This window comes from Mytilus trossulus, unplaced genomic scaffold (genome assembly GCF_036588685.1).
Source record: "Mytilus trossulus isolate FHL-02 unplaced genomic scaffold, PNRI_Mtr1.1.1.hap1 h1tg000247l__unscaffolded, whole genome shotgun sequence".
NCBI classification, from domain to species: domain Eukaryota; kingdom Metazoa; phylum Mollusca; class Bivalvia; order Mytilida; family Mytilidae; genus Mytilus; species Mytilus trossulus.
The window spans coordinates 1,347,973-1,420,061 of record NW_026963318.1 but is presented as its reverse complement, the minus strand read 5'-3'; the positions used below and the strand labels follow the sequence as shown (position 1 = coordinate 1,420,061).

Below are 72,089 nucleotides of genomic sequence, written 5' to 3'. Positions count from 1 at the left end.
GATCAAACAGTAGTTTGGACTCCAGTCTGAAAAACCCTAGATTCTGACAATGTTTCTTTCAATTTGTGACTGGGCCAAACAAATAACACGGTGGAGGTAACTCTTAAAACACACAGACAGTGACACAGAAAAAGCCACTACAAGCATCTGAAGATGAATCTGAGAATGGCACTACAGATCTAGATTGTGAACCAGCTCCAGAGTTTCAACATGCAGATCTTAGCCTATGGTACATGTACTTATTATATTATATGTTTAATGTATGATATAATACTTTAAATTTATGATCATGAAGATAAAAACAAAAAAGTATCTGAATAGACTTTTAGTTTATTGTCTATTTATTTCATTTATATCTTAAGTTTGTTCTCAAATACATTTTTGATATATATACCAAAAATTATGTATCACAATATCAACTGTCAATTTCATTAATGATTGAATGAATTAAATTTTCTGGTTTTTTTTTGTTTTACAGAATTCTGTCATAAACTATTATAAGTTTGATGTGCTGAAAACATGGAAAATAAACGTGACCATAAATCATTCTCAAGATGGTTATTCAGTTGTCAAACTGCTTCTAAATAAACAGTTTGCAATTGTAATTAATTATTTTGAATAAGTTAATTTACAACATGTATTGCTGCTGAAAGTTGCTGGATCGTCATAGTCCTGAGGTATGGAATGGAATAAAAATATAATATTGCTGCTGGTCTATTTTTGTCTTCAATAGGATCAAGGTATGTTATATAAAAAAGAAGATGTGGTATGATTGCCAATGAGACAACTCTCCACCAGAGACTAAAATGACACAGAAATTAACAACTTATGACTATAGGAATATAAAGATCACAGTACCGCCTTCAACCATGAGCAAAGCCCATGTATATGTTGTGAACAAGTTGCGATTTTGTACAGGTTATAACATGTACAAAAATATTGCATTGTTTTTAATTTTTTTGGATGAATTTAGTTGCTAGTATATAATATAATTGTCATTGAGGAAATGCAAGCTTTTAGAAAATAATGTCACACTTATTTAAGCCATGATGGAACGCATAAAAGATACAATTTTATAAACATGATAAAATCACATTTTGCCAACATAAGTCATGAAACATATATTTCTGAAATTTTGTGATCATTGTCCTCTTCAGAAAAAGACACGTTCTGGCCTATTTATGGTTGTTCTTTATGCATGGGTGAATTTAAATGTATTTTTGACTTCATTAAGATTAATCTTAAATTTTGTACAAGATAAAACCCTTTTTAAGCAATATTTTGTACAGGTTATAACATGTATGAGGTACTTTTGTACATGTTATAACTTGTATTTTTGCATTATACAAGTTATCGCATGTACAACATTTTTGTCCATTTTATAACCTGTACAAAATTGCAACTTGTACACAACATGTACATGGTATATATATGTATTATACTTTCCAATATTATGATATCTAAAGAATGTTCCCAAACATGCAATTATTTTTTTATTTTTTTAGTCATTTGTAGTTACACAATGTTACATGGCCATACATAACAAAATTTCCAATGGTACATGAGTATTTACTACATTGAAGAATAGGTCCATTCAATGAAATGATCTGAAAAATAATTATTGTTATACTTTCATACATCATTACAAGGAGAAAGAACCTATGTTTATATATTCCAGACCATATAAGTATTTGGATTGTATGTGTACGGTCCAGTACGAGTATACTCATATGGTCTAGTACGAGCTTGACCATACATGTATTTGGAACATATGGATTTATTCTAGACACATATTTATCAAAATACTTTTATTGAGTAATACTTATTAATATTAGACAGTTAAGGGAATAAAGTGGAAAACATTACATCAATTGAAATTGAATAATTCTGTATTTAATTGTCTGTTTCAATCTTGTTGGAGGCATTCTCGACCCTGGTGAAAATTGCTGACGGAAGGAACATCAGATTTCTTACATTTACATGTTTTGTTCATGCATGTTCCTTTGCATTTGCATCCCATGCTTGTTTTGCAGCAGCATGCAATGAATTCCTTTTGTTTTACAAATTGCATTTTCAATTTAATATGTCAAAAGTTCTATTGTACTCATAACCTAAAGATATGCCAAATAATAGTTTGTATAAAATTGCATCCAAACCCATAATATAAATAATATCAGCAACCCAACATCCAGAGTTATTCTTCTCACAGTAACAAAGCTTCCTTTTACATTCTTTGCTTACTTTTCAGCACTTTTTTATTATAATATTATTTAGTTTTTTTGGAACAGATTTTTTAATTCAATTACATATGAACTTTTTATATTAATTTAAGATTTCGGTAATGTTGATATACATGTATAGGTATCAAATAAACTTGATCAACGTCTTATAATCTGGCAGACCGTAAGTGTACATTCAGACCATATGCATATTTTGAAAAAGTATGCATATATGGATCTGACCTAATTCTTTATTAATATTTAAATGATATAGAAAATTTAGATATTTGTTGAACAGATTAGTGGATAAGGTAAATCCTACATTTGATTTGCAAGAATTTGGATTGATCATTTGTCAACAACAGTTCATAGTATAAATGAGGGAATTTTTTGTTAATCTTAATATTTGACTTTTTAATATTTTTTGTTGTTGTAATTTGTTTGAATCCTATTGGAAGTGTCCTGAATTTTGGTCATTGCTATATGGTATAGAGGCGTTTACCCCATGTACATCTAGGTTGCCCAAATTTCAAAAGTGTCATAGGTTTGATATATTGGTTTTCAGACGAAACTTTTTGCAGGTAGCTATATATAGGGGTGTGTGTCACCGAATATATGTATCTATTTTGTTTTATTATTGAACATATTGTGTTATTTGTGTTATCAGTGTTATATGTTTCACGTTCATATCATATTCATATTCATGTTTCTTGACGATTGATGACAAATAGTTTTGCGCTACATATTTTGAAGCAATTTATTGCTTTGTACACTATGCTTGGTTTTACGTACTAAATATTTAAATTAATACAATAGAAAATTAAAGCAATTCTTTATTATTATTTAAATTTTATTAATATATATTCAAATGGCATGAGTTGTGCATGAACTCAAAGCGCGTCAAAGTTAACCATATATATACATGCACACTAATATAAGCACTTTTCGAGATAGTGACTGGTCAAAATTAAACTCAGGAAGGTGGAAGACGAAAGTCACCGCTTCAGGTACTTATAACTTTATATATTCTTTTAGCCTTGTTTAAAATGTTTCAATTAAAGAAAAGTTATTTTAGGTTTTTCAAATATATAGAATTCAGTATAGCTTGAAAGCCGCATTTTGGTATGCAAGTTAATGACAGAATAGAGCTCTGTTGCATGCAAATATTTCAGTCAAATATATTGTTCCTATTTATTGGAACACAATTACAATTTTTATAATTTCAGATTAATATAATAGGGTATCTTAAAATTAGACAACTCGGTTAATGCAGAAAATGGACCACACTTATTACCACGCCTAAAGTCTTTTTGGTTTATGGTGTCTTAATCTTCACCCTAGTCTGCGAAATTGGTGTCCCATTTTTCCTGCGACAATAAATTGCCCTTAAGAAACTCCAGCGAAATTGGTGTCCCATTTTTCCTGCGACAATAATTTGCCCTTAAGAAACTCCAGCGATGTTGGTGTCCCATTTTTCTTGCGACAATAATTTGCCCTTAAGAAACTACAATCTCCACCACAAAACATATGCATCAATTGAACTGCCCATCTTAATTCTATACTATAATAAAATGCTGCACTGAGCAAACCCAGAACAGTTGATACTGTCTGACTTTGGATTCAAACAAATGTTGTCATTGTTCTTGAGAAAAAATAAATATAAAGCCCTTAAAGAAATTGGAGAGAAAAAACGCCACCCCCTTGGAATAATTTCCTCCAAACTCAATGCCTGCCTTTCATTTGTATTATGAAACCTGTTTTTTCGGGGTTCGTAAACTTTCATGTGGCAGAATAGTCAACCAGTTGACGGTGGCCGCTTACTGGAAGAAGAACTTTGTAAATTGTAACAAAACCCTGCGATTGAAAGTTGGCCACGGTTCGTTTTATCGAAAAAGGGGGGGGGGACTGAGCGGAACAAATTAAGATTATTCATGTCTGTTTAAGCTTCCTATTTAGAGAAACATCTCAATTGAATGTTATTTTGTAATGTTAATTCGATGTCAATGTCTACACAAATGCTCTATGTTTCGGCATTGTTTTTGAAGCGAGTAACAAACTGTCGGGTTTTATCTTTCGATGTTCTCAGGACATATCCTCGTGATATAGACAAACCATATTATACGAATGGACTGCAAAGATCTGTTAAGGTTGATTCTAATTGGTTTAAAAAGTCACGTGTGAAAAAGTCAGAAGTGAAACTACATATTGATAGTTGTTAGATCTCATATGCAGTATAACGTAATCAGAGATCAATATTTTAATTAGATTGCTCTTATTCGTGCTTCAAATTAAGGCCCTTGCAAATCATATCAAAACTTCCTTAGACAAAAGAAAGCTGAAAGCAAGAATTATTATCATGTATAATTTATTTGACTTTTCTTGAACATGCAGTAAAGTTAAATACTTTAATTTTTATAAACTTTGACAATAGTGTCTGTGGCGCAGCGGTAAGATGAGCGACTGACAGCAGCAACATCCCAAATTCTCACCCCACAGCCGGAGGTTAAAAAAAGTGTGCTATATTAAATGTAACTTAACTTAACTTTACTTCAATTCGATTTGTGACAGTTAATTAAATACATGTAGATATGTTTTTGCCTAACTGCTCGCCTACGGTTTTGTTACGTTGCTGTCAAACTTGAAAACAGATGTCATGTGGATATTATTCATCTAATCCTATAGTAAAACTTGTACATAGATGTCTGTTAGTTATTTTTGATGCTAGATTGTCGTCTCAGTGATGTTTACCCAATATAATGTTTACTGTTAAACATGCTAATAGATACATTGTGGTAAATTTTTGTAGTTAGGCTACTGTCTTATTTCAGTACATTCAACATCTTCTTTGAGATGCAAGAAGGCACACTTGCAATTATTATTAGTATTTCATTTTGTTTGAATAAATAATGCTTTAATGTTATGTAAGACTTTTTCATTCTTCATACTGGAGTTCATCGCCATGTCTATGCATGACTTAGGTCATGGTGGCAATGTTGGACTATCAAAATGTATGTGTCAGCATTATACGAAGATCAAATGTGGTTATTTTCCCATTGGTCCTATCTTCTCGAAAAATAACAAATACATATGATATAAAATATCGTATATTAAAAAGAACGGCATTTGTTCAAGAAACCAATAACTTCATTTGATGTCTATGCAGTTCGGAATTTGTCAGAAGACGAGTTAGTGTCAAGATGTGCTTCAGATTTCCATATTTTTTTTCATGTTGTCCACTTTGTACTTCATTTATTTCTAAGTAAGATTTAAAAAAAATATGTCTTCACTAGGACATCCAGAGCTGAAACATGAAGACTTGCGTTTAGCGGGGACGTAACTCTAAAGATGTTCGTACCCTTTCTTGTAAATAGCGTTCCAATACTCAGCCGGCATATCAAATAGTTCTTTTTAACGAAACAACATGCTTAACTAATGACTAAATGAGGCGTTTAAATAGTGACTACTTTATACATAACAGAAATTTTGCAATTATTGGACAAAGAAAACACCCTTTTCTTGTAGAAACAAATATACTAAATAGTAATGTGTCGTGGTAAAGTTTGAAAACGTACTTAATGAAAACTAAACCTTTCTAAGTCTTACAATAGTAATGACTTAAAGAAAGGGTAAACCCACACATGGTCATACGTACCATCCAGCACAAGTCCAACCTTCAATTCTTTTCCCGCTATAAATTCAAAACCTCTACATTAATTGCTTAGAAAAATATCTCTTCTTCCTCTTAATTTGTACATGTCAATAGACAAAATTGTTCGTTCTCTAGCAAGGTCGCAGTTGTTACTCATAAGGCGTTTTGTTCAGCGGCATATATTACAACTGTATCACAGATTTGAGGTTATTATAGCAAAAACAAAATTCATTTAAAAACAATAAACAATAATTCCTATATTTATCTGCCAACTTCATTCATTTATTTATTTATTTTATTTATAGCCTAAAACACACGATACAAATGCTCGATTTATGATAAAAAAAATAGCAGGCACTAAAATATTATCTCTTATTCGTGCTTCAAATTAAGGCCCTTGCAAATCATATCAAAACTTCCTTAGACAAAAGAAAGCTGAAAGCAAGAATTATTATCATGTATAATTTATTTGACTTCTCTTGAACATGCAGTAAAGTTAAATACTTTAATTTTTATAAACTTTGACAATAGTGTCTGTGGCGCAGCGGTAAGATGAGCGACTGACAGCAGCAACATCCCAAGTTCTCACCCCACAGCCGGAGGTTAAAAAAAGTGTGCTATATTAAATGTAACTTAACTTAACTTTACTTCAATTCGATTTGTGACAGTTAATTAAATACATGTAGATATGTTTTTGCCTAACTGCTCGCCTACGGTTTTGTTACGTTGCTGTCAAACTTGAAAACAGATGTCATGTGGATATTATTCATCTAATCTTATAGTAAAACTTGTACATAGATGTTTGTTAGTTATTTTTGATGCTAGATTGTCGTCTCAGTGATGTTTTTCAATATAATGTTTACTGTTAAACATGCTAATAGATACATTGTGGTAAATTTTTGTAGTTAGGCTACTGTCTTATTTCAGTACATTCAACATCTTCTTTAAGATGCAAGAAGGCACACTTGCAATTATTATTAGTATTTCATTTTGTTTGAATAAATAATGCTTTAATGTTATGTAAGACTTTTTCATTCTTCATACTGGAGTTCATCGCCATGTCTATGCATGACTTAGGTCATGGTGGCAATGTTGGACTATCAAAATGTATGTGTCAGCATTATACGAAGATCAAATGTGGTTATTTTCCCATTGGTCCTATCTTCTCGAAAAATAACAAATACATATGATATAGAATATCGTATATTAAAAAGAGCGGCTTTTGTTCAAGAAACCAATAACTTCATTTGATGTCTATGCAGTTCGGAATTTGTCAGAAGACGAGTTAGTGTCAAGATGTGCTTCAGATTTCCATATTTTTTTTGATGTTGTCCACTTTGTACTTCAATCATTTCTAAGTAAGATTTTTAAAAAAATACATGTATGTCTTCACTGGGACAGCCAGAGCTGAAACATGAAGACTTGCGTTTAGCGGGGACGTAACTCTAAAGATGTTCGTACCCTTTCTTGTAAATAGCGTTCCAATACTCAGCCGGCATATCAAATAGTTCTTTTTAACGAAACAACATGCTTAACTAATGACTAAATGAGGCGTTTAAATAGTGACTACTTTATACATAACAGAAATTTTGCAATTATTGGACAAAGAAAACACCCTTTTCTTGTAGAAACAAATATACTAAATAGTAATGTGTCGTGGTAAAGTTTGAAAACGTACTTAATGAAAACTAAACCTTTCTAAGTCTTACAATAGTAATGACTTAAAGAAAGGGTAAACCCACACATGGTCATACGTCCCATCCAGCACAAGTCCAACCTTCAATTCTTTTCCCGCTATTAATTCAAAACCTCTACATTAATTCCTTAGAAAAATATCTCTTCCTACTCTTAATTTGTACATGTCAATAGACAAAATTGTTCGTTCTCTAGCAAGGTCGCAGTTGTTACTCATAAGGCGTTTTGTTCAGCGGCATATATTACAACTGTATCACAGATTTGAGGTTATTATAGCAAAAACAAAATTCATTTAAAAACAATAAACAATAATTCCTATATTTATCTGCCAACTTCATTCATTTATTTATTTATTTTATTTATAGCCTAAAACACACGATACAAATGCTCGATTTATGATAAAAAAAATAGCAGGCACTAAAATATTATCTCTTATTCGTGCTTCAAATTAAGGCCCTTGCAAATCATATCAAAACTTCCTTAGACAAAAGAAAGCTGAAAGCAAGAATTATTATCATGTATAATTTATTTGACTTTTCTTGAACATGCAGTAAAGTTAAATACTTTAATTTTTATAAACTTTGACAATCGTGTCTGTGGCGCAGCGGTAAGATGAGCGACTGACAGCAGCAACATCCCAAGTTCTCACCCCACAGCCGGAGGTTAAAAAAAGTGTGCTATATTAAATGTAACTTAACTTAACTTTACTTCAATTCGATTTGTGACAGTTAATTAAATACATGTAGATATGTTTTTGCCTAACTGCTCGCCTACGGTTTTGTTACGTTGCTGTCAAACTTGAAAACAGATGTCATGTGGATATTATTCATCTAATCTTATAGTAAAACTTGTACATAGATGTTTGTTAGTTATTTTTGATGCTAGATTGTCGTCTCAGTGATGTTTTTCAATATAATGTTTACTGTTAAACATGCTAATAGATACATTGTGGTAAATTTTTGTAGTTAGGCTACTGTCTTATTTCAGTACATTCAACATCTTCTTTAAGATGCAAGAAGGCACACTTGCAATTATTATTAGTATTTCATTTTGTTTGAATAAATAATGCTTTAATGTTATGTAAGACTTTTTCATTCTTCATACTGGAGTTCATCGCCATGTCTATGCATGACTTAGGTCATGGTGGCAATGTTGGACTATCAAAATGTATGTGTCAGCATTATACGAAGATCAAATGTGGTTATTTTCCCATTGGTCCTATCTTCTCGAAAAATAACAAATACATATGATATAGAATATCGTATATTAAAAAGAGCGGCTTTTGTTCAAGAAACCAATAACTTCATTTGATGTCTATGCAGTTCGGAATTTGTCAGAAGACGAGTTAGTGTCAAGATGTGCTTCAGATTTCCATATTTTTTTTGATGTTGTCCACTTTGTACTTCAATCATTTCTAAGTAAGATTTTTAAAAAAATACATGTATGTCTTCACTGGGACAGCCAGAGCTGAAACATGAAGACTTGCGTTTAGCGGGGACGTAACTCTAAAGATGTTCGTACCCTTTCTTGTAAATAGCGTTCCAATACTCAGCCGGCATATCAAATAGTTCTTTTTAACGAAACAACATGCTTAACTAATGACTAAATGAGGCGTTTAAATAGTGACTACTTTATACATAACAGAAATTTTGCAATTATTGGACAAAGAAAACACCCTTTTCTTGTAGAAACACATATACTAAATAGTAATGTGTCGTGGTAAAGTTTGAAAACGTACTTAATGAAAACTAAACCTTTCTAAGTCTTACAATAGTAATGACTTAAAGAAAGGGTAAACCCACACATGGTCATACGTCCCATCCAGCACAAGTCCAACCTTCAATTCTTTTCCCGCTATTAATTCAAAACCTCTACATTAATTCCTTAGAAAAATATCTCTTCCTCCTCTTAATTTGTACATGTCAATAGACAAAATTGTTCGTTCTCTAGCAAGGTCGCAGTTGTTACTCATAATGCGTTTTGTTCAGCGGCATATATTACAACTGTATCACAGATTTGAGGTTATTATAGCAAAAACAAAATTCATTTAAAAACAATAAACAATAATTCCTATATTTATCTGCCAACTCCATTCATTTATTTATTTATTAATAGCCTAAACACACGATACAAATGCTCGATTTATGATAAAAAAAAATAGCAGGCACTAAAATATTATCTCTTATTCGTGCTTCAAATTAAGGCCCTTGCAAATCATATCAAAACTTCCTTAGACAAAAGAAAGCTGAAAGCAAGAATTATTATCATGTATAATTTATTTGACTTTTCTTGAACATGCAGTAAAGTTAAACACTTTAATTTTTATAAACTTTGACAATAGTGTCTGTGGCGCAGCGGTAAGATGAGCGACTGACAGCAGCAACATCCCAAGTTCTCACCCCACAGCCGGAGGTTAAAAAAAGTGTGCTATATTAAATGTAACTTAACTTAACTTTACTTCAATTCGATTTGTGACAGTTAATTAAATACATGTAGATATGTTTTTGCCTAACTGCTCGCCTACGGTTTTGTTACGTTGCTGTCAAACTTGAAAACAGATGTCATGTGGATATTATTCATCTAATCTTATAGTAAAACTTGTACATAGATGTTTGTTAGTTATTTTTGATGCTAGATTGTCGTCTCAGTGATGTTTTTCAATATAATGTTTACTGTTAAACATGCTAATAGATACATTGTGGTAAATTTTTGTAGTTAGGCTACTGTCTTATTTCAGTACATTCAACATCTTCTTTAAGATGCAAGAAGGCACACTTGCAATTATTATTAGTATTTCATTTTGTTTGAATAAATAATGCTTTAATGTTATGTAAGACTTTTTCATTCTTCATACTGGAGTTCATCGCCATGTCTATGCATGACTTAGGTCATGGTGGCAATGTTGGACTATCAAAATGTATGTGTCAGCATTATACGAAGATCAAATGTGGTTATTTTCCCATTGGTCCTATCTTCTCGAAAAATAACAAATACATATGATATAGAATATCGTATATTAAAAAGAGCGGCTTTTGTTCAAGAAACCAATAACTTCATTTGATGTCTATGCAGTTCGGAATTTGTCAGAAGACGAGTTAGTGTCAAGATGTGCTTCAGATTTCCATATTTTTTTTCATGTTGTCCACTTTGTACTTCAATTATTTCTAAGTAAGATTTTTAAAAAAATATGTCTTCACTGGGACAGCCAGAGCTGAAACATGAAGACTTGCGTTTAGCGGGGACGTAACTCTAAAGATGTTCGTACCCTTTCTTGTAAATAGCGTTCCAATACTCAGCCGGCATATCAAATAGTTCTTTTTAACGAAACAACATGCTTAACTAACGTTTAAATAGTGACTACTTTATACATAACAGAAATTTTGCAATTATTGGACAAAGAAAACACCCTTTTCTTGTAGAAACAAATATACTAAATAGTAATGTGTCGTTGTAAAGTTTGAAAACGTACTTAATGAAAACTAAACCTTTCTAAGTCTTACAATAGTAATGACTTAAAGAAAGGGTAAACCCACACATGGTCATACGTCCCATCCAGCACAAGTCCAACCTTCAATTCTTTTCCCGCTATTAATTCAAAACCTCTACATTAATTCCTTAGAAAAATATCTCTTCCTCTTCTTAATTTGTACATGTCAATAGACAAAATTGTTCGTTCTCTAGCAAGGTCGCAGTTGTTACTCATAAGGCGTTTTGTTCAGCGGCATATATTACAACTGTATCACAGATTTGAGGTTATTATAGCAAACACAAAATTCATTTAAAAACAATAAACAATAATTCCTATATTTATCTGCCAACTCCATTCATTTATTTATTTATTAATAGCCTAAAACACACGATACAAATGCTCGATTTATGATAAAAAAAAATAGCAGGCACTAAAATATTATCTCTTATTCGTGCTTCAAATTAAGGCCCTTGCAAATCATATCAAAACTTCCTTAGACAAAAGAAAGCTGAAAGCAAGAATTATTATCATGTATAATTTATTTGACTTTTCTTGAACATGCAGTAAAGTTAAACACTTTAATTTTTATAAACTTTGACAATAGTGTCTGTGGCGCAGCGGTAAGATGAGCGACTGACAGCAGCAACATCCCAAGTTCTCACCCCACAGCCGGAGGTTAAAAAAAGTGTGCTATATTAAATGTAACTTAACTTAACTTTACTTCAATTCGATTTGTGACAGTTAATTAAATACATGTAGATATGTTTTTGCCTAACTGCTCGCCTACGGTTTTGTTACGTTGCTGTCAAACTTGAAAACAGATGTCATGTGGATATTATTCATCTAATCTTATAGTAAAACTTGTACATAGATGTTTGTTAGTTATTTTTGATGCTAGATTGTCGTCTCAGTGATGTTTACCCAATATAATGTTTACTGTTTAACATGCTAATAGATACATTGTGGTAAATTTTTGTAGTTAGGCTACTGTCTTATTTCAGTACATTCAACATCTTCTTTAAGATGCAAGAAGGCACACTTGCAATTATTATTAGTATTTCATTTTGTTTGAATAAATAATGCTTTAATGTTATGTAAGACTTTTTCATTCTTCATACTGGAGTTCATCGCCATGTCTATGCATGACTTAGGTCATGGTGGCAATGTTGGACTATCAAAATGTATGTGTCAGCATTATACGAAGATCAAATGTGGTTATTTTCCCATTGGTCCTATCTTCTCGAAAAATAACAAATACATATGATATAGAATATCGTATATTAAAAAGAGCGGCTTTTGTTCAAGAAACCAATAACTTCATTTGATGTCTATGCAGTTCGGAATTTGTCAGAAGACGAGTTAGTGTCAAGATGTGCTTCAGATTTCCATATTTTTTTTGATGTTGTCCACTTTGTACTTCAATCATTTCTAAGTAAGATTTTAAAAAAAATACATGTATGTCTTCACTGGGACAGCCAGAGCTGAAACATGAAGACTTGCGTTTAGCGGGGACGTAACTCTAAAGATGTTCGTACCCTTTCTTGTAAATAGCGTTCCAATACTCAGCCGGCATATCAAATAGTTCTTTTTAACGAAACAACATGCTTAACTAATGACTAAATGAGGCGTTTAAATAGTGACTACTTTATACATAACAGAAATTTTGCAATTATTGGACAAAGAAAACACCCTTTTCTTGTAGAAACAAATATACTAAATAGTAATGTGTCGTGGTAAAGTTTGAAAACGTACTTAATGAAAACTAAACCTTTCTAAGTCTTACAATAGTAATGACTTAAAGGTAAACCCACACATGGTCATACGTCCCATCCAGCACAAGTCCAACCTTCAATTCTTTTCCCGCTATTAATTCAAAACCTCTACATTAATTCCTTAGAAAAATATCTCTTCCTCCTCTTAATTTGTACATGTCAATAGACAAAATTGTTCGTTCTCTAGCAAGGTCGCAGTTGTTACTCATAAGGCGTTTTGTTCAGCGGCATATATTACAACTGTATCACAGATTTGAGGTTATTATAGCAAAAACAAAATTCATTTAAAAACAATAAACAATAATTCCTATATTTATCTGCCAACTCCATTCATTTATTTATTTATTAATAGCCTAAACACACGATACAAATGCTCGATTTATGATAAAAAAAATAGCAGGCACTAAAATATTATCTCTTATTCGTGCTTCAAATTAAGGCCCTTGCAAATCATATCAAAACTTCCTTAGACAAAAGAAAGCTGAAAGCAAGAATTATTATCATGTATAATTTATTTGACTTTTCTTGAACATGCAGTAAAGTTAAACACTTTAATTTTTATAAACTTTGACAATAGTGTCTGTGGCGCAGCGGTAAGATGAGCGACTGACAGCAGAAACATCCCAAGTTCTCACCCCACAGCCGGAGGTTAAAAAAAGTGTGCTATATTAAATGTAACTTAACTTAACTTTACTTCAATTCGATTTGTGACAGTTAATTAAATACATGTAGATATGTTTTTGCCTAACTGCTCGCCTACGGTTTTGTTACGTTGCTGTCAAACTTGAAAACAGATGTCATGTGGATATTATTCATCTAATCTTATAGTAAAACTTGTACATAGATGTTTGTTAGTTATTTTTGATGCTAGATTGTCGTCTCAGTGATGTTTTTCAATATAATGTTTACTGTTAAACATGCTAATAGATACATTGTGGTAAATTTTTGTAGTTAGGCTACTGTCTTATTTCAGTACATTCAACATCTTCTTTAAGATGCAAGAAGGCACACTTGCAATTATTATTAGTATTTCATTTTGTTTGAATAAATAATGCTTTAATGTTATGTAAGACTTTTTCATTCTTCATACTGGAGTTCATCGCCATGTCTATGCATGACTTAGGTCATGGTGGCAATGTTGGACTATCAAAATGTATGTGTCAGCATTATACGAAGATCAAATGTGGTTATTTTCCCATTGGTCCTATCTTCTCGAAAAATAACAAATACATATGATATAGAATATCGTATATTAAAAAGAGCGGCTTTTGTTCAAGAAACCAATAACTTCATTTGATGTCTATGCAGTTCGGAATTTGTCAGAAGACGAGTTAGTGTCAAGATGTGCTTCAGATTTCCATATTTTTTTTCATGTTGTCCACTTTGTACTTCAATTATTTCTAAGTAAGATTTTTAAAAAAATATGTCTTCACTGGGACAGCCAGAGCTGAAACATGAAGACTTGCGTTTAGCGGGGACGTAACTCTAAAGATGTTCGTACCCTTTCTTGTAAATAGCGTTCCAATACTCAGCCGGCATATCAAATAGTTCTTTTTAACGAAACAACATGCTTAACTAATGACTAAATGAGGCGTTTAAATAGTGACTACTTTATACATAACAGAAATTTTGCAATTATTGGACAAAGAAAACACCCTTTTCTTGTAGAAACAAATATACTAAATAGTAATGTGTCGTTGTAAAGTTTGAAAACGTACTTAATGAAAACTAAACCTTTCTAAGTCTTACAATAGTAATGACTTAAAGAAAGGGTAAACCCACACATGGTCATACGTCCCATCCAGCACAAGTCCAACCTTCAATTCTTTTCCCGCTATTAATTCAAAACCTCTACATTAATTCCTTAGAAAAATATCTCTTCCTCTTCTTAATTTGTACATGTCAATAGACAAAATTGTTCGTTCTCTAGCAAGGTCGCAGTTGTTACTCATAAGGCGTTTTGTTCAGCGGCATATATTACAACTGTATCACAGATTTGAGGTTATTATAGCAAAAACAAAATTCATTTAAAAACAATAAACAATAATTCCTATATTTATCTGCCAACTCCATTCATTTATTTATTTATTAATAGCCTAAAACACACGATACAAATGCTCGATTTATGATAAAAAAAAATAGCAGGCACTAAAATATTATCTCTTATTCGTGCTTCAAATTAAGGCCCTTGCAAATCATATCAAAACTTCCTTAGACAAAAGAAAGCTGAAAGCAAGAATTATTATCATGTATAATTTATTTGACTTTTCTTGAACATGCAGTAAAGTTAAACACTTTAATTTTTATAAACTTTGACAATAGTGTCTGTGGCGCAGCGGTAAGATGAGCGACTGACAGCAGCAACATCCCAAGTTCTCACCCCACAGCCGGAGGTTAAAAAAAGTGTGCTATATTAAATGTAACTTAACTTAACTTTACTTCAATTCGATTTGTGACAGTTAATTAAATACATGTAGATATGTTTTTGCCTAACTGCTCGCCTACGGTTTTGTTACGTTGCTGTCAAACTTGAAAACAGATGTCATGTGGATATTATTCATCTAATCTTATAGTAAAACTTGTACATAGATGTTTGTTAGTTATTTTTGATGCTAGATTGTCGTCTCAGTGATGTTTACCCAATATAATGTTTACTGTTTAACATGCTAATAGATACATTGTGGTAAATTTTTGTAGTTAGGCTACTGTCTTATTTCAGTACATTCAACATCTTCTTTAAGATGCAAGAAGGCACACTTGCAATTATTATTAGTATTTCATTTTGTTTGAATAAATAATGCTTTAATGTTATGTAAGACTTTTTCATTCTTCATACTGGAGTTCATCGCCATGTCTATGCATGACTTAGGTCATGGTGGCAATGTTGGACTATCAAAATGTATGTGTCAGCATTATACGAAGATCAAATGTGGTTATTTTCCCATTGGTACTATCTTCTCGTAAAATAACAAATACATATGATATAGAATATCGTATATTAAAAAGAGCGGCTTTTGTTCAAGAAACTAATAACTTCATTTGATGTCTATGCAGTTCGGAATTTGTCAGAAGACGAGTTAGTGTCAAGATGTGCTTCAGATTTCCATATTTTTTTTCATGTTGTCCACTTTGTACTTCAATTATTTCTAAGTAAGATTTTAAAAAAAAATATGTCTTCACTGGGACAGCCAGAGCTGAAACATGAAGACTTGCGTTTAGCGGGGACGTAACTCTAAAGATGTTCGTACCCTTTCTTGTAAATAGCGTTCCAATACTCAGCCGGCATATCAAATAGTTCTTTTTAACGAAACAACATGCTTAACTAATGACTAAATGAGGCGTTTAAATAGTGACTACCTTATACATAACAGAAATTTTGCAATTATTGGACAAAGAAAACACCCTTTTCTTGTAGAAACAAATATACTAAATAGTAATGGGTCGTGGTAAAGTTTGAAAACGTACTTAATGAAAACTAAACCTTTCTAAGTCTTACAATAGTAATGACTTAAAGAAAGGGTAAACCCACACATGGTCATACGTCCCATCCAGCACAAGTCCAACCTTCAATTCTTTTCCCGCTATTAATTCAAAACCTCTACATTAATTCCTTAGAAAAATATCTCTTCCTCTTCTTAATTTGTACATGTCAATAGACAAAATTGTTCGTTCTCTAGCAAGGTCGCAGTTGTTACTCATAAGGCGTGTTGTTCAGCAGCATATATTACAACTGTATCACAGATTTGAGGTTATTATAGCAAAAACAAAATTCATTTAAAAACAATAAACAATAATTCCTATATTTATCTGCCAACTCCATTCATTTATTTATTTATTAATAGCCTAAAATACACGATACAAATGCTCGATTTATGATAAAAAAAAAATCGCAGGCACTAAAATATTATCTCTTATTCGTGCTTCAAATTAAGGCCCTTGCAAATCATATCAAAACTTCCTTAGACAAAAGAAAGCTGAAAGCAAGAATTATTATCATGTATAATTTATTTGACTTTTCTTGAACATGCAGTAAAGTTAAATACTTTAATTTTTATAAACTTTGACAATAGTGTCTGTGGCGCAGCGGTAAGATGAGCGACTGACAGCAGCAACATTTCAAGTTCTCACCCCACAGCCGGAGGTTAAAAAAAGTGTGCTATATTAAATGTAACTTAACTTAACTTTACTTCAATTCGATTTGTGACAGTTAATTAAATACATGTAGATATGTTTTTGCCTAACTGCTCGCCTACGGTTTTGTTACGTTGCTGTCAAACTTGAAAACAGATGTCATGTGGATATTATTCATCTAATCTTATAGTAAAACTTGTACATAGATGTTTGTTAGTTATTTTTGATGCTAGATTGTCGTCTCAGTGATGTTTTTCAATATAATGTTTACTGTTAAACATGCTAATAGATACATTGTGGTAAATTTTTGTAGTTAGGCTACTGTCTTATTTCAGTACATTCAACATCTTCTTTAAGATGCAAGAAGGCACACTTGCAATTATTATTAGTATTTCATTTTGTTTGAATAAATAATGCTTTAATGTTATGTAAGACTTTTTCATTCTTCATACAGGAGTTCATCGCCATGTCTATGCATGACTTAGGTCATGGTGGCAATGTTGGACTATCAAAATGTATGTGTCAGCATTATACGAAGATCAAATGTGGTTATTTTCCCATTGGTCCTATCTTATTGAAAAATAACAAATACATATGATATAGAATATCATATATTAAAAAGAGCGGCTTTTGTTCAAGAAACCAATAACTTCATTTGATGTCTATGCAGTTCGGAATTTGTCAGAAGACGAGTTAGTGTCAAGATGTGCTTCAGATTTCCATATTTTTTTTCATGTTGTCCACTTTGTACTTCAATTATTTCTAAGTAAGATTTTTAAAAAAATATGTCTTCACTGGGACAGCCAGAGCTGAAACATGAAGACTTGCGTTTAGCGGGGACGTAACTCTAAAGATGTTCGTACCCTTTCTTGTAAATAGCGTTCCAATACTCAGCCGGCATATCAAATAGTTCTTTTTTAACGAAACAACATGCTCAACTTATGACTAAATGAGGCGTTTAAAAAGTGACTACTTTATACATAACAGAAATTTTGCAATTATTGGACAAAGAAAACACCCTTTTCTTGTAGAAACAAATATACTAAATAGTAATGTGTCGTGGTAAAGTTTGAAAACGTACTTAATGAAAACTAAACCTTTCTAAGTCTTACAATAGTAATGACTTAAAGAAAGGGTAAACCCACACATGGTCATACGTCCCATCCAGCACAAGTCCAACCTTCAATTCTTTTCCCGCTATTAATTCAAAACCTCTACATTAATTCCTTAGAAAAATATCTCTTCCTCCTCTTAATTTGTACATGTCAATAGACAAAATTGTTCGTTCTCTAGCAAGGTCGCAGTTGTTACTCATAAGGCGTTTTGTTCAGCGGCATATATTACAACTGTATCACAGATTTGAGGTTATTATAGCAAAAACAAAATTCATTTAAAAACAATAAACAATAATTCCTATATTTATCTGCCAACTCCATTCATTTATTTATTTATTAATAGCCTAAAACACACGATACAAATGCTCGATTTATGATAAAAAAAAAATAGCAGGCACTAAAATATTATCTCTTATTCGTGCTTCAAATTAAGGCCCTTGCAAATCATATCAAAACTTCCTTAGACAAAAGAAAGCTGAAAGCAAGAATTATTATCATGTATAATTTATTTGACTTTTCTTGAACATGCAGTAAAGTTAAATACTTTAATTTTTATAAACTTTGACAATAGTGTCTGTGGCGCAGCGGTAAGACGAGCGACTGACAGCAGCAACATCCCAAGTTCTCACCCCACAGCCGGAGGTTAAACAAAGTGTGCTATATTAAATGTAACTTAACTTAACTTTACTTCAATTCGATTTGTGACAGTTAATTAAATACATGTAGATATGTTTTTGCCTAACTGCTCGCCTACGGTTTTGTTACGTTGCTGTCAAACTTGAAAACAGATGTCATGTGGATATTATTCATCTAATCTTATAGTAAAACTTGTACATAGATGTTTGTTAGTTATTTTTGATGCTAGATTGTCGTCTCAGTGATGTTTTTCAATATAATGTTTACTGTTAAACATGCTAATAGATACATTGTGGTAAATTTTTGTAGTTAGGCTACTGTCTTATTTCAGTACATTCAACATCTTCTTTAAGATGCAAGAAGGCACACTTGCAATTATTATTAGTATTTCATTTTGTTTGAATAAATAATGCTTTAATGTTATGTAAGACTTTTTCATTCTTCATACAGGAGTTCATCGCCATGTCTATGCATGACTTAGGTCATGGTGGCAATGTTGGACTATCAAAATGTATGTGTCAGCATTATACGAAGATCAAATGTGGTTATTTTCCCATTGGTCCTATCTTCTCGAAAAATAACAAATACATATGATATAGAATATCGTATATTAAAAAGAGCGGCTTTTGTTCAAGAAACCAATAACTTCATTTGATGTCTATGCAGTTCGGAATTTGGCAGAAGACGAGTTACCCAGCAGGCACTCAACGTTGATTCAACGTTTAAACAAGGTTGTTTCTCAACGTTGAAACAATGTCAAATTTATGTTTGATTTTGAAAATTGGAATTAACGTTGTCATTTCAACGTTGAAGTTTCAACATCCATTCAACGTTGATTCAAGGTTGAATAGAAGTTGAAAGTATATTCATGAAATTTATTATAAAGCTACATACACCACTTTTTTACCTGCTTTCCATGTTTTTGCTGTTGTTAGATGGTAGACAGGCAGCGTTGGTGTTAAAGTGTTTGTCTCACCAATACACACATGACCAACAAAAGATAAGCTAAATGGAAGACATCTAAATAAATACATCAACTGTTACTTAAACAACATTTGGTGCTTGTACAGTCAAAATCCTAGACCATAAATGTCACATTTTAAAATCCTTTTGGCAGAAGGAATAGCTGAAATGATTGTGTCTGTCCACTTGTATTTAACAATAACTATACATAATTATCTATTTCAATATATAAGTGGACACCTATCATTTCTGATATGTTCTTACTTGTAGTTTTTCTTGTTGTGAATAGCTATTAGAAAAACAAATCATTCAATGACTTGGATTACACTGCATAAAAATTATGACATACACTTTATTCCCTGACACCACAGAAAGGATCTCAAAACAGAAAGGAAAGAAGATGTAGAATAGTTCTAAACAATTCTCACAAGTTCAAAGTAGTTTATATTAAACGACCAACCAATGTTAAGCCCTTCTTAAAAGTATCATATCACAGGAAGAATGAAGACATTATTAGATCCAACATGTGTTCAGGATAATCGCAATATTTATGAAAATAAGAATATGCTGCACGACTGCTAACCAGACAACTCTCCACAAAAAACTAAGGTCCTTGATTATATATACATATATGTTATATAAATGTATATATTACCCTCATAAACCATTAAATTAATACTTATTTACTCACAAACAATATCAAAAATAGTAATACAAACATATTTCTTTTGATACAAGATTTATTTTATAAATTCATTTGTTATATTTGTCTCTTTTTGTCCTTATTGCATGTCATCATTCTTCCACCACCTCTGGATCTTTCTGCAGTAAACTTTCAGCTGGAGTGGTCTTTATCAGATATGTATTTCCAAGTGACATCATTTTACTCTTGCAGTATATTTAAACTCTGGAAAAAATCAGATTATAATAAATATAAATTGTATGTGATAATGTCCTGAAAAGATATTTTAAATTTGAGCCACTTTCAATTTGTTTCTAGAAGCATTGAAAACAAATAAAACCATAACGACGAAGCACATATTGTAATAAGATAATCCTTAATAAAGATATATACATGAATGTTTACTATTGGTAGTTTTTTGTTTATGAAGAAGCTTCAATCAGAGTTTTGAAAGACTGCAGGTTTCATTATATTATTGATAACAATGAAAACACTTTACCTAAGATGTTTTTTAATAAGAGCTCTTATACATTTGTACAAGAATAGCTTAGATATAATAACAAACATAAAATGGTATGTCAGGTAAACAAAATTAGAATACACAATAGATTAATCTTTGAACACAAATGGTATATAGTTATACAGACAAAAAACCTACCTTTGATGATTTTAAAGACTGGAATTCCCAAAACTGACTTTTAATGTTGCTCCACTTGATGCATTTCAACGTTGATCTGTATGACAAGCTTCTGTAAAATAAATTATAATAATACATGTTCATGATATCAGATAATGGACTGCTATAACATTCAAAACCAGATTACGTACACATTAATGTAAACAGGCTTTTCTCGTATTAAACAGAGTCAGAGGTCACCTGAAGATCAGATAAGGGTCAGACTGACTTGTTTTTGTAAAAATAAGACAATTAATGTATCAATTTTCCATCACATGAATGATAGTTCAAATTTAATACTTTGTTGTCCAGTGGAAATTCATTCTTTATTATCGTCAAAAAGTATGTGGTTTACCAAGCCTTAAAATTTAACTAAACGAATCGCATATATATATATACAAGATATAGCAGATCCAGAACATTTCATAAGGGGGGCCCGCTGACTGACCTAAGGCCGTAAGGGGGGGGGGGGGGGCGCTCCAGTCATGCCTCAGTGATTCGGTATTTAATCAACCAAATTTTTCCTACGAAAGGGCCCCCCCCCCCCCTGGATCCGCCTATGTATGGTATAAAGTAAACATGTTGGGAAATTTATAAAAGCAAAATAATCACAGGCACTTGTTTCTATCCATTGGAAGAACCACTATCAACGTATATTTACGAGCACTTGTTTCTATCCATTGGAAGAACCACTATCAACGTAAATATACGTTGATAGTGGTTCTTCCAATGGATAGAAACAAGTGCCTGTGAAAATAATGTAAACACTTGCTTATCCCCCTTTTTTCTTATTTTCTTCTTTACCTTAAAACTTTAAAACGAAACTTAATATGCTTTCCCACATTAAATGCTCTTAGAAATAGTATAATTGGAGGAAATTATACATGATGGCCTTTCCATGTGTCCTGATCTGTTTTCTGGAGTACATTACAATGTTGACGTTATAATTTTGATACCAATTCAGAGTTTCTAAACACAATTCATAAATATGACAAACCGTGATAGCCACATGCAAACATCTACATACCATAAATATACGTGATAAACGGAAAGTTTCTCTTCGATCGACTTCTTCCTTTGTTGTTCTTTTTGAAATGCGGGTTTACATAATGCGCATGTGCAATGTAACTTCCTGTTCAAATCCCGCGAAAATATGAATGAAAGAAATCGCGATCATTATTGATAATTATCAGCTTACTATTTCAAATTTCTTACATGTTATCTTTGTGTTCAAATTAAAATTATGTGAAATAAAATTAATAAATTATATTTCTTATTCCCGAGAAATTCAGTATCAAACGACTTACCCCTCCCCCTTTTTCTCATACTGTGACACAAAACTCAGGTTGAAATGGTGATCAATAGAATAGTACTATACTGTTTTGTTTCATTCTTTTCTTTATAAATATATACTTCTACGGTTATGCATGTATATTGCCTTCTGATAATTAAATGATGTTTTTTTTTATATAGGCCTACAATGAAATAAATTATACACGTTGATTCAATGTGGAATCAACGTTCCAATTTCAACGTTGAAATGATCAACGTTAATTCAACGTTGAATGTTTGTTTATTCCTCAACGTTGAAAATGTTACGTTGTTTCAACGTTGAATATACGTTGATCACATTTCAACCTCATTTCAACGTTTATTCAACGTTGAGTGCCTGCTGGGTAGTGTCAAGATGTGCTTCAGATTTCCATATTTTTTTTCATGTTGTCCACTTTGTACTTCAATTATTTCTAAGTAAGATTTTTAAAAAAATATGTCTTCACTGGGACAGCCAGAGCTGAAACATGAAGACTTGCGTTTAGCGGGGACGTAACTCTAAAGATGTTCGTACCCTTTCTTGTAAATAGCGTTCCAATACTCAGCCGGCATATCAAATAGTTCTTTTTTAACGAAACAACATGCTCAACTTATGACTAAATGAGGCGTTTAAAAAGTGACTACTTTATACATAACAGAAATTTTGCAATTATTGGACAAAGAAAACACCCTTTTCTTGTAGAAACAAATATACTAAATAGTAATGTGTCGTGGTAAAGTTTGAAAACGTACTTAATGAAAACTAAACCTTTCTAAGTCTTACAATAGTAATGACTTAAAGAAAGGGTAAACCCACACATGGTCATACGTCCCATCCAGCACAAGTCCAACCTTCAATTCTTTTCCCGCTATTAATTCAAAACCTCTACATTAATTCCTTAGAAAAATATCTCTTCCTCCTCTTAATTTGTACATGTCAATAGACAAAATTGTTCGTTCTCTAGCAAGGTCGCAGTTGTTACTCATAAGGCGTTTTGTTCAGCGGCATATATTACAACTGTATCACAGATTTGAGGTTATTATAGCAAAAACAAAATTCATTTAAAAACAATAAACAATAATTCCTATATTTATCTGCCAACTCCATTCATTTATTTATTTATTAATAGCCTAAAACACACGATACAAATGCTCGATTTATGATAAAAAAAAAATAGCAGGCACTAAAATATTATCTCTTATTCGTGCTTCAAATTAAGGCCCTTGCAAATCATATCAAAACTTCCTTAGACAAAAGAAAGCTTAAAGCAAGAATTATTATCATGTATAATTTATTTGACTTTTCTTGAACATGCAGTAAAGTTAAATACTTTAATTTTTATAAACTTTGACAATAGTGTCTGTGGCGCAGCGGTAAGACGAGCGACTGACAGCAGCAACATCCCAAGTTCTCACCCCACAGCCGGAGGTTAAACAAAGTGTGCTATATTAAATGTAACTTAACTTAACTTTACTTCAATTCGATTTGTGACAGTTAATTAAATACATGTAGATATGTTTTTGCCTAACTGCTCGCCTACGGTTTTGTTACGTTGCTGTCAAACTTGAAAACAGATGTCATGTGGATATTATTCATCTAATCTTATAGTAAAACTTGTACATAGATGTCTGTTAGTTATTTTTGATGCTAGATTGTCGTCTCAGTGATGTTTTTCAATATAATGTTTACTGTTAAACATGCTAATAGATACATTGTGGTAAATTTTTGTAGTTAGGCTACTGTCTTATTTCAGTACATTCAACATCTTCTTTAAGATGCAAGAAGGCACACTTGCAATTATTATTAGTATTTCATTTTGTTTGAATAAATAATGCTTTAATGTTATGTAAGACTTTTTCATTCTTTATACTGGAGTTCATCGCCATGTCTATGCATGACTTAGGTCATGGTGGCAATGTTGGACTATCAAAATGTATGTGTCAGCATTATACGAAGATCAAATGTGGTTATTTTCCCATTGGTCCTATCTTCTCGAAAAATAACAAATACATATGATATAGAATATCGTATATTAAAAAGAGCGGCTTTTGTTCAAGAAACCAATAACTTCATTTGATGTCTATGCAGTTCGGAATTTGTCAGAAGACGAGTTAGTGTCAAGATGTGCTTCAGATTTCCATATTTTTTTTCATGTTGTCCACTTTGTACTTCAATTATTTCTAAGTAAGATTTTAAAAAAAATATGTCTTCACTGGGACAGCCAGAGCTGAAACATGAAGACTTGCGTTTAGCGGGGACGTAACTCTAAAGATGTTCGTACCCTTTCTTGTAAATAGCGTTCCAATACTCAGCCGGCATATCAAATAGTTCTTTTTAACGAAACAACATGCTTAACTAATGACTAAATGAGGCGTTTAAATAGTGACTACTTTATACATAACAGAAATTTTGCAATTATTGGACAAAGAAAACACCCTTTTCTTGTAGAAACAAATATACTAAATAGTACTGTGTCGTGGTAAAGTATTTAATGAAAACTAAACCTTTCTAAGTCTTGCAATAGTAATGACTTAAAGAAAGGGTAAACCCACACATGGTCATACGTTCCATCCAGCACAAGTCCAACCTTCAATTCTTTTCCCGCTATTAATTCAAAACCTCTACATTAATTCCTTATAATTAAGTGAAAAATTTCTCTTCCTCCTTTTAATATGAACATGATAATAGACAAAATTGTTCGTTCTCTAGCAAGGTCGCAGTTGTTACTCATAAGGCGTTTTGTTCAGCGGCATATATTACAACTGTATCACAGATTTGAGGTTATTATAGCAAAAACAAAATTCATTTAAAAACAATAAACAATAATTCCTATATTTATCTGCCAACTCCATTCATTTATTTATTTATTAATAGCCTAAAACACACGATACAAATGCTCGATTTATGATAAAAAAAAATAGCAGGCACTTAAATATTATCTCTTATTCGTGCTTCAAATTAAGGCCCTTGCAAATCATATCAAAACTTCCTTAGACAAAAGGAAGCTGAAAGTAAGAATACTTATCATGTATAATTTATTTGACTTTTCTTGAACACGCAGTAATGTTAAATACTTTAATTTTTATAAACTTTGACAATAGTGTCTGTGGAGCAGCGGTAAGATGAGCGACTGACAGCAGCAACATCCCAAGTTCTCACCCCACAGCCGGAGGTTAAAAAAGGTGTACTATATTAAATGTAACTTAACTTAATTTTACTTCAATTCAATTTGTGAAAGTTATTTAAATACATGTAGATATGTTTTTGCCTAACTGCTCGCCTACGATTTTGTTACGTTGCTGTCAAACTTGAAAACAGATGCCATGTGGATATTATTCATCTAATCTTATAGTAAAACTTGTACATAGATGTCTGTTAGTTATTTTTGATGCTAGATTGTCGTCTCATTGATGTTTACCCAATATAATGTTTACTGTTAAACATGCTAATAGATACATTGTGGTAAATTTTTGTAGTTAGGCTACTGTCTTATTTCAGTACATTCAACATCTTCTTTAAGATGCAAGAAGGCACGCTAGCAATTATTATTAGTATTTCTCTTTGTTTGAATAAATAATGCTTTAATGTTATGTAAGACTTTTTCATTCTTCATACTGGAGTTCATCGCCATGTCTATGCACGACTTAGGTCATGGTGGCAATGTTGGACTATCAAAATGTATGTGTCAGCATTATACGAAGATCAAATGTGGTTATTTTCCCATTGGTCCTATCTTCTCGAAAAATAACAAATACATATGATATAGAATATCGTATATTAAAAAGAACGGCTTTTGTTCAAGAAACCAATAACTTCATTTGATGTCTATGCAATTCGGAATTTGTCAGAAGACGAGTAAGTGTCAAGATGTGCTTCAGATTTCCATATTTTTTTTCATGTTGTCCACTTTGTACCTCAATTATTTCTAAGTAAGATTTTAAAAAAAATATGTCTTCACTGGGACAGCCAGAGCTGAAACATGAAGACTTGCGTTTAGCGGGGACGTAACTCTAAAGATGTTCGTACACTTTCTTGTAAATAGCGTTCCAATACTCAGCCGGCATATCAAATAGTTCTTTTTAACGAATTGAAACAACATGCTTAACTAATGACTAAATGAGGCGTTTAAATAGTGACTACTTTATACATAACAGAAATTTTGCAATTATTGGACAAAGAAAACACCCTTTTCTTGTAGAAACAAATATACTAATTAGTACTGTGTCGTGGTAACGTATTTAATGAAAACTAGACCTTTCGAAGTCTTGCAATAGTAATGACTTAAAGAAAGGGTAAACCCACACATGGTCATACGTCCCATCCAGCACAAGTCCAACCTTCAAGTCTTTTCCCGCTATTAATTCAAAACCTCTACATTAATTCCTTATAATTAAGTGAAAAATATATCTTCCTCCTCTTAATTTGTACATGTCAATAGACAAAATTGTTCGTTCTCTAGCAAGGTCGCAGTTGTTACTCATAAGACGTTTTGTTCAGCGGCATATATTACAACTGTATCACAGATTTGAGGTTATTATAGCGAAAACAAAATTCATTTTAAAACAATAAACAATAATTCCTATATTTATCTGCCAACTCCATTCATTTATTTATTTATTAATAGACTAAAACACACGATACAAATGCTCGATTTATGATAAAAAAAAATAGCAGGCACTAAAATATTATCTCTTATTCGTGCTTCAAATTAAGGCCCTTGCAAATCATATCAGAACTTCCTTAGACAAAAGGAAGCTGAAAGTAAGAATACTTATCATGTATAATTTATTTGACTTTTCTTGAACATGCAGTAATGTTAAATACTTAAATTTTTATAAACTTTGACAATAGTGTCTGTGGCGCAGCGGTAAGATGAGCGACTGACAGCAGCAACATCCCAAGTTCTCACCCCACAGCCGGAGGTTAAAAAAAGTGTGCTATATTAAATGTAACTTAACTTAATTTTACTTCAATTCAATTTGTGAAAGTTATTTAAATACATGTAGATATGTTTTTGCCTAACTGCTCGCCTACGGTTTTGTTACGTTGCTGTCAAACTTGAAAACAGATGTCATGTGGATATTATTCATCTAATCTTATAGTAAAACTTGTACATAGATGTCTGTTAGTTATTTTTGATGCTAGATTGTCGTCTCAGTGATGTTTACCCAATATAATGTTTACTGTTAAACATGCTAATAGATACATTGTGGTAAATTTTTGTAGTTAGGCTACTGTCTTATGTCAGTACATTCAACATCTTCTTTAAGATGCAAGAAGGCACACTAGCAATTATTATTAGTATTTCATTTTGTTTGAATAAATAATGCTTTAATGTTATGTAAGACTTTTTCATTCTTCATACTGGAGTTCATCGCCATGTCTATGCATGACTTAGGTCATGGTGGCAATGTTGGACTATCAAAATGTATGTGTCAGCATTATACGAAGATCAAATGTGGTTATTTTCCCATTGGTCCTATCTTCTCGAAAAATAACAAATACATATGATATAGAAGATCGTATATTAAAAAGAACGGCTTTTGTTCAAGAAACCAATAACTTCATTTGATGTCTATGCAGTTCGGAATTTGTCAGAAGACGAGTTAGTGTCAAGATGTGCTTCAGATTTCCATATTTTTTTCCATGTTGTCCACTTTGTACTTCAATTATTTCTAAGTAAGATTTAAAAAAAAATATGTCTTCACTGGGACAGCCAGAGCTGAAACATGAAGACTTGCGTTTAGCGGGGACGTAACTCTAAAGATGTTCGTACCCTTTCTTGTAAATAGCGTTCCAATACTCAGCCGGCATATCAAATAGTTCTTTTTAACGAAACAACATGCTTAACTAATGATTAAATGAGGCGTTTAAATAGTGACTACTTTATACATAACAGAAATTTTGCAATTATTGGACAAAGAAAACACCCTTTTCTTGTAGAAACAAATATACTAAATAGTACTGTGTCGTGGTAAAGTATTTGATGAAAACTAAACCTTTCTAAGTCTTGCAATAGTAATGACTTAAAGAAAGGGTAAACCCACACATGGTCATACGTCCCATCCAGCACAAGTCCAACCTTCATTTCTTTTCCCGCTATTAATTCAAAACCTCTACATTAATTCCTTAGAAAAATATCTCTACTCTTAATTTGTATAGTCAATAGACAAAATTGTTCGTTCTCTAGCAAGGTCGCAGTTGTTACTCATAAGGCGTTTTGTTCAGCGGCATATATTACAACTGTATCACAGATTTGAGGTTATTATAGCAAAAACAAAATTCATTTAAAACAATAAACAATAATTCCTATATTTATCTTATAACTCCATTCATTTATTTATTTATTAATAGCCTAAAACACACGATACAAATGCTCGATTTATGATAAAAAAAAATAACAGGCACTAAAATATTATCTCTTATTCGTGCTTCAAATTAAGGCCCTTGCAAATCATATCAAAACTTCCTTAGACAAAAGGAAGCTGAAAGTAAGAATACTTATCATGTATAATTTATTTGACTTTTCTTGAACATGCAGTAATGTTAAATGCTTTAATTTTTATAATCTTTGACAATAGTGTCTGTGGCGCAGCGGTAAGATGAGCGACTGACAGCAGCAACATCCCAAGTTCTCACCCCACAGCCGGAGGTTAAAAAAAGTGTACTATATTAAATGTAACTTAACTTAATTTTACTTCAATTCAATTTGTGAAAGTTATTTAAATACATGTAGATATGTTTTTGCCTAACTGCTCGCCTACGGTTTTGTTACGTTGCTGTCAAACTTGAAAACAGATGCCATGTGGATATTATTCATCTAATCTTATAGTAAAACTTGTACATAGATGTCTGTTAGTTATTTTTTATGCTAGATTGTCGTCTCAGTGATGTTTACCCAATATAATGTTTACTGTTAAACATGCTAATAGATACATTGTGGTAAATTTTTGTAGTTAGGCTACTGTCTTATTTCAGTACATTCAACATCTTCTTTAAGATGCAAGAAGGCACACTTGCAATTATTATTAGTATTTCATTTTGTTTGAATAAATAATGCTTTAATGTTATGTAAGACTTTTTCATTCTTCATACTGGAGTTCATCGCCATGTCTATGCATGACTTAGGTCATAGTGGCAATGTTGGACTATCAAAATGTATGTGTCAGCATTATACGAAGATCAAATGTGGTTATTTTCCCATTGGTCCTATCTTCTCGAAAAATAACAAATACATATGATATAGAATATCGTATATTAAAAAGAACGGCTTTTGTTCAAGAAACCAATAACTTCATTTGATGTCTATGCAGTTCGGAATTTGTCAGAAGACGAGTTAGTGTCAAGATGTGCTTCAGATTTCCATATTTTTTTTCATGTTGTCCACTTTGTACTTCAATTATTTCTAAGTAAGATTTAAAAGAAAATATGTCTTATATTTCAGTACATTCAACATCTTCTTTAAGATGCAAGTAAGCACTAATTATAATTAGTATTTCATTTTGTTTGAATAAATCATCGCCATGTCTATGCATGACTTAGTTCATGGTGGCAATGTTGGAATATAAAAAAATGTATGTGTCGGCATATTGCATTATATGAAGGTCAACTGTGGTTATTTTCCCATTGGTTCTATCTTCTCGAAAAATAACAAATATATATTTATATAAAAAAATCGTTTATTAAAAAGAACGGCTTTTGTTCAAGAAACCAATAACTTCATTTGATGTCTATGCAGTTCGGAATTTGTCAGAAGACGAGTTAGTGTCAAGATGTGCTTCATATTTCCATATTTGTTCATGTTGCCCACTTTGTACTTCAATTATTTCTACGTAAGATTTAAAAGAAAATATGTCTTCACTGGGACATCCAGAGCTGAAACATGAAGACTTGCGTAACTCTAAAGATGTTCGTACCATTTCTTGTAAATATTTTCCAATACTCAGCCGGCATAGAAAAAATAGTTCTTTTTAACAAAACAACATGCTTAACTAATGACTAAATGAGGCGTTTAAATAGTGACTATTTTATACATTGCAGAAATTTTGCAATTATTGGACAAAGAAAACACCCTGTTATTGTAGGAACAAATATACTAAATAGTACTGTGTCGTGGTACAGTTTGAAAACGTACTAAATGAAAATTAAACATTTCTAAGTCTTGCAACAGTAATGACTTAAAGAAAGGGTAAACCTACACATGGGCAAACGTACAATCTAGCACAAGTCCCATCTTCAATTATTTTCCCGCTACTTATCCAACACCTCTACATTTATTCCTTATAAAGTGAATACATATCTCTTCTCCCTCTCTAGATGTACATACAAATAGGCGAAATCGTTCGTTCTTTAGCAAGGTCGCAGTTATTATTCATAATAAAAACAATAAACAATAAATGCTACAGTTATCTGCCAACTCCTTTCATTTTTTCTTTTATTGAAAAGCCTCAAACTAACGATAAAAATTAATGCTCGATACTATCAGGCAAAAACAAAGTCTTCCATTTATGATTGAAAATAACAGACACTAAAATATATCCTTATTTTTGCTCAAATTAAGGCATTTGCAAATCATATTCAAACTTCCTTAGACAACTGAAAGCGGAATGTTGGAATTATTATCATGGTTTTTTTTGTTACTTTTTCACACATGAAAAAACACTTGTACTACAGGTTGAGGTATAAATTCACATACATATGTGCTTGCGAGCATCTTGAAGAAGATGTGGAGTTTACATAAATAAGAAAGCAGCCTAGGTACAAAAAATAACAATAGGATATATATAAGCTTGTTTGACGGTAAAAAGGATTTTTGTACACGATCTACATGTAGCACCAAAAATGACTGTAATATCCCTTTGTATGCATTTCCCATTACAGATTCTTTTAAACGATTTTGTAACTTTGTCATATTTTGAAGTATTGTTTAAATCCATTTGTCTTTAACAAATCGAGTCTTTTTATTTAACCAAATATCATCAACGTAGCCCTGCTGTTTGATCAAGTTGTTCTTAAAAATATTCCTTGAGTAATGACTAGATTTGACTCGTTTTTAGAAATAATATAATCGTTACAATGGTATTAAAGATGCAATAGATATTATTCAACTTTAATTATTTTAAATTAGGCATGGCTTGTTAATAAAGGTTTTGTACTTCTTTTCTAATTACATTTCTCTTTGATTACTTTGGCATAACAAGAGTTTTTGAAATTATTGTATTTGTTCAAATAATGGTTCAAATAATTGAAAGTTTTCTTAGTTTACTTGTTTTAAATTATTTATATTTCCAATGTTACGCTTTAATTGCATGATTTGCTTAATCGAAAGTCTATTATTTAGCATGCTTATTGTTTAACATGTAGTTTAAAGGATACTTATCCAATAAAGACAGATGTCTTTTTATTATAGATTGCTGATAAATATATGTTTTTAATGTTTTAATCATTGTTTATTAGCAATGTTTATTTCTTAACAAATAATTATTCTTCAGATCATTCAGTTCGAGGAGAATCGTTTCTGGCTATCAGATCAGTAATTTGTGATGTTTAGAGTATTTCAGACAGTTCACCGATTTATTTTGTTTCAAGGAGCTCATATAATCGTATATTACAGTAGACTCTGTCGTTACAATTCGTGAGATAATCATGTTCATGAAGCTGTTTATTGTATTAATGTGTGTTTATACTGTGGAATCATTAAAGGTAGTATTGTTTTAATCTAATTTATATATACTGATAACTATATCTATTAACAAAGGCATCCCACTACCTGATGTGCATAGCATTTGCATATTGTGATAATTACCCTTTTTCTTATTGAAAATTTTCAAAACTGGTTTCGTTTTAAAAGACCTTAAGCGACCATCTTTATGTAAAAAAAGAAGTCTTTTTTTGCAGTATTTGATACGCTTAATATCACCCAGCATGAAGATTGAGTATCCTAGCTTATATATAGTTCATAGAATATATTCAGAAATGAATGGGTTATTAGTAAAAATGAATTTCGCCTCAAACCGAGAATACGAGAAACTCAGGTGAAATCATTTCTTGTGTAACTCATTTTAACATTTTATCAAAATCATGAAAACTATCAATTTTATTTTTATAAAGTTGAATTTATATGTTGTAGAGTTAAGTACGACGTTCTTTTTTGCCGAAATATTGCACATTCTTTTTTTTTGGGGGGGGGGCTACTCAGTCACGCCTCTAGATGTGTTTTTTGGTAGACTTCGGCTGTGTTTTTTGTTATTTCCATTCTAAATTTTATTCAATGTATTAATCTTGTCTTAAAAGCATTTAGCTTTAGCATTACACATCAGGCATATCCAGTGGAAAGACATAATACAAATAGAAAATATCAAAACACTTTTTCAATATCTCATGCGTATCCAGCCGAGACATCAATATAATCTCAATTCCTGTCTTTCATTTTAACTGATGCATTTTGTGTTTTATTCATACATATTCATTGTATGCGTTTTCAATATAATTTGATGAGACTGTCGTACAAGTAGAGGTAATGCGAACTATATAAAAAGTCATGTAAAAACCATCTATTTATATTTTCAGTGTCAAGTACAGGTGATTGGTAAGTTCTTTTCATTTTTTCGATATTTCATACATAATGATAACATGCGACATGTATGTACATATGACTAGCAGTCTGTTGGTATTTATGTATTATTGTCATTTTGTTAATTTTCTTTGGTTACATCTTCTGACATCAGACTCGAACTTCTCTTGAACTGAATTTTAATGTGCGTATTTGTTATGCGTTTACTTTTCTACATTGGCTAGGGTATAAGGGGAGGGTTGAGATCTCACAAACATGTTTAACCCCGGTGGCCTTTTGCGCCTGTCCCAAATCAGGAGCCTCTGGACTTTGTTAGTCGTGTATTATTTTGATTTTAGTTTTTTGTGTACAATTAGGAAATTAGTATGGTGTTCATTATCACTGAACTAGTATATATTTGTTTAGGGGGCAGCTGAAGGACGCCATCGGGTGCGAGAATTTCTCGCTACATTGAAGACCTGTTGGTGACCTTCTGCTGTTGTTTTTTCTATGGTCGGGTTGTTGTTTCTTTGACACATTCCCCATTTCCATTCTCAATTTTATGATACTCTTATACTGTGAATTCATTTATATTCATTGAACACCAATTTTCGTGGATTTCGTGGATACAGAAGATTCATGAATTCGCATGTTCAACGAAATATACAATTTTTTTTAAAGATTGTATGCAGACTTTACCAAAAACCACGAAATTAAATATCCACGAATATGCAGGTTTTTCTCAATCCACTAAAATTGGTACCCACGAAAATAAATGAATTCACAGTATTCGTTTTTCCCCTCATGAAATCATCAGCAAGACATTTTCACGACAATACAGGAACGAGGAGGGTTACATTAACTGTATTTAATACACAAACACTTTTTCTTTTATTTTGCTAATTTCAAATATACATTACTTAAAATACAATGTTTCCTCCTATCCTATACTCATAAAAAAAGGACATGTTTGATTACCCATAAACACCCACGGAAGGCAATAATTTCAAAGTTATGTATCTTGCTATACATGGTTTACCTATGGTTCTTGTTAACTTGTCTAGTGAATTTTAATTGTCTTTTGAATAGGTAGCAATGACTATGTTGGATGTTTCATTGATACAAATATTAGACTGTTACCACATGAATATGTGTTGGATGACTTAAGCAACCCCTCAGATATGGAAAACAACTTGTGTTTGCTTTACTGTAAAGAACAGGGTTACATGTACTCTGGAACAGAGGTAATGTTTTAATTTGAAAACAAAAACATTCAAGACATTACACATGTTACAAGTGGTATTATTCAACGATAACTGATTCCGAAAATGATCATTGACCGTGAGGAATATAATGAATTAATATGAATCCATTTGAATAAAATAACATTTAATAAAAGTACGTCAATTCGGAGAAAATACTGACTTGTCCTGTCTTTCACTTAATTTAATTTATTTCTGATTTTGTCCTTCTTTTTGCGTTTGTGACATCTAACATGTCTAACATGAACGTATTATAAATCAATTGCCAAAATATTGGATTGCATAATTTATTCAAAACAAGGAGAAAAGTACGTTATATGGATTATGCATGTTATTGCGCCCCCAAACAATAGGTGGTGTGTTCAGTAAGCGCACTCATTAAAGTATTATTGCACAGTTGCCAACCGTGCAAGGGTTGTACAGTCACTCAATGTCGTTAAAAACTTCTTTTTGTTGTGTTGTACACATTTGCCTTCGCAATTAACTGTTAGTCAAACAGCTTTCATAGGAAATCTTTTTTCAGTTTTATAAATTAAAGCACAAAAATGGGAAAAAAACGGTTGTTTCATTCATCCACAGATGCAACATTTTTAAAATATGTAATACAAGTTGTTTTATAATTTTTACTTTATATCAGAGCTGCATGTAAAAATACATCAATTCAGCGGATGGAATGTTAGACTGACATAAAGTCTGCGATAAATGTATGATTTAAAGTATAAATAATCGAAAACATTTTGACAAAGGCATAGGTAGAACACGGTGGCCCAATATTTAAACATAAAAAAATAATGAAAACAGTACATTAAATACTGTGGATTTATTTATTATCAAGGGTACCAAATTTCTTGGTTCAACAATGTTTAAGAAAAACTTACAAATTCGTGGATATTTAATTTCGTTGTTTTGGCAAAGTCGTCACTCATTCCTTTAGAAAATGTGTAATTTGTTTTACAATTGATTCCGTGCTTCTACTGAACACGCAAAATCCATGAAAAATCAGTATCCAACGAATATTAATGAATCCACAGTAACTTACCATGTTTAAGGCGTCCAAAGCAAATATATATTTCCATTGAACATTTAAATTTGTAATTAACAATTGAGAATTAGGATGATCATGGCGCAGTTGTTGAATTTATTTTTGGGCAGTAGTCTTGTTCAAAATCCAAATTAAGAAAATAGGCCAAATCGTCGCCATCGTCATCTCTCTTATATTTTAACCTTAATATTATTGTTTTGACCAAAAATACAGATTTAATTATTGTTAGGTCTCCAAAGAATGTCATTGTGGGAATGATCCTTATCAGTACGGCCCTGAAGATGTAAATGATTATTACCTCAAGGGTGATTTTGATTGTGATTTTGAATGTCGTGGTGATTCTGAACAGATATGTGGAGGTGGATGGAGGTTATCAGTATATGAAACAGGTATGTTAACTGAATCGTGATTATGAATGAACATATGAGGAAAGTACTTCAAGTTATATTTGTAAATTGACAGTGTAAACATCGTTAAATATTCTTTATTTTCTAATAACGAGATCAAACTGATATAATTGAATTTGATCAGTAATAATTTAGGGGATGTTTAAAATAGATTCCCTACAGAAATGAAAAAAAATATGTCAAAGTAAGCAAACACAACTTTAAAAATGAAGGAAAGTAACGATCATATTGTTCATGAAGATCGGTCCCATTAGAGATGAACAGGATATTGACGAACGAGCCTATCTCGACGAACGAACGTATAAGGAGCGGTAATTGTATGTTTACAAACGTACCTAAAAAAAAAGGTGTTGTTATGTAATGATTTATATGTTTGAATTGTATTCGGATGCAATCAAGATAATAGAGAGAAATGCATTATATATACCAATTTTAAATGGTTTCATGATTTATCGATAAAAGAAGTATACAAGTATTACGTAAGTTACGATATCATATTCATGTAGTTTTCATAATTGTTGGACGCATGATGAAATAAACATCACGCGCAGGAGTATTCGAGTGCGTCGACAACTTTTACTATACTCGTACAGATATGAGTGCAAGATAATTTAAATGTGATACTGTGGGATCGTTTTTTTATCTGTCTTTTTAATTGGGTATTCAAGTTTTATATGTAATCTCATCGATCAGTTTATATATAAAAAATATGGTTTTTTTTAACCCGTTCAAAAAAAAAATTAAATGAGGAGGGGCTGGGTGCAGTATGTTAAATGTTCTCCTGCACTTTTTGTGATCTCTGTCCTTTTTATTTTTCACCCAATTCGGTCCTGCCTTTTTATATTAGTTTATCCTGACTTTTTTATTACATAAATTGTAATCCGGACCCTTTTAAACACCATATACATGTCCTGCCTTTTCAAATTTCATCCTAGCCCCCCCCCCCCCCCCCCCCCTCTTCTCCTTAAAACTCATATGGTAGTCTTTTATCATACCTATCAACCTCTGACGGAGCAATCTTTTTAGTGTTAAACTGGTCATGAAATTTCATACAAGGCTTACTTGGTCCATCAAAAATGCAAATGGCGACATTGGAACCTCACAACAAATTTATAAAATAAATGCAGATACTAATGATTATAAAAAAAAATAGCAATAGCGTTTGTGAGGTAGAACACCCCCACCACCCTACCCAAGCTTATGAAAAAAAAATATACATAATAGCCAATGCTTTGTGTTGAAGGCCGTTCTTTGACCCATAATAAAAGGAGGGTAGTATACCTTATATAATATTGACTTCATTGTTTAGCTAACAAGCAAGCTAACCAAACATTCTACCTTTACCTACACACTCAATGCAATTGGCTGTAATTCTGTTAAATTATCACAAAATAACAATACAAAAAATAATCAAAATGGTCCCTTGAAATTGCAAGCCTTATTGTGATTTCCTGACATATTCTCCTTTAACCATCAGGCAAAAACCTGGACCGCTGTTACAAAACAAAATCAGCAAAATATATTTCTAAATATATTCAGAATGGAAATGGGGAATTCTTCAATAAGACAATAACCCGACCAAAGAGCAGATAACAGGCGAAAGCTACAAAAGGCCCTCAACCCCGCTAGAAATCCCGCATTGGAGGTGGGCCTCAGCTGGCCCCTCAATTATATTATGTACTAGTTCAATGAAAATGGACGTCATACTAGACTCCAACACAAATAAACGAACAAAAATTAAAGAATACATACACGACTAACAAAGGCCAGAGACTTGAAATAGGCGCAAACATGCGGCTAGGTTAAACCTGTTTTGTGAGATCTCAATCCTTACTTATACCTCTAGCCAATGCAGTTTTGGTCCTCGTGGAAGGAAATTTAAGAATTTTAGTTATGATCCTGGACACCAATGGTAGAACTAACGGAAATACAATAAACGATTCAAATCCAGAGAGTGCTGTTCAGGCATGGAGTACAAATGTATTTCATTCGTAAATTGTAAACTTGGTTATCGCTTTGGAGTTTCGGCGACAAAATAATGTATTTCGCTTCTTCCCAATAATAAGCCTTTCAAGTATATAGGTCATTTTTTTTACGTTTGAAATGTGGAAGGATATACTCATTGATTTAGGTAAAAATAGGTACAAAACAACTTAATTTCCGGTAATTACATGTTAACTATAATTAAAATAAGAGCTTTGTCCGAAATTGTCGATTTTCACATGAAGCCATATTATATAGCAATCGGACAAATGTCACACAAAAAATGTATTTGTCTAAAGAAAGTCGAAACCAACATTTCAAAATGAATTTTTAATTATATTGTCTGATTTTTTATTTGTTTTATGCAATAATTGGATACTCAGCCAGTTGAAATGTACTTTAGGCCTATCTGTGTGCGTGGGTCGGATGATCCAGATCCAATTTTTCTAGGGCTATATCCCTTAGCTCTCAACGATTGGACCCTTATCCGTGTGCGTTGTAAATTAGATAATAGTATACGTATAAATTTGCAATAATAATGATTAAGCTAATTAAATGAGCGGAAAATATAATAACCATATGTAATGAAACTGCACTTTGATTAGCAAAAGTATCAATACACTAGTAATAAACTTCAATATCTATTTTTATAGCATCCCCTTTTACGACGTGCAAAATATTTAAAAAAAAAAATTTTAGGAACTTATTTCTTTGATTTGATCAGGTTTCCTTGTAATCAGCCTATCTGGCTTGTCTGGGGGCATAATCCAACGAAGATAGATGAATTTCGGAAAAGAAAACAAGATTTAAAATAAAAAATAAATTATATCAATATAGTAAAATTTGATATCTATGCTTTCACCATTTTATACCCCCCAAAAACACTTTTGGGATCTCAAATTTTAAAAAGTCTTGGATATCGAGTGCATCTTTTTCTATTGTAGCAAAAATTAATCTATTTATGATTGGAGTAAGCTTATAAACATGCAGATACTATTTCTTTATACTACATGCAGAACCATGCAATTTCTTTCACTTGTACAAGTTTATGTTGGATTAATTCATTAATATGTTTAAATTACCGCTCCCGCTTCGTACGATTCGTCAAGTTACGCTTTCGTACGTTCGTTCGTCATTATCCTGGTCATCTCTATTAAGTTTTAATTCGTAAACTCAAACGAACATACAATATTTAACAAATAACCTGAGACAAGCGTACAGTTTATTATAAATATGAGTGTAATATTGTTGGAATTTCAAATAATTATATACTGTAAACGAACTTATTTTCGCGAGCGATTTATTTTGGCGACTTTCGAGAGTAGAAAAATGACGCGAATATAAATCGTCGCGAATATGTCAATCTTTGATCTTTTCTTAATAAACTTCATCAAGGAAATCAGATTATCGCGAAATTAAGGAGCCGCGAAGTGGTCAAGAAAGGGTAAAACGCGAAATAAAGTATCCGCGAAAATAAGTTGGTTTACAGTATATATATAGCTATTGAGCAGCTTGTACTGTTTCCCCCATACTTGTGGTCCACAAATTTGAAAATAAATAATATGATTAATAATATTATTTATTTTGCGAAATGCTACTATACACTTTGACTGCAATGGCTCGAATGACTTAAAACCACATGATTTCACTCGTGCATGAACTCAATATCCCAATCGAACCGACCTTATATATAATTACTATAATAAAGAAAAGACGTGTTAACTATAAACAAATAATATTTTAAATGTTCAATTTTGTACAATATCGATAAATACGTTTCAATTCAGTCATCAATATATCTATATTGTAGGCTCTGGTGACTCTCTGTGATGAGGCGTCTAGAATTTAAACAAAATCAATATGTCATGTAAAGTTCTATTTCTGTTTTCATTCCTTTTTCTCTTCCGTTCTGATTTATTGCGGTCAGATTTGTATATTAGTGTAAATTTATCATACTTGATTAACGTATAATTTGATATTGCCGATAAATGACTTTTTGCTACTTTTTCGTTGTTTTTCACCTATTTTGTTACATAGAAATCACAAAGTTAACATGATTTATAACCTGTACACGTTCGATCAAATAGATAAACATGTACCAATAATTATCACAAGCTGAAATCGCATATATTCAGAACGAGGCTTTTTTCATTCTTTCTTTATTGAGTACAAACTGTCTAAGTTGTTTTTTTACCCATTGAATTTGAAATGCATACATGTAAAACTGTTGTCTTATTCTCATTAAATAATATAAGTTATAAAAAGTCAGAAAAAAATACGTAAATATTGCAACTTAAGCAGATTATAAAGGATTAAAAAATCACCAAATATAACATGTTTAAACGGTAAATGACCATTCAAAAGTTAAACCATGTTTACTCTATAATATTTAAGCTGTATATTGTTTAATACAATAGTCATGCTTTCGTCATTTGTTTTAGGCTATTTACCCTATACACAGAATCAAATTCAGTATACGTTAGTCTCAAATAGCATGATACTTACAGCCCCAGCCAACCAAGTCATTACATCAAGCAGTTCAATCGAATGTGCATTGCATTGCAAAATATCTGATGAATGTAAGGTCTTCGTAATTTCGATAGAAACAGGAGAGTGCAGTTTATACAACAGCTATACCGTTATGTGTGATGGAGTTCAGCAAGTACAGAGATTCCAAGTCTATATGATGAAATAAACTTAAAAGTTACTTTGAAAAAACCGTGACTGCCTTATATTTACTATGTTAAAATCTAGTTGTAATCTGGCACAAGCTATATTAGAATGCCTTTGATACTAAGTGCAGCAAATTGGATTTTGCATAAGCACATGTATATTCTAGATTTGAATAAATATGTGAATGTTTTTGACTAAGGTATAGAACGATAGTTTAAAACTGCTATTAATTCGATTTTTTTGTATTGAAAAGAAAAAGCCTTTTAGTGGAGACTGAAATGAGGGGAACATGGCCTGCTTGTGCTTAAATATTTCGGTCTAGTTTTGGACATTTGTTTATTGATTTTTTCGTAGTTTTAGAAGGAAAATTGCCTATTTCAGAAATCATGAACACAACATTTTTTTCAAATTATGTTTATATCGAAAACATGTTTTATCTCACGAAACCTGTTTAACCCGCCGCATTTTTACCCCTGTCCCAAGTCAATAGCCTCTGGTCTTTTAAGTATTGTATGCGTTCTTATTTTAGTTCATTTATATGTTTTGGAGTTAAGTTCGAAGTCCATTTGAACTGAACTATTTTTTCACAGCTAACTGGGGACTACGCTACTTAGAAGACCAATTAGTGGCCTTTCGGATATTGTAACCCCCTTTGTCGGGTTGTTGTTTCGTTGACATTCTCCCCATTTCCATACTCAATTTTATTTATGTTTTATGTTAATAAAGCATTTTTTTGACAGTATGCATATTTTTTTATTATCAGATTTATCATACATTTTTCGAATTGTCCGAATAGTAAATAATAAATGATAACATTCGTTACATTTTCATTTCTGCAAAAAAAAGGACGTTATTTATTTACATATACAACAGTTGTTACAAAAAAAACCAGCATAGTAACTACTCGACTATTCAAAAAGAACAAATGCCAAAAAAAGATCCGTCTAAATATAATATTATTATTACTTTAACAAACATCTATCGCTACATACTTTGATGATATGTTTGCTTTAAGAATTCAAGAATTATCAATCTATTTTGCAGAGATAGTTTGTTAAAGGAAATAATTTTCGATAAACCCAACACAGTCTACAATTGTTGTCCTTTCCTAGTTTTGGATAATATAGTTTCACACTTGAAACTACATACAAAAATGAACAACAAAAGAATTGTTTTTGCATTCCCGATTATATTTTACCCTCTTGGACCCTCATTACTATTTCTTTAATTCAAAATGTATTCGTTATTTCATAGATTTGGTTTAAAATGTGGATGTATAAATCATATAAAAACGTGTTATCACATCCTGGTGTTTACGGTTACTGTAATGTAATTTACAAAGCCCTTTGATATAGATACAATCCATGTAAAATGATTGAATCTTTGAATAAACTTATTATTAAATGTCACCAACTTAACAAAGAAGGTCAATCTTTAAATATTGTTTTATTGGTACTTATATCGATTATGTTTTTAGAAAAAATAAATTAAAACTAAATATATATTGCTATATATCTACAATTATTGGGCGATTATCCTAAATCTTTATCTTGCATTACACAATGTTATACGATTTTCGGGCTGTTTATGACGTCATTACACTAAATCCGATGGAAGCGTAATGATTGATATATGTCTGGGAGATTATGATATATTCCTTAGACTGAATTAGCTTTACATTACAGTACTTTTATTTTCAAATGTTTTGATCTGATGTATTTATTAAATTTATTTAGTTGAGCTGCAATTATGTCTCGAACCGATCTTTTATCATTTCAGAAAATAATTAAATTTTATATTTTGTTATTTGTTTTACCCTAGGTTCGGGGAGGTTTATCCCTCACAAGCACGTTAAACCCCATTTCATCTGCCACGTTTTTGATGCACCTGTTCAAAGTATGGTGGTTATAAACGTTTGATACATATTATGCAATATTTATTAACCACAATATCATATAGTTGAAAGATAACACAATTTTTTAAATTGACGATCTATTGTTACTTTTTATATTGCATATCGAGTTAGATTCACAAGAATTATATAATGTTTTTTCTTTTCAAATGATTCTATTACATCTAAATGCATATTTACATTTGACAAGTATCTGTATGTAAAAATAAATTGTAATGAAGAATATATGAATACACTTAAAACATTGCAAGAAAAATACCTTATCATTATATTGCAGCAACTTTGATTCAATCAAAAAAATGTTTCCTATCGGTGTTAGAACATTTTTATATTTAATAGTAATTTTCCAGTTTTATTGAAACAGTGTTACTATGGTCGTATTTATAAACAATCAAACGCATAACTTTTTTTATCCATCAACAACTGTGTCATTCCTGAAATATATCCCAAAATATAAACTTGATACACTGGTTTTTATAAGTGATTATATGTTTGATAGATGTATTACAATCGTTACACTAATATTTAAAGTACCATATATTATGTAAAAAGTATAAAACTAAGGATATTCTTATCCCAGTTATAGAGTACCTTAGTCGTATTTGGCACAACTTTATGGAATTTTTGATCCTCAATGCTCTTCAACTTTGTACTTGTTTGGCTTTATAAATAGTTCGATTTGAGCGTCATTGATGAGTCTTGTGTGGACGAGGCGCGCGTCTGGCGTACTAAATTTTAGTCCTGGTACCTTTGATAACTATTTACACCACTGGGTCGATGCCACTGCTGGTGGACGTTTCGTCCCCGAGGGTATCACCAGCCCAGTAGTCAACACTTCTGTGTTGATATGAATATCAAAAATGTGGACATTGTTATAAATAGTCTGTTTACAAAACTTTAAATTTTCGAAAAACTAAGGATTTTCTTATCCCAGGTATAGATTATCCTAGCTGTATTTGGCACAACTTTTTTTGAATTTTGGATCTTCAATGCTCTTCAACTTTGTACTTGTTTGGCTTTATAATTATTTGGATTTGAGAGTCACTGAGTTGTCTTGTGTGGACGAGGCGCGTGTCTGACGTACTAAATTATAGTCTTGGTACCTTTGATAACTATATATTTACAAAAACAAATACTCCAACGGAAATTCCGAACGGAAAGTAGTTCAAAATAAAAATAAAGTGACAAAGCATTGATTTAAAACGAAAAAGACATACATAAAATCAAAATAACACAAACAACAGAGAAAACATAGGATTGAGCAACACGAACCCAACCAAAAAATTGGGAAAATCCAAGATGCTCCGGAAGGTCAAGAATAACTTGCTCCACATGTGACACCTGTCTGGACATATATGCTAGTACAACTACTTTAGGACACATTCGGTAAAACGAACGGGATTTTAGACATTAAGGACATATCTGCTATCATCTGTCATGTCTGTAAAATTGATTGACCATAACGGTCAGCCTATTCGTGATGTAGTCCAAAAATCTCACGAAGGAATGTGTTCAACGTCCCCATTTGGAACCGTCAGTTTGAAAGAAGCAAATCTTCTTCCAGTAAATAATGATGGGACATACAAATCCTATAAAATCATATCAACTGGGATATATATATTTCGTTTGATAGCTCTGCTCGAATGTTGTATTACATGGATATAGAAATTTTGTTTTCAACCGACCCTCATTTATTGTTAAGAAATGAATAAGACATCACTTCTTTATCAATATTCACTAAATTTAAAATTATTTAGTTACAGAACATCCTTGTACAGCTGAAAGTAAAGTTAAAGTAGACTGCAAACATTTCAAACTTCTTTTTTTCTAAAATTTTGTTTTAAACCTATTTCTATAGCTTAACATCTCACTTGTGTGATAGTCTTATAGAATTCAATTATTTCGACAAGAATGTGTGAAAAAACAAAAAGAGGTAATAGATAAAAATGTACAAAAAGGGGTACAGCAGTATAAATTGTTATAATATTGACATCTCTTAAAAAAAAACATGCCAACAAAGAAAACCAAAAATGCATATAGACTCGCTATAAACAAGCACATACGCACTATATCATTATAACAAAATAGCATGATGTATACATGCCTAGCAACACACAAAGGATATTACAAAAATGTACTAAACAGTAAAGGTTAGAATTGACAAAAAGAATTAAAGAAAACACTATATTACGTCATTACAAATCTATTTTACCTCAAATGATGCATTGCTTGTACATAGTTTTGTTTTACAATTCTATTAGAACTCTTTCGTATAGAAAAAAAAGCTTTTACTAAATATTTGTTCAAATAATCGAAACTTTTTCTGCTTTCCATTAGATTTAAACTTCTGAGTTTCGTCTCTTATTGTACAAAATTGTAAATGTTAGCGTATATAAGTTATTGTGCAAACTGGTTTCTTTTTGATACGCTTCCCCACAATAGATCATCAATATAAACATTGCTGCTTTTATTATATTTGGCACTTAAAACATTGTTTGCGTTTTTAAGCGTTGTGAACTTGCATGGCTTATTTCTTTACGCATTATTCATTTTTTTTTATTCATACTCAGACCCGTTAACTAGAGAAAGGTCTTTACTTGGTTATAGCAATCAAAACATTATTGATTCTGAAAGTTTAAAGAAAAGATGATTTCATTTGTGATATAACATTTATTTTTGTTTAAAGGACCTTCTCCGATTGACTTTGATTCTGCCGTTTAAATTCGTAAACAGTTGCATTGCTATGAAGCTGTTTGGCTTGTTGATGTATATTTATTCTGCTGAATCATTAAAGGTAATATTATTTAAGTCTTATTTCAATACTTATTGATATATTTGATTACGAGAGCACCGACTGTTACGCTCATTAATTTTAATTTTTTAATCATTTATCTTTTTCCTATTGAAAATGTATTATATTATAGTTTCTACCTATTACTTGAAAGTGAGAGTCCGTTGTAGGTAACACAAGAAACGTAGTAAAATGACAATGATACATACTTTAATAAAGGACTACATTTGCACTAGCAGTTACCGACATGCATTCTCCAGACCTCAGTCATACTGAACGAAAGAGTCTTCATTATATGAATATTAAGCACAAGCCCTCGAGTGGCGGGTTTACTATCATACAATCCTACAATATGCTTAGAACATGACTTTCATCATGCAAACAACTGGTTGGAGAAATGGATATTGAATTTCCTATGCAAATACCCTACGAGGGAATCAATTGTGTTACCAAAATACGCCATCTTAAATGACCCGACAACAGTATCGTACCTATATCCCTTCTGAAAAGTCTTGTCACAGGTTTGGGTCGCTTTTGAGGTGAATGACGATATTTTTTGTGCTTGATATTGAATATTTAAATAAAAGATTCAACGTGAAATACCTGAACATATAAGATATCTGTGAGTTGATTTATATTTACGAATGATGTCATGGTACCGATGAAAAATTTAGTAACTGTTTTTTGTCAGTTTATCATATCAAAAACTCTGATTTTATATTTTTTCCCCTCATGCAAAGCTTAAATTGCTTGTCCAACTGAGGCTATAATTTTTTGTCTATTGTGGTGTATATCTCTTTATCTTTTAAATACGCTTTTGATTTTCAATATGTTGTTTTAATCTTTTGTTGAAAAGACTTTGATTGTCGGAATGCGCAACGAATGCAAAAAAATAATACCATTTATGTAAGTGTACTATAATGATTACACGGTAAGGAACATTGTACGTTTTTTCAATTTTAATAAGACATTTTTGCACCAAATTCAAGTTTGTTCGACCACTACAATTCCTTATGAATCACTCTTATAATCAGTTGCGTTAATCTATACATGCTATAGCTAATATAGAAAAAGAAACGTTACATGCTTATAAGATCATTTAATTTTTTTATAACAAAAAAATGATAACAAAAATTTAATGAAATAGTTAACTAACATAATTTTTAAGAGAACAATAACAAGTTTTTTTGATTGAAAACAATATTGCACATTTTTGGAAAATTTTAACAGGACGAGTACATAATTCGGGTTAACATGTCAATACCTTGTATGACCACCTCTTGCATTTATGACCACCAAACACCTCCGTCGTATTAAATCTTGAGGGATGTTGTCCCATTCCTTGAAAAGTGCTGTTCGGAGCTGGGCTAGCGTTTCCGGTAGATTTTAACTATTTCTAATACGTCGTCCAAGTTCGTCCCAAAGATGTTCAATTGGGGATAAATCTAGAAACAGTGCTGGACAAGGCATCACACGAATATGTTTTTTTCTCCAAAAAGGTCATCGAAATGTGTTCTACGTGACAACGGGCGTTGTCTTGCTGAAAAACGTGGTTAAAACGAAGTCTTCGGAGAAACGGGAGAACAACTGGAGCCAGAATTTCGTCCTTATACCTTGTTGTATTTAGGTTACCAACGATGATTTTGAGCTCAGTGCGTTCCTGGTAGGTAATTCTGCCCCATACCATGATTCCGCCACCACCAAACTAACCAAAAAGTAAAATCACAAAAATACTGAACTCAGAGGAAAATCAATTTGGAAAGTCCATAATCACATGGCAAAATCAAAAAACAAAACGCATCAAAAACGAATGGACAAGAACGAATGGACAAAAAATTACATATCAGAAAATCGTTCATTGCGTCTCCGGTAGACCCTGGCTCTGCCGTCGCTAAATTTCAAGTTCAATTTAGATGCATCGGTAAAAAGAACCTTTCTTCATGTTTGCCTATTCAATCTTATACTGACTTAACGCAATCGGTTACAAACTGTTTGAGCGCAGATATTATGTTGTTATGTCTTCCGTGTGTTTGTCGTGCAGTTTGTGACGCGTTTAAAAATCGATTCCGGAGATGAATGATGCGGATGTGTCTATCTTGACGTAACGCCGTTTCACGTGGCCTGCCACTATGGGGAGCGATCATTTGTTGTGCCAGTATCTCTAAGACGAGTCTTAAGCCTTGCAATAGACATTCTAGAGACATTAAAATGATTTGAAACCTGCACTTGAGTCATTCCTGCTGCCAACATCCCAATAGCTCGTTCTCTCTCATTTTGGCGTAGAAGGGGCATTGTTTTACGTGTAACATTTTCAATGTTTTAATGCGACCTTTTGTTAACAATCGTGTTCGACACAATAAATGACAAAAAGGACAACTCGACTGAAACTCTATACAGGTAATTTTTTGAAAAAAAATGTTATTTGTTTGAAATCAGAAAATGACGTCACGTCATTTCCGATATTTTCATATATGAGTAAATTTGATAGATAAATCATTCAGGTTACTGGTTTTAATCATGAAAAAATGTGAAATTATTATTTGTAATATTTTCAAATTAAAAACCAATGTAACGTTTCTTTTGTTGCCTAGTACATATCGTTATAATTGCATGGTTAATTAAAGAATCTGCAAGAAAAACATACAAGATATATTATCAACTTAGCCTTTAAGGGGCACAAGCTACTAGATATAACAATATTATAAGGTATACTTTTTGTTTGGTTCAATCGTTAATGAGAGTGACCTATTGAAATAATCGTTATTTGTAGCAGCCATATTTGGTCCAATTTTGTCAAAAAAAGCTAAGAAACATTGATGATGAATTATTCACCTGCAAGTGAATAATTTGACCTCATTGAATTCGTATTCATGTGAACTTCAATTTAACTCCTAAGGTAGAATTAGTAACGCACGAATTGTGTCCGTATTTGATTATTTAAGGGGGTTCGCAGGTCTAAATCACTTTTTTTATTTAATACAAGATTTCGCTATATTTTTCTAAAAATGAACTTTATCTTATACTTAATAGAAAAATAAAATAAAAAAATGGGGTGACCGTTTATTTACACTCACAATCTGCCTCCGAAAGAAGCATACATTTTTGTTAATGTCCTTTTTTCTGTTGAACTAATCATCTAATAGCAGAAAAAGCGATAATAACGAAATAAAAAAAGAACTAAATTACCTTTTGGATTATAGCTCTTCATCTTTTATATAAGCTTTGGATTTCAAATATTTTGGCCACGAGCATCACTGAAGAGACATGTATTGTCGAAATGCGCATCTGGTGCAAGAAAATTAGTACCGTTAATTTTATTACAGAAATCGCTTAATTTAGGTTAGTTTATGTACAGCTTATTAAAATAAACAATAAAAAATATAGGTCACCGATGAGTTAAAAAATTTTTTTAATCTTAATGCCAAAAAAATGCCATTTTTGCACCAAAGGGAGATGATTTGGGGCTTTTTCAATGACATCTACATTTTAAAAGTCACCTGGCCAACATGAATTGATTTTTTGGAATGATTTTTGTACCATATGATAAAGTAACAACTATTTAAGGAAATGAATAAAATGTGTAATGACAAATAAATGTTTAATTTTTTTCTGAAAATCTTATACCCGCGAGCCTCCTTAAAGCATCATTGTAAGTCAAAAAAGGGTTATTCATTTGATTGACTGATTCGATCCTCAAAAATCATTCTCATACAGATAAAAATTATGATTAACATATATTTTCAATCTATAAATGAAATTAAGTGGACCTAAAACAATCAAATTGCACTTGTTCCTATGGAACGCTATAGAACGCCATAGCTGTCTTATGTGTCTTTTTTATCACAAGAAGGTGGTGTTTTTATTATAAAAGGTGGCTTTTCATTATGCGAAGGTGTTTTTTTATGATACGAAAGTGGTTTTTTTTATTATAAGAAGGCAAAGATTATCTTAGCTGTATTTTTTTAAGATTTTGGTTTTCATTGCTCTTCAACTTCGTACTTTATTTGGCCTTTTTAACTTTTTTGGATTCAAGCGTCACTGATGAATCTTTTGTAGACGAAACGTGCGTCTGTTGCGTCTGGCCTATATACTAAATTTAGTCCTGGTTTATATGAAGAGTTAAATTTATTTATTATAAGAAGGTGTTTTTCTATTATACGAAGGTGTTTTTTTATTATAAGAAATTGCTTTTTTTTTTTTTTTTTTTTTATAGGAAAAGGCTTTTTTATTATAAGAAATGTCTTCTTTTTATACAAAAGTGTTTTTTTTTTATTATAAGAAGATGCATTTGTATTATGTGATGGTGGTTCCTGTACTTAACCAAAGGCATGGCGTGTCACATGATTTGAAAACAGGGACGGACCGATCGCTAATAAAATATGGGAAAATGTTAAATCTAGAAAATCAACTAATTCTTTATACATTTTATGGATTTTTGTATTTGAAATTAAAACAATCAGTTATTTATAACATATATACACTTCTGACATGATGATTGTCCTGTGTGTGACCGGAAATTGACCGGGTGTAATATACATGGTTAGAACTTTTTTGTTATTTGAATATTTAAATATTTGAAAACTTTAGATTAACATTACTTTTTTTACAAAAATCTAACAAAAAAAGTTTTAAAAAAATGTTGGAACAAAAAAGGTAAAATGAACGACAAAAAGTGTTAATACAGCTATTGTTTTACAATATTTTTTAATGAAACTAAAACTTTATATGAAAAAAATGTTTTTCAACAAAATGAATTGATCGGACGGATTTCGGACCTGATCGACATAAGTGTAAAACAGTTCTTATATCTAATAATATTTTGAAATTAATAAATCTTTATGATGAATAATTGTTAAAAGGATATTTTATGTAAATCTTTACTAAATTTTTACAACTGAGTATAGAAGTTAATTCAATTTCTAATTGTATTTGATTTCTGCTGTGAAAACTCAAATGGCATTTTATTTGGCTTGAATGGTGATTTCGACAAGTGTCAGAATTAGATAATTTAACTAAATATTTGTACCTATAAAATTTTAACTGTTAAACAATCTAGATAGTAACACTTTTTGTCGATTAGTTCAAAACATTAAAAACGTTGTTAGGCGATTTTGAAAATTGTTGGGTCAACTTTTCTTTGTTACAAAAACATTTTTTTATTACTATAATATATTGATTAATAATGCATTACAGATTTCTTAGTTTTATTAAAAAAATATTGTAAAACAAAAGCTGTGTTAACACTTTTTTTCGTTTATTTCATATTTTTTCATAAAACATAGTTATGTATCTCTAATGTATAGAATAAATGTGTAAAAACTACGGAGCTATTAAATGTGTTTAACGTAATAAATTTTCAAAGAACTTTTTGTGTTAAAAAGGGGATATTTTACCACAAGGAGCCGCATCACAAAAGGATGTCCGTTGTATGCTAATTTACGGAAAAAGTCAACTCATTTCGTACCCGAAAATTTAACCACATATGTGAAAATGTCACAGCTTCAAAACGAGCTATCATACATATCCAAGTTTACGATATGGACTGAGCTACATGAAACAACGTTAACTTACCATTACCGTCTATGTAAAAACAATTAAAGATATTGACCCAAATAGCAAAAAAGTTCTGACTATTTATATCTCATTCGGTCATTTTATCATGTCCCAATTCGGGCAATTATCCTGTCATTAGTGCAACCCGGATATATCGCCGAAAACAATACCAGCGGATGGACGAATTCCAATATATTGATAAATGCATTTATCAATTATAGTTAATTGATTATTTTATTTCATGTATAATAATCCATAAAACTTTTATAGACTTAATTGATTTTCTTGATTTATGATTTTTCCATGTTCTATTAGCAATGGATCCGTCCCTGTTTTCAAATCATGAGACACGCCACACTTCCGGTTAATCACGAGAACCACAATCACATAATAAAAAAAGAACTTTTTTTATAATAAAAAAAAAAACACGTTTATATTATAAAAACACCTTTTTATACAAAAACAGCACCTTTTTATACAAAAAAGCACCTTCTTATAATAAAAAAGCACCTTCTTAATTTAAAAAAACAACCACCGTATAATATAAAAGCACCTTCTTATAATAACAAAACACCTTCGTATAATTAAAAACCTTCTTATAATAGTGCAACCCGGATATATCTTCGTATAAGAAAACCATCTTCGTATCTTCGTATAATAAAAAAACACTTTCCTATAATAGAAAAGCACCTTCTTATAACAAGGAAAACACATTCGTATAGTAAAAAAAAACACCTTTGTATAATAGAAAAACGGCTTCGTATAATAAAGAAACATTTTCGTATGATTAAAAAACACATTGAATTTCTTATTCTAAAAAAAGCACCTTCTTGTAATAACAAACACCTTGTCATAATTAAAAAGACACAAAAGACAGCTATAGCGTTCCATAAATCCCGCTATCTATGTTTATGTTCATATCGCTTATATGGGCTTGGTTGTTTTCCGGAGGCCAATGCCCTATAAATTGTTTATTTTAGACTTTTGATAATTTTAATAAATGTTTTATACAGTCATAAAACAAATATGAAAATCTGAGTAAAATCGATGAACACGAATTTGACAGCTAGTGTTCCTTAGGATTATTTTCCCTATTTTCTGTTTTGCAGATATTGTTAGAACTGTGATCCCTATCAATATGATATTATTAGAATGTAGTAAGAAACGTATTGCATTAATCAAAATCGGCTAATATCAATCAAAACAACAATGATGATAAAAATGATAACTCTGTTGATACAGGAAAAAAACAATCTGGCATTAACCGTTCCTTTTGTAACTAGCATGAATGCATTTTAATTGAAATTAAACTATTGAATAATATCATTGGACTGGAAAAAGCGCTGGTCACCCATATATCTAATATGGATTCATAAGGCTTTGAATATTCTGGTTTTATATATATTATAATCATGTTTTCAATATCTTTGGCTTCTTTGGATTAAATCTTAATCATATCGGACGAAAATAAGGAATGTTAAATTTATCAACTTTTGCATTTTTCTATTGAAAATCTTTATTTTTCAGTGTCAAGTACAGTTATTGGTGAGTTTAATATTGCATATAAATTGTTTTCATATGTCATCTAAGTATAAGTATTTTTCTCTCTCAACATTTTAAAATGTCATTTGTTGCTATTTTTTTTTTCATTAGCACATATCATACTGTTTTCTACTTTCAAATTTACTCACAATACATCTTGGTCCCTTCTCATTCACACAGGAAAGTAAAATGCATGTTCGAACAACATTAACCTTCTAAGCTAAGTTACTATGGCAACGCGATATGTCTTGGCATTCTTCGTTTTCAAATATGTTTGTATTAACTTCATTAAGGTATTTTATTTTATTTTGAACAGTTAGTAATGATTACGTCGGATGTTTTATTGATACACCTTTAAGACTACTATCACATCAATATAAGTTGAACGGAAGTGACCCTCCAGATATGGAAAACAACAAATGTTTGCTTTATTGTAAAGAACAGGATTACATGTACTCCGGAACACAGGTAATGTTGCTAAAGTTCAAATATATGTTTAACTCCTTTTAGGGGGTATCTCCGAAAACAAGCGAAACTGCATACAATTTTATTAAAAATGACATGGTTAAAAAGAACTTCAGCCACGAAAAAATAATTTATAAGAATGGTTCAATTTGAAAATACTTTTATTAAAGTACAATGTTGACAAAAGTATTTCAATTCCAAAATAAATATTTCAAAGCTATCACTTTATAAATGTACATTTCTGGGTGTTGTCCTTCTTTCCGAAAATGCGACATACTTGTGAATTTTACTTGACAAGACACGACATAATCTTGACAGTATCTAACTGTACTTTACTGTACTGAACTTAACATTATAAGTCTGATTAAGAATTTGATAATCTTAGGAAAGTCTAACTATGGTCTTGATCAGTCTTGATCTGTCTTGACTAAGTCTTTAAATTTAATCTAGACTAGTTATAAATTTATTCTACAAGATTCAAGGTTATTTTTTGGTACTTTTATGCATTGCTGTCAAAAGACTTATTCAGATCAGAATTTGTTTATTTTTGTCCCAACAAACTAGATGAAAGAAATATCAAGGACACAAAAGTCAACAACTATAGGTTACATATGACATTTTGCAATGAGCAAAACCCTTACTTTACAGTCAGCTATATTCAGCTTTAAAGAGCCAAAAACAATAATACGAAATTCAGACGAAAAATAAACGACCTGGTTTCTGTGCAAGATAATGAACTTAAATCAAATATGAGATAAAGCAAAAAACGGCAAACTGTTGGTTCCGAACAGCACATTAAAAATGACGGTGGTTGTGTTAAATTAGTTTGAAGACGCCACCCCTCCCTAATCCTGAACAGTGGCGTAACTCAAATATAAGAACAAACTAGGAAAATAAGTCGAAAGGGCTTTACACATCAGATCGATACAAAACAGAAAGACATAAGACAAAAACACAGATTAGACGTGGCAGGGTTTTCAAACATTCTACAACAACAAAATGAAACCATGCACACATCTGAGAGTAATTGCAGTTACTGGCAACTAGTTCAAAGTCAATATCACGTAAACAAAACCACAAAATTCTAAAAACATAGCAATCAGTACACATTCAACATCCAATAGATTAAGTGAAAAGAAGTCATTAACATAATCCACATCAAGATAACAGGTCCAATCGTCGTTACCATAAACGCTGTTATTGGATTCAGACGTCCATACATTTGAACTGTTTACCTGAAGCGAAAATACAGATTCAAATAATTGTAGGTTGGTAGGCAATGTTTCTGTGGTGATGACCCTTATACGTACGGCCCTGAAGATGTAAGCGAGGGTTATATTAGGAATTATACCTGTGACCGGCAGTGTGGTGGTGACTCTGAACAGATATGTGGGGGTGGATGGAGATTATCAGTGTATGAAACAGGTGAATATGCATGAACATTTTATGAAAATGCTGTAACTAATATAGAAAATGATAATGTGAATCATAATTAAATATTTTTTTATTTTCATCTATTATACCTTGTCATAATATATATCTCTTATTAGCGTTTCTTGCCAGAGCCACCAATATCCTACAAAAAATTCTACCTTTGTTGTATACACGAGAAATTCTGATACACTAACACATTTGTGAACGTTAACCTGTGTGTCCTACTATATTGAGAGGGTAACTGTTTTCCGATGGTTCGAATTCATTTAAGTTAGTATTTTGGTATACTAAGACAATAGTGGCTAATTAGAAGAGATGAATTTCCTTAAATGTCAATTTCCCTTAACCTTATTTCATTTCTTTTTGATTTTACAATTTATTTTTTCACCTTTTATACGGGCAATATTTGTAAATTATTACGGTGAAACATAAACAAATGCGGTCATTTTCACAGATAAGAATAAGATAACATTTTGACTATTCAATTTTGGACCTGTAATGGCGTGACCATTAAGTATAAACGACAATTAAGCTACAACAGAAAAGACTATCAGTTGCTCATTCTTAAATCAAGAACCAATGTGTTGAAGAATAAATATTATGATGAACGAAATTTCATGTAATATTGATAGCACAGTCCATTGCATTCAAAAATGTTGTACTATAAAGAACAATTTAATTTCAAGTATTGCACGCAGAAAAAGTTCAAATATGTGAAGAACAATTTGAAGGCTTCCAATTTTATACACTGTTATATAATCAACTCACTTCGTGGTTAGTTACAAATTATGTCAAAGATGACGTCCATACGAAAAATTTCTCGGTATCGTAATGACCTTGCAGTTTTCCTGTAATGGATACGTTTGAGAAAGGGAAAAGGTATATGTGACTTCGAGAATTTGATGTTCTATACAGTTTAACGATGTATAATTTCCTAGGTCAGGAACACAGAAACAGATAAAACATATAATAGAACGAATTATATATAAATCAAGGAACGAGGTAACAGAATAGCACCATTTCTGTAAATTATATTATAATGGAATAATGCTTATATGTTGTTTTTACTCCATTTTGTTTATTTGTTACCAAGTTTGAGGAATAGAAACAGGTATAATTACAAATATTGGTAATTCTATGTCACAATTGGTGACATTGAAATATAAATATCAACCATATACAAATGTTGAACGCTACAAAATGGGTGCCACATGTGCAGCAGGATCGTATTACCCTTTCAAAGCACCTGAGATAACGTTTTTGGTTAGGTTTGTGTTTTGCAGTGCTCCTTGTAATTTTGTCTGTGTTGTGTTTTTGTACTGTTATGTGTGTAAGCCATGGCGTTGTTAGTTTATTTTTGATTGATGAGTATGAATTTACCTCTTACTAGTATCTTTCGCCTGTCTTATAGTGGGCATGCATCCATTTAAATTTGAACATTACAAATTAAAGCACAAAAAACAACACCAATAATTCAAATTTATTTTTTAAGATCGCAATTGGATGCATCAGTAACATGAATAAGGCAAAGTTGTTTGGGTATTCAGAACAGAAAAGACACATCAAATGTTACTAATATTCAAAATAACATTTGCCTTTTTCTAGCTAAATGACAACAGTCAGTTTCAATTCCAATGACGAAAATGAGAATAAAATTAATGTTTAATTTTGCAATTATATCAGCTGATAAAGGATTCAAGGCCCATGTACAGAAACAAGTTGAGTCAAGTAAGATTGATTTTTTTTCTTTCAGGATACATATCTTTAACACAAGGACAAGTTCAGTTTAAGCTGATCTCAAATGGCACGTTTATTACAGCATCGGCCAACCAAGTTATGAAGTCAAGTAGTAAAATCGATTGTGCTCTGTACTGCAAAATATCTGACTCCTGTAAAGTGTTTGTGATTTCAACAGAAACTGGAGAGTGCAGTTTGTATAACAGTTACACCGTTATGTGTGAGGGAATTGAGGGATTCCAAATTTATATGATGGAATAAGTTTCAAATTTACATGGAAAAAATGTAAATTAACAAAAACTGCCTTATATTTACTCTGATAAGGCTTATACATGTAGCTGTAATCGCGTATAGTGCAGAAATACACAAACAATATTTGTTGTAGTTACATTTTCTTAAAATACAGTTAAATCAAGTTGTGATTCAGTTACATAATATACACTCAAATTTATCAAAAACCTCTCTATGTTTGGCACAAAAACATGTCTGCAAATATTTTAGTTTGTTCTGTTCAAATAATCAAATCATTTGCATTTAAAAATTATTCCAGGGATAATGTAGCAAAAAAGTTGTCCCCTTAATTCTTTTTATTGATTTTGGCGTACTTTTAAAAGGAAAATCGCACAATTTTAGAAATCAAAAGTATATACTGAAAACACGTGTTATGTGTTTCCACTATGTCTAAACTACACCGACAAACAAGTGTTTTGACTCGATATCTAACATCCCGTACGTTAACGGAATATCAATAGACAGAAAAGGGTAGGTTATCGGCCTGATTTTTTTTTATGATATCAAAGAATATATATATACATATACAATTATTTCGTATCTTGAGACGTATTTTTTCCCTAACCGTTCTAGAGTAACGTAGAAATAAGTACAAATGCACGTCAAAAAGACAAAACAGATGAACGTTATCTCGAATTTGTTTAATTTTTCGTTAAATTGTTCACATCGTACGGAAAGAAAGATACAGAGAGAAAACTACTGAATTGAAGATTGCAAAACAATTCACTCTGAACACCCCAATCTTGTATTTCTTTCTATGGAACGAAAGAAATAAGTCATGTCAAAATGGAAGTGTCCGATTTGGTCAATGTTCTTCACTACACAATCACGAGATTTTGTCGATGTATATCAACCAATTTTCTTAAGTGAGCAGGCACCTACCGTTTCTCTGTCTATTGATGTTACAGATGTTCAATACCTTCAGGTCCAAACATTTGTTGCCAGTGTACATATACTCAACAGTTTTGGATTTGTTCGAATATTTAACAATAATTGATAACATTCGTTACATTTTCATTTCTACAAAATTGGGACAAGGAACGTTATTTATTTCATTTACTAGTACACCAATTATTTTGTTTTTGTACATTCTGTAGAAGCTCATCTTGTATTAAGGGATAATACAGCGTATTGTCTTATCTATTGGTCTCTATTGTCTGTCATATTTCACTTTCATAGGCAGGCGGCACCCTTTTCTGGAAACTGAACAGGGATTTACTGAAACATGACAGGAGCAGGCTCCCTCTTAGTCAACCAGCAGGCTCCCACTTCTAGATTTGTCACTGTTTTTATGAACACTTCCTTTTTTTATTTTTTTGAGTTTCAAACTAAAACATTTTTTTAAAGGAAATACTGAACTGAAAAGTAAGTTATGAACGACATTACATGTAAAAATCAACTGTGCGACTATACCAAAGAAAAACAATGATCCGCCTAAATTAGATATAATTCTGGAATTTAAAAATAGTTTTGATATTAATAATCAAGATTATTTATTTAATTTACAGAGGTAATTTGCCCAAGGAAATAACTTTTATATTAGTTAATCCAACACAGTCTGACATATATGTCCTTTTCTAGTTTTGGATATTATAGTTTCACCATTGAAACTACTCACAAAAATGAACGACAAAAAATGTTTTTTCATTCCCGATTATATTTTCTCTTTTTGGACTCTCATTACTTTTATTTTAATTCACAATGTTTTCGCTTCACCCATGCCTGTACTTGCTTTAATATGTTCATGAACGTCATTTGTGAATTACTGACAAATTAGTCAAATTAGTAAGCTAGTGATTTCGTTACCAGATATCGATTAAAAGCTTTACCAAATTATTTCATAGTTCATGTTCATTGTTTTTTCATTTTGTTTAGCGGTAATTTTGTTTCGAACCGATCTTTTAATTAAGGCATTTAAGATTACAACTACGTTATATATTTTTTATTCTGTTCTACCCTAGTGTAGAGGAGGGTCTACCGCTCACAAACATATGTAACCCCATTTAATCTGCCATTTTTGTTATGTGTCTGTGTCAAGTAAGGTGCATATAAACATTCGATACATATTATGCAATATGTATTAACCACAATATTCTTATAGTTGAAAGATAACACAAATGTTTTAAATTGATAATCTATTGTTACTGTTTATATTGCATTTCGAGTTAGATTCACAAGACTTCAAATGTACTCTATTACACCTAAGTGCTTGTTTGCATTTGTCAAATATTTTTATGTAAATATCTTTATAATGAAGGATATATGAATTCACTCAAAAACTTTAATTCAATCAAACATCTTTTCTATCGGTGTTTGGACATTCTAATATTAGGCAATTATTTTGCAGTTTTGTTGAAACATAGTGTTACTTTGGTCGTATTTATTAAAAGTCAAAAGCATAACAATTTACTTATCAATAGTTGTGTCTTCGTACAAATTGGAATGTGTTATCCCGTTATAAATAAGTTTCATACGTGAACAACCAAACTTCAAAATATCAACATGATACACTGGTTTTTATAAGTGATTATATTTTTGACAGCGATATAACAATCGTTACAATATTATTAAAAGTACCATATATTATGCCAAAAGTATATCAACAAAAACAAAAACAGATTCCATAGGAAAATTCAAAACGAAAAGTAGTTAATAAAATAGTAAGAAAACCAAAAGATCAAACAAATCAAACGAATTGAAAACAACTGTCATATTCCTAACCTGGTACAGTAATGGCCTTGGGTAGAAGAGAGACAAAGGAAACCGCAGAAAGATTCAAACACAGATGTAAAAAATAACCTTACAACGCAATGTCTAAAAACGAAAAAGACATACAGAAACAATTAGGACTGAGCAAAACGAACCCCACAAAGAATGAGGAAAATCCAAGATGCTCCAGAAGGTTAAGAATAACATACTCAACATGTGGCACCCGTCTTGCTGCTTATGTTAGTACATATTCAGTAGATCACATTCGGGTAAATGGAACGGGGATTAATTAACGACATTAGGGACCTATTTGCTATCATCTGTCATGTATGTGGATTGGTTAGGCCGTTACAATCAGCAAACACGTGGTGTCGGCATATATCTAACAAATGAATGTTATATCACCCCTATTTGGAACTCTCGTCTTGATAGCGTCCGTGTTAACAGCAAATATCTATTAAATAAATAGTGATAGGACATAGCAGCGCTAGAAGACTGTATCAACTTAGAGGTATGTACTTCGTATGTAAGCTCGGCTGGAATGTTGTTTACATAGAAAAAGAAAGTTCATAATTGGGAATCGGAAATCATATTCTCAGTTGAAAAGTTTTGTTTTCAACCTCAATTTCTTTTTTAAAAAAAATTACAGTGATATGAAACAAGTGATTGGTGAAAAGTAATGTTTACCCGATGTTTAAACCAATGCATGTATATATGATAAACTCAATCTTCTGTGCACGATTTTATATTTTTTTATCCAAACATATCGTAAAATCGTCTTTTTAATCTGTTTGTTATAATTTAACAAATATGGCAGCTCATTAAATGCCGTGTTTTGACTCCAAAGTTTACCGATTGTCGCTTTATAGTATACAATCAACAAACAAACATGGATAATGATCACGTGTCTAACATGTCCAATCGGATAATAGTTTATTTCAGTGAAAGATCCATGCGTATTGCGATCACCATATTTGTCAAAAAGGGTTCACGCTAAGGTCACTTTGCATACGGGAAATATGTCGCTGAACTGCTTCCTGGAAACAAGCGATTAGAAAAAACTATACTTCTTCTGAATGTGAACAAATTGAAGAATTTTCTTCAGGACAAAGTATACATACATAATTTTAATTTTGAAAACTATCCATTTTGTTACAAAAAGGAAATGCATCATTTTTTTTTTAATTTGAGGTTTCATATGACTTTTAGTTTATCTGTTGTATTCATTATCTGAAGTCACATGAACATCATTCGTATAACAGGAAGTGACGTTAAAGTATTATGCAAGCTTTTCTGACTTCCATGTGGAAAAAAGGTTGTTTAACCTTATTTTATAGCTAAATATTTCACTTGTGTGGCAGTCGCATATAATTCCATTATATTAACAACAAAGGTTACAATCGACAACAACAAATGAAAAAAACCTATAACACGTCATCATCATTCTATTTTACCTCAAGCGATGCATTGCGTGTACATTAGTTCCTGAAAACTTTTGTCGTACACTTCTAATAAAAAGAAGCTTCTACCAACTATTTATTCAAATAATCGAAACATCTTTCTGCTTTTCAATTAGATTAAAACTTGTACAGTTTTAGCTTTAATTGTGCAAAATTGGAAAGGTTAACGTGTATAAGCTTTTATTAAAATAGATTTCCTTCGGATACTCATTCACAAAATATATCATCGATATAGATACATTGCTGCTTGTATTATATCTTGCAGTTAAAAACATTTTAATTGCGTTTTACGCATGGTAAACTTGCATTGATTATTTCGTTTTATATTCATACTGATGCTAGTAAGCTAGAAGAGAGATTTTATTTGGCTATTGCTATGAAATTATTAATTTTGGATGTTTTAAATATGTGTATTTCATATAAGATATAACATTTATTTTTGTTTAAGGGAGCTTCTCTGACGTTGATTTCGCCGTTTCATTCGTAAAAAGTAGCATGGCTATGAAGCTGTTTGCCTTGTTGATGTGTGTTTATTCTACGGAGTCATTAAAGGTAATATTATTTTAGTTTAATTTATATATACTTATTGAACTATATATTAAAATATTGAACGCATCTGGCGTATAAAATTATAATCCTGAAACCTTTGATAACTTTTATCCACGAGTGCATAGCACTGCCTGTTTCGCTCATTAATTTCCATATTTGTATCATTTATCTATTTCCCATTGAAAATTTAATATATTATAGTTCCGTCCTATTATTTCTGATTTACAATCTCAAAAGTTTAAAACACACTAAACATGTCTCGACTTCAATATAAAAAAAATATCTTTACAAACGCTAAATGGCAATTGGCATCAATACATAGTTACTTGAATAAGTTGGTTTATACATTCTAAAAAGAATTGGTACATGTAATAACACTTGATTAAGGATCATAGGTAATTGTTTTGGGTTACAAATTATAAATAACTTTAAGTCTTAATTAATTCTAAAAAAAACAATAAAGCTTCTATCTATATATATCTGTTCACCTTCAAGATTTTTGAGGAAAATGATATTTTAAAAGTCCCAAGAGACCAATTTTTTACTCAAAATCGTCGATATGAAAGAAAATTGCGTCAGAAAGGCAATTAGTGTTTCAGAAAGATTAGATGTTATATTCTATGGGGAAAATAACCAGATGACCGTGAAATTCGTTAAAGCTAGTAAAATCTGTAAAGTTGGAAACCTATAAAAATAATATTAAAACATTTACTTATTTAAGTAATATTTAAAATAGCCTCGTTTTCAACATTGATTGTATAGGTAATTGTAAATGTGACTTGTTTCAGTAATGCCCCTGACTGATAAGATGGTGACAAGGAAACGTCTAAATAAAAAAAATGGATAATTAACGATAGGAACTTTTTAAAAATTTTGGTATAAGGCTTTCCGTTAAAGATATAGATATCAAGATCCAGGAAAATAGCAGTGTTCATTATTGGTACTAAAGTATTACCTCTATTTAAAGTGATTTCACCATACTTTATAGTACTGATGTCTTCTATCATGTCTATGCAAAAAAAAACGTTAGATTTCGTGAACAAGTTTTTTCAAACAAGAAGTGGAGTATTCCACATTTCCATTCTCAATTTTATATATTATAAATCCTACTGGATTTATGCCTCTGCAGGTAGACTGATAGTCCAATATTTTAACACCAGCCTGTGGCTAGTTCCTAGGTACTGGGACACAAATACGGATTTTGTGTTTTAAAATTTTTCTTTCACAAAAGTTCGAAATTTATTTGATTTCATGAAATATATCCCCGCCTCCCCCATGAAAAGCTTTAATTCATTGTTCAGCTGAGGCTATAACTTTTTTTAGTGTTTTTAGATGTTATCTCTTCATCTTTTAGATAACCTTTTGAATTTCAATATTTTGGCTCAATTTTTTTATGAAGAGACATTGATTGTCGGTATGCGCAACTGATGCAGAAAAAAAAGTACAATGTATGCTAAGATATTAACATGATTACACGATATCGACAAACGTGCGTTTTTTTTACTTTTTGTTACAACTTTCTTGCATCAAATTCAAGATTGTTTGACCACTACTTTTGCTTATGAAACACTCTAATAATCAACTGTGTTAATCTATGATATGATGTTTCTCATTATGATTCCATGGTAGAAATTAGAAGCTACAAGTAAAAAAAATAAGATATATTACCAAATAAACTCATCAAAGATACCAGGATTGAAATTTAGTATTTGTGCCAGACGCGCGTTTCGTCTACAAAAGACTCATTAATGACGCTCGAATAAAAAAAGTTTAAAAAGACAAATAAAGTACGAAGTTGAAGCATTAAGTCATACTTTCCCTATTGTCTGTGTTGCTGGAATTGTAAGGTCTGTGATTTCTCCCCATGGAATAAAATTGAAATATAGTAAGAGGCTTATTGCATTCGTTAGTCGGCTAACTTCAATTAAAACAACATACATGATAAGTTTGCTGATGAAGTTTTAGATACGAAAAAAATATCAATCTGGCATTAACTGTTCTTTTTATTACTAGTCTTTTTAATTGAAATTAAAATCGCCGAATCATATCATTGGATTGAAGCGAAGGCTGGCCATCCATGTAGATAATACTACTTCATAAGACTTTGTATATTCTGGCTTTATAAACATTATAATCTTGTCTTTTATGTCTTAAGCTTCCTTGGATTAAATCTTAATTACAACCGGTGAAAATACAGAATGTAAACAACATTATATTTTGCATTTTTATATTGAAATTCCTTACTTTTCAGTGTCAAGTACAAGTTATTGGTGAGTTTCTTTGTCTTATATTTCCTGTAAATTATTTCCATATGATACCTATTTATTGATTTTTTTCTATCGATATTCTAAAATGTCATTCGTTTTGTCGTTTTTTCATCAGCAAGATACTATCTACGACATGAAAGAGGCTATGAAGGGTTTAAATAAACGGTATTGAATACAATCTATCATACTTTTCTGCTTTCAAATGTTCAAAATACATCTTTTTTCTCGTTTAAACAACAACAACAAAATTGCATGTTTGAGCAGCATTATAATTCTACGCTAAGTCAATCTAATTAAAAAAACCATCTCTCATCGCTCCCGTTTTCTGATATGTGGCGTGGGGGATTTAACGAAACCCGCTTTGAGGTCACATGTGTGTGTCTTTTTCGACCAATGAAAATGAATCTTCCACGATCTTGAAAGTTTTTTGTGAGGTAAAGGGATGTAACTCATTTTATTTACGAAGAAATCGTTAGTCAAAAGAATTCATAAACTTTTTTGATTGGTCGTCAACTCATTTGCATACCATTATAAATTCATAACTTCTAGTTCACTTACAAGTGACCTCAAAGCGGGTTTCGTTAGATCTTCCACGCGACATATCAGAAAACAGGAGCGATGAGAGATCGGTTTTTAATTAGAATGACTTAGCGTAGAATTATAATGCTGTTCAAACATGCTTTTTTGTTGTGGTTGTTAAAACAAGAACGAAAAAGATTGACGCTAAGTGATATGTTTGCACATTTTATGTTTACCAATATGTTTCATGTTTTTTTACAAAAGTATTCAATTGTCTTTTGAACAGATAGTAATGATTACGTTGGATGTTTTGTTGATACACGAACACGACTGTTACCCCATAAATATTGGTTGAACGGAAATAATCCCCCAGATATGGAAAACAACTTGTGTTTGCTTTACTGTAAAGAACAGGGGTACATGTACTTTGGAACACAGGTAAGGTTAAGATATATTAAACATTATATAGAGGGTATCCTCCGTTTTCAACAGAAACCACAAATTATAACATTTAGAACAATAAAATGATCGTCATACAGGAGGAAAATATTGCATTAATATGGATCCATTTGAAACAAGTTGATTAAAGCAGAATAATGAGACAAGTTCTTCCCTTCTTAAACAAAATATTTCAAAGCCAGCATTAAACAAATAAACATATCTGTTATTTTTATTCCTTCCGCCAATCCGACATACTCGAACATTTTCAAGAATGTGACTTTGTATTGAACTTTAGACACGTTATTGTGAAAATTATGGTACATGTAATGTTGTTCAATAGAATAATTTCACAGGAAGGCATTGTTCACAGCAGCTATCATTTTTTTATGGTTGTGCACTGCTATTCATACTTCAGTATTGTAAACTACACCAAAGGTTCGTATTTGTCAAATAAAGCTTAAACCAATTATAGATAAACAATACTTCGATAACACTATTACAACAAAGGACAAGGTATGATAAGGGCCGTTTCTTGCGTTCATTTTTACCAGAATTTTTAAACTTTGAAGTTGAAACCCATCACGCTTGTGTAATGAATTTCAGTATCTGCTCGTCCCTGTAGAACCTTATTTTTAGGTGTTATGTACTCAAATATGTTAAAACTTAGACCTTGAAAAGGCTGAAACGATGAAAAGTGTAAGAAATCTACAATTTCGTCATGTTCGGAAACGAAATGTGACATCAGCACCAACCTAGACTATCTTGAAATATTTAACCACCAACTGTTCTCTTCTGTATCTTTCACATTATAAAATGTCATGGTGGTCTACGTTAGCGCTCATGTCTAAAAAAAATAAAAAAATCCAATTGTTATTAAAGCCAAGTAGTCAGCACTTTGTGTGCTGATATGAATCGTCATTGATATGGTTATATTTATAAATTTACTGTTTAAAAAATATTTTTTTAAATAGTAAGGCTTTTCTACCTCAGGCATAGATTACCTTAGCTGTATTTGTAAAATATTTTAGGAATTTTGGTCCTCAATGCTCATCAACTTCGTACTTTAAATCTTTTGTAGACAAAACGCGCGTCTAGCGTATATGCAAAATTTAGTCCTGGTATCTGTGATGACTTTATTTACATTATTTTGGCAAGTCATTGTAATACGTCATAGGGAACGGCACGGGTAAGAAATTATTCCGGGATACACAATCGATTAAAATATCACGTACGGATAGTATTACGCCGTATCCAGTCATCAATATACTAGTATGTCATTCTATTAAAAAAAATATGTTGTACGTGAAATTAGACCTACAATAATCCAAAAAGTATAATAATTTACAGAAAAATTCGTCAATTAAGGTATACTGTAAATTGTTCATTAATTTAGATCTGTCTGTCCGTCCATCCATCCGTCCGTTCTTCTGTTTCTGTCCGGATGTATACGTCTAGCTATCTCCTTCAGTTTTTTTAAGCTAAAAAGCTTTTTATACTAGAGGTGTGTATGTTTTTATTTTTTTATCAGATTTTCTTTAAATGTCCAGTAATTGACACATTAACCATGATAACGTTTTGGTAAAAGATAAATAGAGATTCGGTTATCCTCCTACATTTTTTGAGCTACATCTTTAATATTTAATAGGTTTATTGTACACATTATGAAAAGATGCATTGTCACAGGATTTTCATTATTATTCAAATACTCTAAAAATGTCAGGTCTTTGGACTAAATCATTATTTCTTGCTAATAAAAAACAATTAGGGTAGTTGTTGAATATTCGCCTAAAACGGCAGTAGAACTTGTTTCTCCTCTCACTTGCAATATCATATTATTGAAGGCAAAAACAAATGGAAGTTTTTAACGACCTTGACTGGCTACACAGCCCTTGCACGGTCGGCTATATTGAAGGCATAAATTGCCCTTCTAGTACTACAGTTTAATGTTCCTAGTCCCTAATGCAATAAATAAGAATTTTTTAGTAGTTTCAAATATTTATTCAATAACGGAAAGGTTGCACTTAGTGACTACTACAGCGATTTAATTGAATGTGAAGCCAAAGGAAACATCTTTAGTTAGCTTGCTTGTTAGCTGAACCGTGAAGTCATTGTAAGGTAAGGTGAAAATAGTTATCAAAAGTACCAGGATTATAATTTTATACGCCAGACGCGCGTTTCGTCTGCGTTAAGGTCAGGTGAAAAACCCTCCTTTTAGAAATGACTAGTCCAGTAGATTACAATCTATCTGTCTAATGGACTAGGCTACTTCGAAAGGGGGTAGTAAACCTGACATAATGATGACTTCATGGTTAAGCTAACAAGCAAGCTTACCAACGATTTTACTTTTGGCTTCACACTCAATGAAATCGAAATGAAATAGTTGAAACGTAGTGGCAGAACATTCAGTCCTGCAAGTGAAGGCATTCAGAATTAAAATAATAAATAGATCAACATTTAAAGGAGAAGTACAGGTTGAAAACGAGTGCACCCACACGAGTACATGTAAGGATCGATCTCACAACCTCAGTGTTGACTGGCTAGTGATCACAGAAGTAACTACTTAGACCAATCGGCCACTGAGACCCTGTAATGAAGTATGTCTACGTTTCTAATTCAATTCAAATGTTTCATTAAAAAAAACATAACATTTTGGATAAGATTAGGAGATGTGGTATGATTGAATATGATACTATACACCAGCGATCAGTGTGTTAACTCGGTATATAAATCGTAGAAATAATGAATTTGTAGACAAAACTTGAAGATGCATGTTCAAGCCTTTTTCGACTACACATCTTCATGAGTGATTTCACGTCTTAACCCCAGACCTAATCGAAAAATTTGAACTTTGTTGTCAGTATTACTTTTATTAGAATATTATGTTAAGTGTTAAAAAGTTCACAGTGTACGATTCTGAAAGTGACAAACAAGATCATTGAGCAAGCTACTAGTATGTATATTTGCTATACATACTGTAAAAATCTTATACTGAATCTTCTATAGTTGTTTAAATCCATTTGAGTTTTTTAATGTACCGGTAATCATCATGTAAATGTGAAATGCTATATTTTTAACTTCCACTATTATTTTTGAATTATAATTGTGCCACTTATGACTTATTGTATAATTAAAAGCTTTGTTATGCCCCACTTTTTCTGTTCTGTGCGTCCGTCTGTTCTGTGCGTCCGTTCGTCCGTACGTTCGTCCTTCTGTCCCTTTTCAGGTTAAAGCTTTTGGACGAGGAAGTTTTTGATGAAGTTGAAGTCCAATCATCTTGAAAGTTAGTACACATGTTCCCTATGTTATTATCGTCCTAATTTTGTGGCTACATTAGAGATTTAACCCATTTTCACGTTCCAGTGAACATAAAAATAATATGGTGCAGATGGGGCATCGGTGCACTTGGGACACATTCATGTTTATTTTACCTATTAACTTGTTGCTGTCTATACTTACTAATTGTTATGTGACACTCTGATTTGCATTTATGCATTTTGTCGAATAAACCGACCAATTCCTTAGTAGCTATTGTTTATTTAATACTAAAATTGAGAATGGAAATGGAGAATGTGTCAAAGTGACAACAGCCCGACCATAGAGAAGACAACAACCGAAGGCCACCAATGGGTCTTCAATACAGCAAGAAACTCCCGCACCCTGAGTCATCTTTCAGCTAGTCCCTAAACATATATGTATACTAGTTCAGTAATAATGGACGTCATACTAAATTCCAAATTATACACAAGAAACTAAAATTAAAAATCATACAACACTCACAAAGGTAAGAAGCTCCTGACTTTGGACAGGCGCAAAATGCGGTAGGATTAAACATGTTTTTTGCGTATGATTAAATATTTACTTCATCCAAAAATAATAATGAAGCCAAAATCCTACTTTAGTATACGATAAAAACAAAACACCATTATTTAACTGTTGCTAGGCACTATTTAGGTTGCTTATCTTTTTATTAGCATGGTATACAATTGGCTAACATTTATTTCTTACTGCTAGTTATTTTTGCATGTATTAATCAATCTGACCTGAATTTACTATTACTTGTACAATTAAAAATTAAAAAGTTATTTTTGTAATTCAATTTAATTTTCATCTTTCTCGGATGTTGCTAAGCAACTTTTAGGTTGCTATGGTTCATATTATTTTCATGAAAAAATAATGATGACAGTGACTCAGACATCAAAGATGAAAGAAAAATCATTTAGGGTAGCTAAATCTTAAACTAGTTTTCAATTGCTATGTTTATACCTCATATGGCAGACATTACAAATTTTTGATCCGTTGCTAGGCAATATTTGTGTTGCTAGGTTGTTGCTAAGCATTTTTTAAACTTGAATTGAAGTGACTTTTCATTTTCAACCTCAAGTTATTGTTAAACATACAATACTATTTTGAATTAAGCTAATGTGTAATGACAAACCAATGCATAAGTGATAATTTGACTATTTAATTAAGCCGTTGCTAGGCAACCTACCGTTTACAGGAACATCAAAAAATCATAGTTGTAAATAGTTTCTATAATGAAGCTATCAATGATATAATATATTAACTTATTTGGGAAGGGGGCCAAAAAACTCCTCTTATCAAACCTTGTCCCTTGCTGTCATTACTTTAGACGATAGAATAAGGACAATTAACAAGTTGCCTTATTGAATGTTAACATAATACTTCAAACAAAACAAATTCAAAAAATTGTGCAGAATTTATGCTGGTGATTAAATACGACAATATATTTTATATATCTATATCATTTGGCCTCTTTCAAATTTGCAACACTTGTCAAAGATGGTAATCTTATATTAGTATGTATACCATTGAACCTGGAGAATTTCGGAATCTTGCTTAATTACAGAGGCATATTCGCATCCCAATTTTTATCATTAATATTTGATATTTTTAGTATGCAAACTCTATACAAACATTCGGTTATGTTGATACGGAATGTAGAGATAATTGTCAGAACAATGCACAATTTATCGCAGTGGGCTACTGACAGAAAGACTGAATTATTATTTTCTTTTCGTAAATTAAGACTTGTTGACACCAAAATGACTGTTTCAGATATGAATTTGGTTTATTACTGTCTGTTCAAATAAGATGGAAGGGATAACAATGACATATAAGTCAACAGTAACAGCTCATTGCTTTCGATAATGTTCAAAACTCATACTGCATAATTAGCTATAGTCAGTGATAAAAGGACCAAAATGACAAATATAAAACATTTCAAACGAAAGAACAAACTACTCGAGTTATGCACATAAATAATTATCAATGAAAAGCTGATAAATACGATATATAGTTGCAAAATACATTCACTCATTTACAGACTACTTACTTTAGACAGACATGTACAGAAATTAGTTGAAAAAAGCCAAATTCATCAACTCGAATCACGCAAAAAGATATCCAACTAACAACCAAAACAGGCAATAAGTACAAATATGAGAGTATTACCAATCCTGATAGCTACCTGAAGGTAATGACTAACAACTCATAAAAAGTAATGAATTTAAGACCAAACTATCAAACCGGGCACATCCAACATCCAACTGATTTAGCGTAAAGTACTCATTTACATAAATTCCCAATAATATAATAGCCTCACTCGTCGTTGTTATAAACACTATTATTGAATTCACACGCCCATACTGTTGACCTGAACCAAAAATACAGATTCAATTACTTTTAGGCCACTAGACAATGCTTCTGTGGGGATGACCCTTATCAGTACGGCCCTGGAGATGTAGCCGATTATTACCTCGGGGATAATGATTGTGATCAGCAGTGTCGTGGCGATTCTGAACAGATATGTGGAGGTGGATGGAGGCTATCAGTGTATGAAACAGGTACAATGTAATGAGACTGAATCATGAATATGCATGGCAATTTCAAGAAAATGTTGTAGGATTATTTGGAAAACGATAGTGTAAAACATAATCATATATTCTTTATTTAATAATGTGAAACTCAAATTAGAGTTTCTTGCTAAATTTTTTACCATTGCTTGTTCAAATTTCTTACAAATCATCATTGGCAAAAGGCAATCATAACTAAATCAAATTCTCATAAAAAAAACTTCAAACATATCCTAATGATGCGGTTTCTTAATGTTATTTCAAAGTTCTGTTTCTGTTATCTTTTCTATTGCATCCTGATATTTGTGGCAGTCAGATTCATATTTTTAGTGTTACTTTTTCCCTCCTTTGTTTTGCGCAGTTCGGTCGGTTATTGTACAATGTGATGATGCAAATAGTATTACTTTTACTGAATACCGTACCGTCTATTTGTCTTCTAGTTCGTTAAGAAGAAAAAGAAACAAAATCAAGCATAAATAATAACATGACACATTTGATGAAAAAAATAGAATCTTCCATCATTTACAAATGTTGAACACAACAAGACGACTGCCATATACAGGGCTTTTGATATCAACCCCGGGTTTTGATGGGGCTCATGTGCGTAGACTTGTGTTTTTCTGTGTTGTGTTTTGGAATGGTTTTACTTTCTATTTCAATCATTGAGCTGTAATTTTTTTTTTGACTTACACGTTTGAATTTACCATTGGTATCTTAATTAGTATTATTCGACTTTCTTTTGAAAAGCGCATACATCCATTACAATGTTAGTACATACAAATCAAAGCACACAAACAAAAACACCAATGGCACAAATGGATTCCAAACTACTTCAAGACAGGACCCCATTCGCCTTTTTTTAATAAAGATGACAACATTTACTTTGAATTTCAACAAAAGAAGCCAGATTTAAAAAAAAAAACATGTTATATCAGTTGACTAATAATTAAAGGAATATGTTTAAAAGAGTTAACTAACTACTTACATTGTACACCCTTACATGTCCTTTTTTCAGGATATCTTCCCTTACAACAAGGACAAATTCAGTATGAACTATTTTCAAACAGCACGATTCTTACAGCGCCGGCCAATCAAATAATGACATCAAGTAGCAACATCGATTGTGCACTGTACTGCAAAACATCGGACTCCTGTAGAGTGTACGTGATTTCCACAGAAACAGGAGAGTGCAGTTTATATAACAGCTACACAATTATGTGTGCGGGAGTCCAGCTAGAAGATGGATTCCAAGTTTATATGATAAAATGAGGAATGATTTTTTTTTACTTCAGTTGACTCTTGAATATTTTTAGCTATAATCTAGCACAGTCATATGTTTGTTATATTTGTTGATACTTTTTACGGCATGTTGGATTTCGCATGACTCTTAAACACATCACATTTCAAATTTGATAATTCACAAAAAGTAAATGTGTGAATGTTTTGTTTTGACTTCAGAAAGAATTGATTGCTTCTTTTTTATAAATTTATTAGGTGCAAAAAGGTTGACCAAAGCAGTTAATAATACTTAAATTGTATATTAGATGTTTTCCTTTATACTGAACTACTAGTGTAACACCATGTTTATATTTCATGGTGGCATTGTTGGACGTCCAAAATCATGTATATTTCTAACTTGTATGGAGGTTAGCTGTGACTATTTTAGATGCAATGATCATATGTGGCGATATGTGCTATACGGGAAGCAGGATCTGCTTATCTTCCGAAGCACCTGGGAACCCTCTACAAGATGTTGGTGGGTTCGTGTTTCATAGTCTTTAATGTTGTGTTCGGTGTACTACTCTTTGTCTGGGTTTTTTATGTTTAAGACATGGACTATTTTCGATTTATTAGTATGAAAGCCGCTCTGGTATATTTTGCACCTCTTTTATGATCAGTCCTATTTTTGCAAAAGAAAAATGTCTTCACTGAGAACTTTAAAGCTGAAAGCTACAGACTGTAAACTTTGACACAGCAGTAAGTGTAGCAAGATTTATTGTTTAGCTGGGATGTTGTAAAAACGACTAACCAACGAATCCAACGTTATATATTACTAATAAAGGGCAATTTAACAGCTGTAATCTTGATCAATTTTAATTGAAAATTACACCATTCAGTGCCTGGTTTCCGACCGTATCTAGAAACCGGTTCAAACAGAAAGGGTTTCAAGCAGACCAAACTGTACAATATGTAATCAGCATAACTTAATCAGATGAAAGTACGGATACTAAAACTATCAGTCTAAAAATAAGGCATAGGTATTTCAGTGACGGGTCCGCTGGTGTTTTCTTGTTTTAAAGAACTTCTA

At 31.6% G+C, this 72,089-nt stretch overlaps 1 protein-coding gene and 1 long non-coding RNA gene across 2 annotated transcripts; one reads left to right on the top strand and one right to left on the bottom strand.

Annotated features, from left to right (window-relative positions):
* Nucleotides 1-20,371: 20,371 nt before the first annotated feature.
* On the bottom strand, nt 20,372-22,107 carry LOC134701614 (uncharacterized). Its single transcript, XR_010104161.1, has 3 exons — nt 22,035-22,107; nt 20,990-21,080; nt 20,372-20,556 (listed from the first exon to the last, which is right to left on the bottom strand). It is a non-coding gene; the product is annotated as an uncharacterized LOC134701614 (long non-coding RNA).
* Nucleotides 22,108-29,428: 7,321 nt separating this feature from the next.
* Nucleotides 29,429-69,783, top strand: LOC134701659 (uncharacterized). The gene is made up of 13 exons (XM_063562795.1): nt 29,429-29,477; nt 31,811-31,851; nt 32,889-32,907; nt 33,961-34,115; nt 35,405-35,564; nt 52,022-52,039; nt 52,353-52,504; nt 53,770-53,926; nt 55,689-55,865; nt 60,581-60,684; nt 62,933-62,951; nt 63,754-63,905; nt 69,616-69,783. Exons 1-13 carry the CDS (start codon nt 29,429-29,431, stop codon nt 69,781-69,783), a joined length of 1,371 nt encoding a protein of 456 aa, XP_063418865.1.
* The last annotated feature ends 2,306 nt before the right edge of the window (nt 69,784-72,089 follow it).

Excerpts from the sequence above, each read along its gene's own strand:
- LOC134701659 (XM_063562795.1), top strand. The coding sequence starts at position 29,429 with ATGTCTATGCATGACTTAGGTCATAGTGGCAATGTTGGACTATCAAAA. Across the intron at positions 34,116-35,404 it reads ACATGTACTCTGGAACAGAG|GTCTCCAAAGAATGTCATTG; the intron begins GTAATGTTTTAA and ends AATTATTGTTAG. Across the intron at positions 63,906-69,615 it reads ACATGTACTTTGGAACACAG|GCCACTAGACAATGCTTCTG; the intron begins GTAAGGTTAAGA and ends AATTACTTTTAG.